We start from the raw sequence: 72,089 nt of genomic DNA on the forward strand, positions 1-72,089 counted from the left end.
TGTGTACATTTTTCCTGCAGTTTTCAAGCTCCGTAACCAATAACTGAACTTATCTATCAACCAAAATGAGTGAGTGAGTCAAAATGTAAGGTAATGCCAGTATTACTTATTGCAGCAAATGTGTAAATAAATGATATATCTTTCAATGAATTTATATCACATTTGAAACATATACATGTATCTTGCCCCCGAAGCAACTAGTACATCACCGGTTATTTACAAGTGAGAAAACGGTACCTGTAAAACTACAACATAACGGTTCATAATACAACTTAGGGGATAGATCGACAGCAACAAAAGAAAATCATTCTATGTGGCCTGTGGGTGGGTGCATTGGATTGTTGAAAATTTTTGCAAAATTAATAGTTAAAAAACAATGATATGTGGCCGTGAAACAAGCATTTGAACTGGATGGGTTACATGACACATGCAGAACCCGCAATGATATGACAGTATGACATGTGAAACTAAAAGGTGACATGGATTCTTATCAATTGTTTTCAACTCTTGTTCTATCAGATGCAGTCAAAATATCACACTTTATCAACTATTATAATTATATTGCCAATTTCAATACACTTCTCATGTTCATTCTGAGAGATGTAGATTTTCGTTGTACTGACGTTTTCAGACCCCAACAACGGGCGTGTGGAGACTAGCCCGCCAGGGTTCCAATACCTGGGAGGTGGAGGTGACAGCTCAGAGTACCCTGGACATATCTACAACCTTTGTGAAGCTGGACCCCATCTCCGGGTTTGAGTATGAGATCAGCGGACGACCTATAGCAGGTTTGTAAGTGGTCAAGCATGACAGTGACAAGACACACCTCCCAAGTCCCCTACACTTCCAGGTAACCGACTCATTGTACAACTCGGGTAAAATATCCTATCAGTATCTTAATTTAAAATGTTTTACCAGTGCCTCAGTGCCGTATAAAGACTGATGGAAGTTGGCACTATGTATCATTGTGTTGTTAAGTAGTCTCCTGTTTCATCTACATACAACTTTAATTTAACTAAATTGTATCAGTACTATTAGGTGAAGACTCTGTTTTATTAACAGGTGAAAATGCCACAGTCATCCTTGGCATTCCTTCGTCAGATGATGTTGGCACAGTAGACAAGGTTATCTTAACTGACACTCAAGGAGTTGAGCTGGCAAGACATGGCGGACTGATACAGGTGGCGTCACGAGCTGATTCACTGACCTACAGGACCACGTTCTCACTGCCTGTGAAGGTAAAACCCTGGATCAGTTGATACTTGATCATTGTACACATGACAGACATGTCCTAGACAGCTGAGACACCCGTGCCCCCTCGGCGCTCCCCAAAGAATTTCCTACTTGATAATAAATCATTATCTTATCTTATCACTAAGCCCTGGGCACAGTATGCGATCTTTATGAATGATCCACTCATCATGACATATGATCAGCTTGGGAAGGTGTATTTCCTGTTTGTTTACTACATGTTCAGTGGGGGCATGGGTGGCCCAGTTGTCCATGGCGGCACACTTGGCTGTGCAGGGTAGCGTTCCTTGAGACCACCAGAAACTTATAATCTTAGGTTCGAATCCTATTCATGTTTGTAACCACCAAACCCATGTTTGTGGGTTTCACGAAATTGGAAAATGCCCGACACTGGTATAACATCTGGTTTTCCTGTCCCATTCAGCTGAAACGCCTTAAACCCAGCCCACTCACTAACAACAGCCTCAGTTGAAATATGATGGCTCCTTTTGTGATGATACAGGCATTCCAAATATCAATAGAAGGCGCTGACAAGGAGGGAAACCAATTTCTGCGTCTTCGGGCAAGAAGAATTGTCCCTGTCAGCATCGATCTGAGACTTCTTCCCCTCAATGGTAAGAGACAATAAATGGCATAGCTTTGAAATTTATCAGCGATGTTGATGTTAGTACAACAACCAGCTGAACAACATGATTTTTCGTCTTCTTACAGGAAGCCTGTACATCAACGAACAGTTGTCAGTACCATTCCTGGTTGTCAACAAGGGTGACGCTGGATCCAATGTAACTGTCACAATCAGAGACGATCAGAACTTTGCATCGACAAACATACCACTGGAGTACATGCTTGAGCCTGGGCAGAGTGCATCTGGAGACTTTACACTGCAAGCTGGTTCGGCAGCAGGGTTGATCAGGTACATGTCCCACACCACGTGGCAATATCAGATAGATCACGACGCCCCAAAGGTAGGTTAAAAGTGAGGTTGATCAGGTACATGTCCTGCACCACGTGACAATATCAGGACACGACAACCCAATGATAGGTCGGCAGTGGGGTTGATCAGGTACATGTCCTACACCATGTGACAGTATCAGAACACGACAACCTAATGGTAGGTCAACAATGAGGTTGATCAGGTACATATCCTACACCACGTGACAGTATCAAAACACGACAACCCAATGGTAGGTCAACAGTGAGGTTGATCAGGTACATGTCCTACACCATGTGACAGTATCAGAACACGACAACCCAATGGTAGGTCAACAGTGAGGTTGATCAGGTACATGTCCTGCACCATGTGACAATATCAGAGCACGACACCCCAATGGTAGGTCAACAGTGAGGTTGATCAGGTACATGTCCTACACCATGTGACAATATCAGAACACGACAACCTAATGGTAGGTCAACAATGAGGTTGATCAGGTACATGTCCCACAGCACGTGACAATATCAAAACACGACAACCCAATGGTAGGTCAACAGTGAGGTTGATCAGGTACATGTCCTACAGCATGTGACAATATCAGAACACGACAACCCAATGGTAGGTCAACAGTGGGGTTGATCAGGTACATGTCCTACACCATGTGACAATATCAGGACACGACAACCCAATGGTAGGTCAGCACTGAGGTTGATCAGGTACATGTCCTATATGTGACAATATCAGACTCAGAACACGACCAGCCAATGTTAGGCCAGCAGTTGAGTTGATAAGGTACAAGTCCAACACCAGGTGACAATATCAGACTGAGAGCACGACCAGCCAATGTTAGGCCAGCAGTGAGGTTGATCAGGTACATGTCCTACTGTATGTGACAATATCAGACATTGATTTGGGTTTACTCTTGATAGTCAGCATTGATATGATGTGCAATTTACACTTTAGTTTTTACAAATTTTGGGCGTAGTTATGGCTTATATTGATTCAAGTAACATTGTCAATACTAATGTCACTTCTCATACTCTCACAGCACTGTGACCGTTTCTGCGTCGGCATCTGCCGCTACTGGGGACGAATTCCAGTTCGATGTCGTAATTGTCTCCACAGAAGAGCGTGTGGTCAGGGTAAGTGTGAGACCTGCAGGAACGGATGTTTTTGTCAACGTCATGACCAACAGATGTTTGCTAGTGTCAGTCTAAGCACCAACAGTTTGCTTGTAAGCACCAACAGATGTTTTTAAGCACCAAGAGATATTTGTTAGTGTAGGCACCAAGAGATGTTTGTCAGTGTAAGCACCAACAGATGTTTGTCAGTGTAAGCACCAACATATGTTTGTTAGTGTAAGTCAATGTAAGGGCCTATAGATAATTGTCAGTATATGCACTAACAGATAATTGTCAGTATATGCAGATTTCTGCCAGTGTAAGCGCAACAGAATAATGACGTATGTCGGTTGTAGCTGTCGGAAGAAAGATACCCGTCCCAAATGTTTCCGAGACGTTTCGGGTTACATGCATTTTCAGGCAGAAGATGACACCATCCCTATCTGCAACGTCACCTCGGTGACAGGTAGTTGTGACGTCACAATGCTTGACCCTTGTGTGTGCAGCCAGTACAAGTGGTCAGGGTCTGCTGAAATCAAAGACGATGGATTTGGACTCTACCAAGTGACCGCTTCTATTAATGCAACAGGATCGTTCCGACACGACAATTTCACCCTTGGTTACAACGGCACCATATCTGCTGCAATCACGTAAGCATGTCAAAACTCAGTTATTGGCAATCTGTTTCACATGGGTAAGAAGGGTAAAAAAGGTTGCCTTTTGTCTATATTGTTTCACAGGAATTAATATATTTTTCAGTAGCAGTTATGACCGGTCACTTGTCATCAATGCCAACTCCTCTCTCGAAGAAATACTCCCACTAATGAAGTGACTCCACGTTTTAATCATAAATAATGAAAAAAAGTGTGTTTTCCGGCAGGGGCGACTGTTGTAAAGCACTTGTCTACATCATCGCTGTCGACCTCGCCAGCAACACCGGTCAGTGTGTGTTTGATCTCGCCCCAGGACTGACGAAGCCATTTCAGTCCTGCAAGCCAATAACTCAGGTTCGTCAACCAAGTAAATCCTGGAGAAATAGATTGTTTTATGTCCTCCTAAATCACCATTCACATTATTGATTGAAGGAGATACTTATATACGTGTTTTATAAATAATTTGTTCTAAATGTAGGTTCAAATAAATGATGATGAACATGGATTTGATGTTATAACTATGTGTGTATATTCATGTAATGCAGTTATATGTGGTTCTGTGTGTCTTGCTCTACAGCCCCCCGACGCCTGGTCCAATGAACTTGTTACCATCGTCGCTGCTGCGGGAGGTGCTGGACTCATCATCCTTGTGCTTCTCATCACTGTAGTCATTGTCGTCATCAGAGGCAGAGGAAGGATGAAGACGGCCGATTGATTTTATTACGAGAGTCCTTGAGTAATGAGTTTATCGACCTTCAAAACTAATCTTTATGTAAATATGCTTACAGCTTCATAAATTGCTAGGAGCGTTCCTCATTCGAATTTGGATTGTTTCCGCTCCAGGCACTAAGGAGATCCCAGGAATTGACTTTTAGAGAAGACCTGTTCACACTTTCTGTTTGTAATGTTTGTTTTAGATGTACGTATGCAGAAACATCTGTTGTATTCTAATCATTATAACATTATTATGCATTATGATTATTATGATCATTAGATTTGTATGCAGTGTATTCTTGACGGATTACATTCCAATCTATGCTGCAATTCATTTGTTGTCATTATACTGGAAACATCTTTCATTATCAGTAATATGTCACAATTGTCAATCAAAAGGCTAATGTATGGGAGGGGGTCATCTGTGCTTGGTTACAACAACATATGCTCGTAATAATAACGACATGTGTAAAATCAGTGTGGTCTTTGTTGTTTTAAGCCATATCCAACAATATTTCAGCTGTATGGACAGTGAGTATGTGCCACAACGAGATCCAGCAATCCTCGCCAGGTAATCCAGTGAGTGGTGGCATTAGCATCCATCTGCTGAAAGACATGGTGAATGACCTGCATAAGGTCAGACTGACCATTTAAACCCGTTTGTCACTTCTTAGGACGCCCTTGGGTTGTTGAAGATGTGAACGTTACGGTGTAATAGTGGCCGAATGAATGGGTGTGGCAGATATTACTGGCGAAAGGGAAACTGTCATATCATAAACTTTGTTTTATATACCACATCAAGGGACGTAACTCTAAAATAACATAAACTAGGCTCTGTCCATTGAAGATTCGAGCGTTCGCGTGTATTCATTCCGTTCCTTTTTAGAAGCCGGGCAATACGGCTTGTATGCATTTTCGGCGCTAGGGCAGATATGCAATTTCTACCCGGGTGGTCAATATGGACATATGCCGACAGGCAGTATTGTATCTGCAAGATGGTGCATATTATTCATAGGTATATGATAAATGTAGTTAGACCCAGGCTAGAACCGACCCAGAACTCAGCGACATGAAATAACACTTTACAATTAACTAACTCGTCAGTCCCCCACCCAGCTTCATCTACACACCACCCGCAAGTCAGGACCCGCAACGTTGCTTAGAACAACATTTAGTGATGACAACTCCGCTTGACAACACTTTATACTAAAATAGTACTAGCGGTTTCCATGCACTCGTAAAACGTGATGCGTGATACATAGTACGTAGTGCATGCTTACGCTCAAAAAGTGTCCAATACGCATCACGCCGCTATACGGAGGCCGGAAGTAGGGATTCCCAAGGGGTTTTCTCAATGTCACGTGGTTTTCATTGTGCACACAAGTTGCAAAATGCCAAGAAATTCGGTACCCAGGATACTGAACAGTTAATTGAACCCTCCTTCTTTGTATCAGGAGTTCAGGCATCCACCACCGGGGCCTTCGTGTTTTCACATAACAGTACAATAAACCTGCAATAATCACATCCTCTTTATCCTCCGTTATGTCTGTTAGTTCTCTAGCGTTCTTTGAGAAACAAGGTGGCATTGTAGATAACAATTGTGATCAGTACAATCTCCAGGAAAGGAAGGACTTTATTTAACGCAACACATATCCTTTAGACACGCACACATGGAACTGGACACTACGATCACGTAATACGCACTAAGCACTACGCACTAAGCACTACGCAATTACGCAGACAATACGTACATATGGGAACCTAGCTTTAGGCTTTTGCTAGGGACTAGGTGAATACGACACACTAACCGCGCTCAAGGTTGTCAACGAAGTGAACACATTATTCGGGCTGAATCACTGTAGCATTTCGTCCCTGTTACGTGTTGAAAGATATTTTAAGTTGAAATTAAACAGTTATCAGGGAATCAATCCAAACAACAAAGGAGATGTGATGTAATTAACGACCGTATTGTAAAATGAAGCAAGTTCACAGCTCAATACATATCGCTACAGAGATCACTATGGCAGGACACATTCAAAAGTAATGTCATACGAGTTGAGTTGAGTTGGGCTTTACGTCACATCGGCATTATTCCATTATATAGTGACGAGAACAAGTCTGCATTAATAAACAAAGTACAGAGTCAAACTGAGTTTTATTAAAAAAAACGTATATTCATTACATTGTCATTTAAAAACAGAAAAAGTCATAGCACTAAATTTAAAAGCAGGCAGTTTGTTAGTCACATTACACAGTTACAATTTATGATACAGACTTCCCTCAGGTAGGTCACTATCAGATGAGCGCTCACGCGGGAGAACAAATCTAGATTTGTTGCATCATAATGCGAGTCCCTTGCAGACGATAAGTCCACACAGTCAAGCAGAATATGCTTGATGGTGAAAACTTCATCGCTAGAGACACACTTGGGGTTCCATCCCCATCCGTTTTCAGCAGATAGTCATGTGTAAACCGACTGTGGCCAATACGACATCGTCGTAAAATTACCTCATCACGTCTTGACTGGCAACCCAAGTAGGTATAACCAATTGTTGGCTTCACTTCATACAGTTTATTTCTTCCTACTTGAGTGTCCCACCTTTTTTGCATGAGGTCCCGAGTATAGCTTTTGATAGTGGGTTTGAATTCACTGTACGGAATCAGCAGTGGAGATAAGGGCTTGTAAAGAGCTGCTTTAGCTGCAGCGTCGGCTTTGTGTTACCTGCTATGCCGACGTGACCCGGCAACCAGTAGATGACGATGTCATATTGGTCAGTAGAAAGTGACTTGAAGTCACATTTTGAAGTGCTTGAAGGCAAGATAATGAATCTGTAAAAACGATGAAGTTTTGGAAATGATTCTGCTGTTTAATGTAGGTCAAAGCTGAAAAGATAGCTTTGCCATCGGCAGTGAAAATGGAATTGTTGTCAGGAATCCTAGAGGAGACAGTCTTGGATCCAATGACTGTAGCACTGGCAACTTGGCCCCATCCATGGATCCGTCTGTGAAAATGGATCTATGGGTGTCATACTTGGAACGTAACTGGTTGTATTCCTGCTGGAACACCAAGGGATTTGTTTCGGACGTTTTGAGTTTAGTGAGGGTAAGATCGACCTGTGGTTTCACCATCTGCCAGGGTGGCGAAGACAGGAGTCGGTAAGGTGCTATGCTATTGAGATCAATTTTAGCTGCAGATATGTGTGGTTGAATTTTGATTCCAAGTGGTGGAACCAGGCTTGGCAGTTTAGGAAACAGGTTTTCATAGAGAGGGTTGAAAACACAATTGTATGCTGGATTGGTCTGATTTGAGCGTAATTTAGTGATATACTGCAGTGAAAGTTTAATGCGGCGTTGTTCAAGGGAAGGTTCGTTAGCCTCTGCATATAGACTGTCTACCGGAGAGGTCCTAAAAGCTCCCAGGCAGAGCCTCAGGCCTTGGTGGTGGATAGAATCTAATTTTCTAAATTGCTTTTGCAGGCTCCACCATAAACAATGGAGCCGTAGTCTAGTTTAGACCGAACCAAAGATCTGTACAAGTGAAGGAGGGTAGTCTGATCCCCTCCCCACTCTGTATTTGAAACGACTTTTAGTAAGTCCAGAGCCTTCAAGCACTTGGTTTTTAAATATTTTATGTGTGGTAAGAATGTCAGGTGACGGTCGAATATGAGTCCCAGGAATTTGGCCTCTTCTACTACCTTGATGAGAGTACCATCTAAAGATAGGCCTGGATCCTTGTGTGGTTTGTATTTACGACAAAAGTGAATACAATTTGTTTTGGATTTTGAAAACTTAACCCCCGGATGCCACAGGGACATATATGTCCTTCCCCTTCAACCCTCAATTTCAAGTCCAATAAAAATCAAAATATCTCACGCACACAAATACACTTCACAGTTTCGAATTCTGAAATTTCCTGTTTCTTGATACCATCCACTGTTATTTTAGACAAAGCTCAAGTGCTGAAAATGACTTCTCAAAAAGGCTTCATCGAAAATGTCGCCATTTTGGACACAGTACGAAATCGCGATTCACAGCGTTATTTGCTGTATGTTTTGAAATGTGAAAATCGGATAATTACTGGGAGTATTGAATTTCAAAAATAACATATTCATGATCACTGATATCAGTTTTACATGAAATCGCTAATTATAATTCTGAAACGTTGCCGATGAACTAGAATCGGTTGGGATGTTTTCGAAAATGCACCTACACGAACACAGTAGAGCGCTTTCCGCCATATTGGATAGTGTTTACAAAATCACGTTTCGCGAAGGCCGGTACTGAGACGCCTATTACATCACGTATATTTCATATTCAGCTTCTAAAAATGCATCACTGAATTCCCCATACATTTTAGAATCAAATTGCAACTGGTCTGTGTCACCAATACCAACTGTCTAGATAAAATGAGACGAAACAGATTGGGTGTGAAAACGAACGCTGTGCTTGGATGACTGCGCTTGTCTGAAATGTAAACAAAGACAAATTCCGATTTTACACTGCCTAATATTTTCTGAAAATTTTCAACATTCATCCGTCTATTCTAAGCTTGCAATGGCTCAATACCTTTGGAATATCCATGGGAAGAGTATCGTAGCAAGAAATAGGAAATTATAAATAGATACAATGCAATGATTTGATAATTCATAAGACATTGTCAAAGTTTCCGTGTAGCGTGACGCCATGACTGACGCCCATTTTTGGATTTTGTTAAGGCAGAGTTGTAGCTGCCTTTCTATTGCGTGCATGTTCTTACCACGACATGAAATATTGAAATCGTCCACGAAAAGGGACCCATCAACACAACTGTTCAAGACGTTAGTGAGGCTGTTAATTTTGATGCTGAAAAGGCTGACAGACAGGATGCTGCCTTGAGGGACGCCCTGATCTTGGTGGAAATAATCGGACAATGTGGAACCTACCCGTACTTGGAATTGTCTGTTGTTTAAAAACTGAGATATGAACTGAGGTAATCTGCCCCTCAGTCCAAATTCATGTAAATCTTTTAAGATACCATGTTTCCACGTTGTATCGTATGCTTTTTCTAAATCGAAAAAGATAGATACAGTATGCTGTTTGTTGACAATGGATTTTTTTTTAAAAGATTCCAGACGCACCAGATGTTCAATGGTACTTCGGTTCTTTCGGAAACCACATTGGAGGTCACTAAGGAGGTTATTGGTCTCCAAGTACCAGATTAATCGATTGTTGACCATGCGCTCCATGGTTTTACAGACACAGCTAGTTAGTGATATAGGACGGTAGTTTGTAGGATCAGTATGATCCCGGCCAGGTTTTGGTATAGGGATGATAATGGCATTGTGCCACGAAGGAAGAAAGTTGCCGGTTGTCCAAATGTCATCAAATATACTGAGTAGAGTTTCCAAGCTTGAATCAGGGAGGTGTTTGAGAAGCTGGTAATGAATATCATCAGCTCCTGCTGCAGTGTCGTGAGTCTGCCCCAGGTCAGTACGTAGTTCATGGAGAGAAAACGTTTCATTGTAATCCTCACCATTATCAGAGTTAAAATTGACTGATTTCTTTTCTTGTTGCGTTTGGTATTTCTGAAACTTGGGGTTACAATTTGTCGAAGAGGAGTGGTTTGCAAAAGTTTCGCCAAGTTTATTTGCAATTTCAAATTTATTTGTTAAAAGAGTCACCATCTTTGAGATGGCGAACACCAGATTTGGATCATTTGCCCTAAATCTTTTATCCACCTCTCAGCTGCAACAAACAAACTTGCAACCAGTGAGTGAGTTTAGATTTACTCCGCTTTTAGCTACATTCCAGCAATATCACGGCGGGGGACACTAGAAATGGGCTTCACACATTGTACCCATGTGGCAATCGAACCCGGTCTTCGGCGTGACGAGCGAAGGCTTGTAACCACCAGGCTACCCAACTGCCCCACATTACAACTAGACCTAGGCAGGGTGTAGTGATCATCACACACAACAATGCTGAAGTTCGGGTAACGTGATGTGGTCCAGTGTACAGACCACTGCCTTGAAGCTGGCATATTGCTGAGTGCGGCGTTAAACAACAAACAAACAATCTGGTAACTATAGGTGTTATGTGAGATGAGAGGCAAGAGTTAACTCCCTCCGTATACCAAAGACATGATGCCAGAACATTCTACACTATGGCAGACGGTTCTGAAATAGGTTCCTTGTAGTTCTTTCCAGACCTTCTGTCTAAACCTACTACAAGTCCAAATATAGAACACGTCTAAATATAGCCCCCAATGTCACTGACTATCCACGGTTGAATGATTAATACACTTGGAACATTGTTACACAATCAAGTGCACTGCGACATAACATCGATCCCACATTCAGTACCCGTGCTGTACTGTATCTAAAATACTGCTCACGCTGCACAAAGCAGCACAATTAATGCGTGTGTCTTCACAACATAACATACAATAACATAATAGTCGAGTGAGTTTGTGGGTGAGTTTAGTTTTACGCCACTTTTAGAAGTATTCTAGCCTTATCACGGCGGGGGACCCCAGAAATAAGCTTCACACATTGTACCCATGTGGGAAATCGAACCCGGGTCTTTGGCTTGACGAGTAAACGCTTTAGCCACAAGGCTACCCCGCCGCCCGTATAGTTGAATACAAATATTATTATTTGAATCAACCACAAAACACCGTCTTCACTGAATCAATACACATAGGGTGGGACTTATTCATTTTATTGATTAAGAACATTGTCTCCGATTGCCATATGTTCAACAATGAAAGGCAGAAATCGTTATTCATAACGCGTTGATCGTGTTGAACTTAATCGTTTTGTTCCTATCCGCGATGAAGGGCATGTTGTGTACATAACGAGCCCTTAACGAGCATACGTACACACGTCTATAAGTTGCACTGATAAATATCCACAGTAGGGGCTGATTCATGCCAAATGCTTGCCCAGACTGCGTAGAAACAACGTCGACCTACTTATAGATAGCTCTTTGTACGTGCTGATAAGGGTCACGCTTTTCCACTCATCGGCCCCAACTCAGTATATATCAGTCCTCAGAAAGCGCTTATTGCTGACTTCTCACGTACAACATGTTACGTGACAAGAGTGAGAGTTTTCAACTTGTTTGTGGTCACTCTAGGCTTTGTTTATAAACACACTGCGGAGGACAAGAGATACCTGGGATTACACAGCGGGTGACCAGACGCCAGTACCACTGCATGTGTGGGACGGATGACCGCATCAGGAAATGTGGAGATTCGTACGTGATCGGCAGGCTTGTGCACGTGTAAGTAACGAGCCCATGTTTGCTGTGTCAGATGTTATTTGTGCACACTAATGCATTCGGACTGTACAAAAATGAAAGATGAAAGATGATGGTGTTTGGGAGTTAGGAGGATATATGTCTATATGTAGATTTTCACACAACTTTCATCTCATTTGATATCATTATAGGCACACATTTGACGTCGTTATCTGTACAGCTAGAATCATCTGTTACACATATATTGTGAAAGCGATAAATCTGTTCAGGATATTTGTTTATAATATATTCTGTCTGTCTGTAACTATGCTGCACCTCCTGATATTTCCCACTGGTCCTCATTTCACCTTCATGTTGCTCTTCAGTCAACCATTCGTTATCTGGCCTGACCTGGTACACGTTTATCTATGTAGGTAAACACTTTATCCTAGGGTATACCCTTGGCGTGTTCATACAGGTCATATTCCTGGTAGACCGAATGTGTTTCTTGTTCAAAGTGGCCTACTGGTCAACACGATTTGAAGTATGTATATATATATATATATATAATGTTGTTATATATTGTCTCTATTTTGACGTGTAGTTATATATCGTCTCTGTTAATGTATATTTATATATTGTCTCTATTAAAGATCACATATACTCTAGGGGGTACAAATACATAAATCACTAACTGGCATCGGTATAAATGAAACCCCGTCAATAAAACTACTCACTTCGGTCTTTAATTAACTTAAATCGACCTTTTTGACAACAGTGCACAATTCTCACCTGCGAACGAAATTTCAACCAATCAGAGCGGGGCGTCTCTGTGACGTCATATGAGGAATAGATATGAGGGCCGATGCAGAATTCATCTACATTTCAGGGGGTAAATTATCTTGTTTACAGGTTTGTATAAACCTGAAATCGTGACAACTGTTGTGGAAAATGAAAGCTATATGTTCTCACAATCTACTGTCATTTAATTGTGTCTCCTGCTTTGCCTAGTTTCCGAGTTACAACTTGTTTTCATAGACGATTCTGTCAAAATCGCTTGGTGTCGTTAGGCCTTATTTGTATAATGACTGATCCAAATTGATCCTATTTCTGTGTTTTTTTACCTCGATATTTAATCAGGTCATGTAAAAATCTGTTTGTATTCTCAAAACAGTGCCGGCCCATAAGTTTTCACATGCAATACAGCAATTAATACTCCCTTGTTGTAACCCGTGTTAGGATGTATAAACCTACACATGTTATTTGTCATCATTCACTTGATGGTCAATTAATGAATTTATAACAGGTATAATTAGTGGTAACACACTTAGATTACCCGTCAAAGGTTCCCATTTGGCATTTCTTGTGTCTGGAGTAAATATTCAACATTATAAACATCGATCAAAGGATTAACCGATAACACGCCGATTGATTAATTACTTTTATTTTACACAGCGCATTTGTCAAAAGGTAGTGTAGATTTACTAATCTATACTGAATACACTCTGTCGTGTCGGTGTCTGCGTAAAAACAACGTCCTTCTTTCAAAGGATTAACCGGCAATACATTGATTGATTGCCCATTATTGGCTAACTAAATTACTGTTTTTAAAGAAAGGCGGACATTATGCAATTAGTTGCCAGGTGTGCTATCTTGGGTGACCAATGAGACTATACACCAATGTGAAATACCTGAAAAGATTTATCACTTTTTCGTATATTAAACTGTTAAAAGACACATCACTTGGAACAGCTGCAGATGAATGGCATATCACACGTTCGTGGATATTGATGGATACATTCCTCGAACAAGATAAAAGTTTGACATTGTTCCTATAACTTTAATCTGTCTTAATTTTAATATTTGCATTTTGTTTTTATTCATTTGTCGTAGCATTCAACAGAATCATTGTTTTCGCCGTGAAGTGTAATGAGACAGACAACATAGACTAGGGTGTGCGTGCGAATTATGATTCACATTGGCAAACTATAAAATGTCTAGATATTACAATTCTGTTATAAATGCGCTATAAGTATCAGCAGATCGTCTGCTTTCTATTTAGTTTCTAAATGCATACAAGTATGATAATAAACTAATTAGGATTATAAGACCAAATATAAAGACGTACATTGACTAGTATCTACATACTGGTGAGTGGACGTTAACCACGTGAATGTAGCAAGAAATCTATCGCGCAGTATTGTGACTTCGACCCCCACCTCGCTACCGTGGAAGAAATCGTTATGTTATAAGTTGTGTCATGCAAAATCCTTTTGGTCATGATTCAAATACATATTTAACTACGATTAGAAAGTAGTTTTGATTTTCTAACTTGATGAAAACAAACCATAATCTCATTAATTCTAACAGACTTTACGATTTTCAAAAATGGCGGCGCCCTGTCGCGAACATACGCCAGTCTGAGGATAAATGCTATTTAGGTTTGTTTCACCGAGTTACAAAATCAAAACTACTTTCTACTGGTAGTAAAATATGTATTTGATTGATGGCCAATAGGATTTTGCATGACATAGCTTATAACATAACAATTTCTCTTGTGGCAGCGAGAAGGGTGTCAATATAATACTACTTACATTATTATTGTTACTTCCGCCACAACTTGACTTCCGAGGAAGAAATCGCTATGTTACAAGTTGTGTCATGGAAAATCTTTATGGTCATCAATCATATACATATTTTACTACAACTAGTAAATAGTTTTGATTCTTTAACTTCCGTGAAGCGATCTGAACACAAGTAAGATATCGTTTCAGGCTTCCACAACGCTCGCTTCGCACTCACAAACATATCCCATTTAGCACGAACTGCGGGGTCCTGTGGAAATCTGTGCATGGTGACACCATCGCCCGACCCCTAGGAGCAATTGACGACAAAGCAACGATTCGGCATGTCGTCGTTGATGTCGAGAAATCATCAAAATGATGAGCGTGCTACACACTTTCTATACAACTAACTGAAAATCGTTCCTCATATGACGTCACTGCAGTGCTCTGGCGACAGAGTTACGTAACCTGTCTGTGGTTTCGTTGGCGGGCGAGAGTGAAGCAGGCGACTTTTTGGCAACTTTTAATCGCTCGGTATTAATTAACCACAAGTTTTTTAAGAATGAATTTGGTGTTCCTCATAAGTCTAACCACAAATCTTTCATATGTAATAGTTAAAAGAGTTAAAAAAAACCCAAAGTTTATTTGTTCTTTAATGTGTATTCATTTGATGTCTCTTCCTAATGTAATTTTATCAATGTGTCTAGAATGTGCCGCAATTTCCGTCTACCTCGGACAACACCAGAAATCCTTCTTGCACATGGTACGCGTTTGGAGTCGAACCCAGTCACTGCAACCTAATGCTACACCATCACCCTTCTTGGTCAACCAGATTGTGCTATGGAACCCGGATATCTCAAAGTCAATGTGCTCCTGACTGCAACATTACTGTAATGGATCCCAGGTATCTGGGTGTCAGTCTGCTCCTGACTGCAACATTCCTGTGAAGGATCCCAGGTACCCGAGTGTCAGTCAACATTCCTGTAATGGATCCCGGGTATCTGGGTGTCAGTCTGCTCCTAACTGCAACATTCTTGTAATGGATCCCAGGTATCTGGGTGTCAGTCTGCTCCTGACTGCAACATTCCTGTGATGGATACCTGGGTGTCAGTCTGGGTGTCAGTCAACTCCTGGTAATGGATGACATTCCTGGGGTATCTGGGTGTCAGTCAACATTCCTGTAATGGATCCCAGGTACCTGGTCAACATTCCTGTGATGGATCCCAGGTCAGTCAACATTCCTGTAATGGATCCCAGGTATCTGGGTGTCAGTCTGCTCCTGACTGCAACATTCTTGTGATGGATCCCAGGTATCTGGGTGTCAGTCTGCTCCTGACTGCAACATTCCTGTAATGGATCCCAGGTATCTGGGTGTCAGTCAACATTCCTGTAATGGATCCCAGGTATCTGGATGTCAGTCAACATTCCTGTGATGGATCCCAACATTCCTGTGATGGATCCCAAGGTAATGGATCCCAGGTATCTGGGATGTCAGTCAACATTCCTGTGATGGATCCCAGGTATCTGGATGTCAGTCAACATTCCTGTGATGGATCCCAGGTATCTGGATGTCAGTCAACATTCCTGTGATGGATCCCAGGTATCTGGATGTCAGTCAACATTCCTGTGATGGATCCCCCTGGATGTCAGTATTCCTGTGATGGATCCCAGGTATCTGGATGTCAGTCAACATTCCTGTGATGGATCCCAGGTATCTGGATGTCAGTCAACATTCCTGTGATGGATCCCAGGTATCTGGATGTCAGTCAACATTCCTGTGATGGATCCCAGGTATCTGGATGTCAGTCAACATTCCTGTGATGGATCCCAGGTATCTGGGTGTCAGTCAACATTCCTGTGATGGATCCCAGGTATCTGGATGTCAGTCAACATTCCTGTGATGGATCCCAGGTATCTGGATGTCAGTCAACATTCCTGTGATAGATCCCAAGTACCTGGGTGTCAGTCAACATTCCTGTAATGGATCCCAGGTATCTGGATGTCAGTCAACATTCCTGTGATGGATACCAGGTGTCTGGATGTCAGTCAACATTCCTGTGATGGATCCCAGGTATCTGGGTGTCAGTCAACATTCCTGTGATGGATCCCAGGTATCTGGGTGTCAGTCAACATTCCTGTGATGGATCCCAGGTATCTGGGTGTCAGTCAACATTCCTGTGATGGATCCCAGGTATCTGGATGTCAGTCAACATTCCTGTGATGGATCCCAGGTATCTGGATGTCAGTCAACATTCCTGTGATGGATCCCAGGTACCTGGGTGTCAGTCAACATTCCTGTGATGGATACCAGGTATCTGGATGTCAGTCAACATTCCTGTGATGGATCCCAGGTATCTGGATGTCAGTCAACATTCCTGTGATGGATCCCAGGTATCTGGGTGTCAGTCAATATTCCTGTGATGGATCCCAGGTACCTGGATGTCAGTCAATATTCCTGTGATGGATACCAGGTGTCTGGATGTCAGTCAACATTCTTGTGATGGATCCCAGGTATCTGGATGTCAAGGGATTGCTTACTGTGTGTCTTTAAGAACTTGCTAAGCTGCTCCTTCAAGTCACAGATCAACTGGTCGTCAAAGTCGTTTTGATACTGCTCAGTCGCTTTCTAATCGGTTTAACTGTACTTCAGTATTTTTAGTGTCGCATGTATCTATGTAGGTAAACAAACAAACAAATCCGTCATATATCCTAAACGAACAGGTACATCATGCATATCACTTTAGCCAATCCGCGATTTCAAACCTCAGTCAGCGGATCCTGGCATACATAATCAAAGCAACTCTGTCGTGCAATACCAGCCACCATTGTCATTATCTTGGCTGGTAACAGTCTATGATTATTGGCAGATAATATATAATCACAAGGATATTCATTATATTCAGTCATATTTGTTTGTTTTAGGTAAAATTATGTAGAATGAATTCAGATTTGATTCCTGAGGGAGAAATGTATACGAATAATCGATCGATCGACCGATCGCACCTGTGTGTTAGTGTCCTTCATAAAAAAGAAAACGATATAGCGTTTTATGTCGCGTGATCAAACAACACCAAACCCTATTCATTTCGTGAAGGTCGTGTGATTAACTGCCCTGCCAACGCATGCCCTTAGCTGAACTGAACTGCCACGGCTTACAAAGAGAAAAGATTCAATACATTGTCACACATGAGATACAGCCTTTACCCACTAACAAATACGCCTTGCATACTCGTTTCTTTGAAGGACACACAAACTCGGCAACGGAGCCTTCCATTTGAACACTGGATATCGAATCCCCAGCGACCTTGCATAGAGTTGTGTCGCAGCGGGTGGACGGGTGTATGACTTGCCCCCTCACAAGCCGCCCGAGGGCAGGGCATGGGGTTGTGGAGCAGCAAGGAGGAGCAGTTACATGAGGCTACCCGGGGTGGAGTTACAGAAACGGTTACTCGTCTCCTGGATGCAGGCGTGTCAGTAAGTAGGGCTTGTCACCATACACCCCGACATTACCCTTCACATGAGTCACCACACGCCTCAATACAGGGTATGATGGTAGCGTTGTTTAATCAACACTTTGTTAAAATCCTATATCTAATATATAATACAATAATACGACCCACCCCACATACACCTTGGCTCTGAAGAGGAAAGTATAAGTGACAAGACAATGATACAAGGAGAGCTTCGTTTTTGTGACAATTCTAAAGGTATAAAACAGTTTCTCTAACTGAAGAGTGATTGTCAGATGAATAGACTCCGTATTACTCAATGGCCAACTGTATATGTATGTTGCTATGCAACGCCAAGGGCGGAATATATTGTCTGTCAATAAGTCACGTGTTTGCATTTGTTTACATGGCTTAAGATATTCAACACTCAGATATTTACTCAACATCAGCATACAAGACCGAACTACCTGTGGGCGCGTTATGAAAACAAACATCAAATCAACAACGGCAGGCTGTTTAGGCCGATGACCTACCATATTGCCACACTTACAAAGTACTAGAGAAGCCGCCGTGTTGTGTTATCGCCAAGTGAACGGACACAGTGATGATACATCTGGCTTGACGATTAGACAGGAATGTGAAAATGACTTTGTGTGACAAGATAGAAATATGAAAGTAACATTAACTGCTCAGCTCTGAACTGATACATCCGTGATTCCAGATGAGTCTGAAAACCTGTTCGATTGCTTTAATAGCCAGGCTGCGGTTTGGTGGGTCGCAGGTATTGATTTTAGAAATGGATGCATGAGCAAGCTTTGACCAAAACATGAGAACAGACATTATTCATGGCTATATAGGGATACGGGTGTCTGGTACAGTAATGGGTTGTGTGGTAGGAATACAGGTGTCTGGTACAGTAATGGGTTGTATGGTAGGGGTACGGGTGTCAGGTAGAGTAATGGGTTGTATGGTAGGGATACATGTGTCTGGTAAAGTAATGTGTTGAGTGGTAGGGATACGGGTGTCTGGTACAGTAAAGGGTTGTGTGGTAGGGATACGGGTGTTTGGTACAGTAAAGGGTTGTATGGTAGGGATACTGGTGTCTGGTAAAGTAATGTGTTGAGTGGTAGGGATACGGGTGTCTGGTACAGTAATGGGTTGTGTGGTAGGATACGGGTGTCTGTGTGGTACAGTAATGGGTTGTGTGGTAGGGATACGGGTGTTTGGTACAGTAAAGGGTTGTGTGGTCGGGATACATACATACATTCATTCATTCATTCATGCATTCATGCATTCATTCATGCATTCATTCATGCATGCATTCATTCATGCATTCATGCATTCATTCATGCATTCATGCATGCATGCATTCATTCATGCATTCATGCATGCATTCATGCATTCATGCATTCATTCATGCATTCATTCATGCATTGGTAGGGATACGGGTGTCTGTCGGGTACAGCAATGGGTCGTGTGGTAGGGATATTACTGTGATTAGTTAGTAGTTTTGTCGGTGAGGGGAGAGAGTGGTTTGTAAAGTATGTGGTTGGTCGGATAGTTCCATGTTGATCTTCTGGGTTCTGCTTGTGCTGAAATACCATTCATACTGTACCAGTTCGGACACGCTCTGATCTCCTGCACTGAATCCAGCATATCTCAACAATCACACTGACTGCCCTTTGCTCTAAACCATGCTCGAACTTGTAGATCGACAACAGCAGAGTGTAAGGAAATCGACACTAGCTACTGATATGACAATGCCGATCTGTTGTACTGGGAGCCACGTTGCGACACGAGCTACTGATATGATAGTGCCGATCTGTTGTACAGGGGAGCCACGTTGCGACGTCACTGACACGTTACACCAGTCAAACCATGATCACCGCCAACGACCTACACACATTAATATACACATGCAGGGCTCCAGATAATATTTCAACATCAGGAGTACGTCGTAGAGTACATTTAGAGTACTGAATGGAAATTAGTAAGCAGTACTCTTGTGTTTCGTTTGGTATATGCACCACGACATTGCTACTCTTGTGTAAACAGGTCAATAAACAATAAAACAATACTTTTTCATATAAATACGTCTGTAAATGATTCGTTCACCATTGCTGTGGTGCGTATCTACTACGTTTTCAAATTATTTCCTACCGTATCGTGCATATTTTTTTATCCGCACATACGTCGATACGGCCCTTATCTGGAGCCCTGCACATGTGTTGAGTGAATGGTATGTACTGGAGCTGAGAGCCGGAGGGGGTGTGGGGGGTAGCCTAATGCTTGTTATTGTCCCAAGTAGTCATGTTGCTGGGACAGCGCTACAGAGGTTTAAACCCCAACTCACCCTCTATGTGCAGACTGACTTAGAAAACATGTCTCACCGGATCAGCATATTTTTTACAAACTTGAATTTCGTGATTAATAACATTGCCTGTAGTAAATCAGCGTTGTTGCTAATCGCTATTCGTGATATAAATAGCTGTACTTTCCGTTCAGGCTCGGTGATATATCAGTGTGTCTGTACAACCAGGAGGCTAAAGTCCCACAGTTTCAAGTAGCCACAAATATTGATATGTCACATGACAATACGCCACCATTATACATACACCGGGCTAGGAAGTAAGGTTCAGAGGCCCTAACCAAGTATCAGGGAATGTGTAGTGCTTCTATGATTTCCACACAATCAGGTTTGCTCATAGCACAATAACCCATAGCACAACCATGCACGATGTTATCAAGGAGGAGTACACTATTGAATATGTTTGCATGAGGCTATCAAGTGAGTGAGTGAGTTATTATTTAACGTCACATCGGGAATATTTCAGCCATATCGTGACGAGAGGCTATCAAGAAGAGAGTATGCATACACTGGGCCAGCGTGTGATGCCGACAGGCCATAAACATGGATAGTAGATTAGCTGCTAGTCAATGCTTATCGATGGTTGGATAACCATCTTTGATTATTTATTGAAGTTGAATATCAAGTACGACCTGACTCGCTGAATTGATCGAATACAGACTCAAACCGTGTGACTGTAAATCGGGTATCGATGTCGGATACCGATGTCATGTTTCTGTACGTGCTCTGTACTACCCGGAAGGAGAGCACGGGTAGCCACGGGTACCCGGGTACCGCGGGTTGGGGCAGATCTAGGAGTACCAGTAGTTCATACTGAATGTAAATGGGACAGATCTGGGAGTACCAGTAGTTCATACTGAATGTAAATGGGACAGATCTAGGGGTACCAGTAGTTCATACAGAATGTAAATGGGACAGATCTAGGAGTACCAGTAGTTCATACTGAATATAAATGGGACAGATCTACGGGGTACCAGTGGTTCATACTGAATGTAAATGGGTCAGATCTGGGAGTACCAGTGGTTCATACTGAATGTAAATGGGACAGATCTAGGAGTACCAATGGTTCATACTGAATGTAAATGGGTCAGATCTGGGAGTACCAGTGGTTCATAGTGAATATAAATGGGACAGATCTAGGAGTACCAGTGGTTCATTCTGAATATAAATGGGACAGATCTAGGAGTACCAGTGGTTCATACTGAATGTAAATGGGACAGACCCAGGAATACCAGTGGTTCATACTGAATGTAAATGGGACAGAAACAAGAAATACCAGTGGTTCATACTGGATGGAAATGGGACAGATCTCATACTGAATGTAAATGGTACCAATGGTTCATACTGAATGTAAATGGGACAGGTCTAGGAGTACCAATGGTTCATACTGAATGTAAATGGGACAGATCTAGGAGTACCAGTGGTTCATACTGAATATAAATGGGACAGATCTGGGAGTACCAGTGGTTCATACTGAATGTAAATGGGACAGATCTAGGAGTACCAGTGGTTCATACTGAATGTAAATGGGACAGATCTGGGAGTACCAGTGGTTCATACTGTATGTAAATGGAACAGATCTACGGAGTTACAGTGGTTCATACTGAATGTAAATGGGACAGATCAAGGAGTACCAGTGGTTCATACTGAATGTAAATGGGGGGACAGATCTGGGAGTACCAGTTGTTCATACTGAATGTAAATGGGACAGATCAAGGAGTACCAGTGGTTCATACTGAATGTAAATGGGACAGATCTAAGAGCACCAGTGCTTCATACTGAATGTAAATGAGGGGACAGATCTGGGAGTACCAGTGCTTCATACTGGATGTAAATGGGACAGATCTAGGAGTACCAGTAGTTCATACTAAATGAAATTGGGACAGGTCTAGGAGTACCAGTAGTTCATACTGAATGTAAATGGGACAGATCTAGGAGTACCAGTAGTTCATACTAAATGAAAATGGGACAGGTCTAGGAGTACCAGTAGTTCATACTGAATATAAATGGGACAGATCTGGGAGTACCAGTGGTTCATACTGGATGTAAATGGGACAGGTCTAGGAGTACCAGTGGTTCATACTGAATATAAATGGGACAGATCTGGGAGTACCAGTGGTTCATACTGGATGTAAATGGGACAGGTCTAGGAGTACCAATGGTTCATACTGAATGTAAATGGGTCAGATCTGGGAGTACCAATGGTTCATACTGAATGTAAATGGGACAGATCTTGGAGTACCAGTGGTTCATACTGGATGTAAATGGGACAGATCTAGGAGTACCAGTAGTTCATACTGAATGTAAATGGGACAGATCTGGGAGTACCAGTTGTTCATACTGAATGTAAATGGGACAGGTCCAGAAGTACCAATGGTTCATACTGAATGTAAATGGGACAGACCCAGGAATACCAGTGGTTCATACTGAATGTAAATGGGACAGAAACAAGAAATACCAGTGGTTCATACTGGATGGAAATGGGACAGATCTGGGAGTACCAATGGTTCATACTGAATGTAAATGGGACAGATCTAGGAGTACCAATGGTTCATACTGAATGTAAATGGGTCAGATCTGGGAGTACCAGTGGTTCATAGTGAATATAAATGGGACAGATCTAGGAGTACCAGTGGTTCATTCTGAATATAAATGACACAGATCTGGGAGTACCAGTGGTTCATACTGAATATAAATGGGACAGATCTAGGAGTACCAGTAGTTCATACTAAATGAAAATGGGACAGATCTAGGAGAGATCTGGGAGTTCAGTGGTTCATACTGAATGTAAATGGGACAGATCTAGGAGTACCAGTAGTTCATACTAAATGAAAATGGGACAGGTCTAGGAGTACCAGTAGTTCATACTGAATATAAATGGGACAGATCTGGGAGTACCAGTAGTTCATTCTGAATATAAATGACACAGATCTGGGAGTACCAGTGGTTCATACTGAATGTAAATGGGACAGATCTGGGAGTACCAGTAGTTCATACTAAATGAAAATGGGACAGGTCTAGGAGTACCAGTAGTTCATACTGAATATAAATGGGACAGATCTGGGAGTACCAGTGGTTCATACTGGATGTAAATGGGACAGGTCTAGGAGTACCAGTGGTTCATACTGAATGTAAATGGGACAGATCTGGGAGTACCAGTGGTTCATACTGAATGTAAATGGGACAGATCTAGGAGTACCAGTGGTTCATACTGAATGTAAATGGGACAGATCTGGGAGTACCAATGGTTCATACTGAATGTAAATGGGACAGATCTTTGAGTACCAGTGGTTCATACTGAATGTAAATGGGACAGATCTAGGAGTACCAGTGGTTCATACTGAATGTAAATGGGACAGATCTGGGAGTACCAGTGGTTCATACTGAATGTAAATGGGACAGATCTGGGAGTACCAGTGGTTCATACTGAATGTAAATGGGACAGATCTAGGAGTACCAGTGGTTCATACTGAATGTAAATGGGACAGATCTAGGAGTACCAGTGGTTCATACTGAATATAAATGGGACAGATCTAGGAGTACCAGTGGTTCATACTGAATGTAAATGGGACAGGTCTAGGAGTACCAGTGGTTCATACTGAATATAAATGGGACAGATCTGGGAGTACCAGTGGTTCATACTGAATGTAAATGGGACAGATCTAGGAGTACCAATGGTTCATACTGAATGTAAATGGGTCAGATCTGGGAGTACCAGTGGTTCATACTGAATGTAAATGGGACAGATCTGGGAGTACCAGTGGTTCATACTGAATGTAAATGGGACAGATCTAGGAGTACCAGTAGTTCATACTGAATGTAAATGGGACAGATCTGGGAGTACCAGTTGTTCATACTGAATGTAAATGGGACAGGTCCAGAAGTACCAATGGTTCATACTGAATGTAAATGGGACAGACCCAGGAATACCAGTGGTTCATACTGAATGTAAATGGGACAGAAACAAGAAATACCAGTGGTTCATACTGGATGGAAATGGGACAGATCTGGGAGTACCAGTGGTTCATACTGAATGTAAATGGGACAGATCTAGGAGTACCAATGGTTCATACTGAATGTAAATGGGACAGATCTGGGAGTACCAGTGGTTCATACTGAATATAAATGGGACAGATCTAGGAGTACCAGTGGTTCATACTGAATGTAAATGGGACAGATCTAGGAGTACCAGTGGTTCATACTGAATGTAAATGGGACAGATCTGGGAGTACCAGTGGTTCATACTGAATGTAAATGGGACAGATCTGGGAGTACCAGTGGTTCATACTGAATATAAATGGGACAGATCTGGGAGTACCAGTGGTTCATACTGAATATAAATGGGACAGATCTGGGAGTACCAGTGGTTCATACTGAATATAAATGGGACAGATCTGGGAGTACCAGTGGTTCATACTGAATATAAATGGGACAGATCTGGGAGTACCAGTGGTTCATACTGAATATAAATGGGACAGATCTGGGAGTACCAGTGGTTCATACTGAATGTAAATAGGACAGATCTGGGAGTACCAGTGGTTCATACTGAATGTAAATGGGACAGATCTAGGAGTACCAGTGGTTCATACTACTGAATGTAAATGGGACAGATCTAGGAGTACCAGTGGTTCATACTGAATGTAAATGGGACAGAATCTAGGAGTACCAGTGGTTCATACTGAATATAAATGGGACAGATCTGGGAGTACCAGTGGTTCATACTGAATGTAAATGGGACAGATCTAGGAGTACCAGTGGTTCATACTGAATGTAAATGGGACAGGTCTAGGAGTACCAGTGGTTCATACTGAATGTAAATGGGACAGATCTGGGAGTACCAGTGGTTCATACTGAATGTAAATGGGACAGATCTGGGAGTACCAGTGGTTCATACTGAATGTAAATGGGGGACAGATCTAGGAGTACCAGTGGTTCATACTGAATATAAATGGGACAGATCTGGGAGTACCAGTGGTTCATACTGAATGTAAATGGGACAGATCTAGGAGTACCAGTGGTTCATACTGAATGTAAATGGGACAGATCTAGGAGTACCAGTGGTTCATACTGAATGTAAATGGGACAGATCAAGGAGTACCAGTGGTTCATACTGAATGTAAATGGGACAGATCTGGGAGTACCAGTGGTTCATACTGAATGTAAATGGGACAGATCTGGGAGTACCAGTGGTTCATACTGAATGTAAATGGGACAGATCTAGGAGTACCAGTGGTTCATACTGAATGTAAATGGGACAGATCTGGGAGTACCAGTGGTTCATACTGAATATAAATGGGACAGATCTGGGAGTACCAGTGGTTCATACTGAATGAAAATGGGACAGATCTAGGAGTACCAGTAGTTCATACTGAATATAAATGGGACAGATCTGGGAGTACCAGTGGTTCATTCTGAATGTAAATGGGACAGATCTAGCAGTACCAGTGGTTCATACTGAATGTAAATGGGACAGACCCAGGAATACCAGTGGTTCATACTGAATGTAAATGGGACAGAAACAAGAAATACCAGTGGTTCATACTGGATGGAAATGGGACAGATCTGGGAGTACCAGTGGTTCATACTGAATGTAAATGGGACAGATCTAGGAGTACCAATGGTTCATACTGAATGTAAATGGGTCAGATCTGGGAGTACCAGTGGTTCATACTGAATATAAATGGGACATGGGACAGATCTGGGAGTACCAGTGGTTCATACTGAATGTAAATGGGACAGATCTGGGGAGTACCAGTGGTTCATACTGAATGTAAATGGGACAGATCTGGAGTACCAGTGGTTCATACTGAATGTAAATGGGACAGACCCAGGAATACCAGTTGTTCATACTGAATGTAAATGGGACAGAAACAAGAAATACCAGTGGTTCATACTGAATGTAAATGGGACAGATCTAAGAGCACCAGTGCTTCATACTGAATGTAAATGGGGGGACAGATCTGGGAGTACCAGTGCTTCATACTGGATGTAATTGGGTCAGATCTGGGAGTACCAGTGGTTCATACTGAATGTAAATGGGGTCAGATCTGGGAGTACCAGTGGTTCATACTGAATGTAAATGGGACAGATCTGGGAGTACCAGTTGTTCATACTGAATATAAATGGGACAGATCTGGGAGTACCAGTGGTTCATACTGAATATAAATGGGTCAGATCTGGGAGTACCAGTGGTTCATGCTGAATATAAATGGGGGGACAGATCTGGGAGTACCAGTGGTTCATGCTGAATATAAATGTGGGGACAGATCTGGGAGTACCAGTTGTTCATACTGAATGTAAATAGGACAGATCTGGGAGTACCAGTGGTTCATGCTGAATATAAATGGGGGGACAGATCTGGGAGTACCAGTGGTTCATGCTGAATATAAATGGGACAGAACTGGGAGTACTAGTGGTTCATACTGAATGTAAATGGGGGGACAGATCTGGGAGTACCAGTGGTTCATGCTGAATATAAATGGGACAGATCTGGGAGTACCAGTGGTTTATACTGAATATAAATGGGTCAGATCTGGGAGTACCAGTGGTTCATGCTGAATATAAATGGGTCAGATCTGGGAGTATCAGTGGTTCATACTGAATGTAAATGTGCCAGGTCTGGAAGTGCCAGTGGTTCATACTGAGTGACAATTTTCACGGAACAATCACCCAGGTCACTCAGGGTTATATCTTTACATTTTGACTTCTAACAAATGTTCCCATATTATATCAGGTGATCATGACGTTTGCATGTTGTTATGGCGGGTGCTACCTGTGAGGCAGGATATGGTCACCTTTCCGAGGACACGATGTATGATCACTATGCGATATTGATTCACGAAAACATGTTCCTCCTATGGCCGGGATCGTAGTAAGATGCTTTAGAGGGCATTTCTTATGATTATGGACAGTGTTTTCGTTGCCTTTACATAGTTACCATTATTGTTCATTACCCGACACTTACGACAATGACCGTGAGACAGCTGGAAGCCTTTAGCCATTGCTTGTCACTCCCATGACCGTGGTTCGAAGAAATAGTTTCCAAATTTTGCTAGCCAGTCGGGCTACCTAAGCCTGAAAGTTACTAGCCCACAAAATAATTCATTAGCCTGAAATTTGAATGTAGAAACTAAGCAAAATATTACAGAAAGGTAAAATACCATCATTTATCAGGCCATAATCTTGCATGATTTAAAAGTGTATTATAACTTAACAAGTCAAAGAGAGTGATGTATTTAAAAAATGAACCCATGAAAATTCACTAGCCAGTCGGGCCAGTGACTGTGGAGATTTACTGGCCCGACTGGATATTTACTAGCCACGGGTTAGCGGGCCAGTGGCTATTTCGCACACTGCATGTGGGTAAAATATTCGGAGAGCATTTCCGGTGTCTAACTCACTCATTCCTGTTTCAAATATCTTGTGAAGCGGCTTCTAACAGAAAGTCAGGGCTAATAGAATTGACTGCGATATTGTTTGTTGTAGGAACGAAGTCACAACCAAAATGAGACCCCTCCCATCAAAATCAGATCTTGTGCTTTTTTTGTAAACACACATTCACGTTCGTGTATCTTCAGGAAAATGTCATCAAGCTCATTTTGACAAGTTAACTTTTGTTCTCTAAAAGATGAAACAGTGTGTTTTTGATGTACATAGTTTTTCGTGGAACATGACCAGGCGTGGTGCAATGAGTAATTTTACACAGACGGAAGTCGTCGTATAAACACGTGTAGGGGTGTCTGCCACACTCAACTCTGCTTAGTGCAAGCATGGCGTTATTAGTGAATCATTTGAAAAACACCCATCAGGGGATTATTTTCTGATATGAGTTAATTACATAACTAGTAATCCAAACACTGCATGCACCGTGTTACAGCACACGTATGTGCATTCAAGTGAATATTGTTGACTCGAAGTGGGCTAGGTTAATACAACACTGTTAAGACAACCCTGTTTTTAGCACCGATACACGGTTATGGCTCCAGACAATTGCTGTTTACCCACATGTCAATGATTTCGTCCTGAAAACCATTTCCGATTAACACCAGCTTCTGCAACACTGGCCATGGGCCACCACAGTCTTTCCACAACAACAATAGAACGCCGTTAACCCTTGGCAGCGCGGGCAGGGACGGACATCAGTCACAGGGAAGTCACGACACGGCAAGGGTTAGGCCGAGTTCATTGAGCATTTGTCGGATGCCGGGCCAACCGTAAAGGTCAGTGTGTGCTACCCACATGATGTTCGGAGTCAGTTATGGCGAACACATTTCATCGGCCATCATAGCCGTATAAGTCGGTGGTGATGGCATAGTGCCTTCAGACGTGTCAGATTCAATTGTTGGCGGTAACGCTATACTGCGAAGGCTTACGGAAGTACGATATTACGGTAGGTGTTGTCATAGATACCTGTAGCTATTGTCACCGTATCTAGGGATGTACAGGTCATGTGATATACACATTAGTGTATTGTCTGGCAAAGCTCACAAAGTTTACATGTGGGACTGCTACGTTCCGTTGTTTTAGTTCAGAGTTATTTTTCAAAATATTACAATTAACAGGAATTACGTGAAAACAATACCTCCTACTTATTCGATCAATATAAGATAGCTGACTTGTCAACTAGCACGTGTGGATGTAGAACGTATGGTATCACGCGTCGCTCGCCAGCTGCTATGTCAAGAAACAAGTACGATCACGTTGTTTGTGTGTATGTTGATTGATAACGAAAGATAATCTTGACGTAATAGTTCAGACAATCATGGCCATTTATCTTCGCACATTTGATATTATGACCAAGTCAGTGAGCCGGATCATCAAGATCCCCTTTCTCCCCTCGACAAGCATGGGTTGCTGAAGATCAATTCTTATATTTACACATAATACGATCCAATATCAACTGTTCAAAGAATTTCAAACCGATCGATTTACTAATGTAGACTTCTCCCTTGTTTGGGGTAAACCATACTTGAACATACAGATATCTATGTCAGCACACTGTTACAGCTGTGGGCGATGGTTGTCGACTATAATAGGGTTGTTTACTGAAATATAAGCTCGATATATCCGATACACTCAGCGTGTCTACCCACCTATTACAGCGACTTGCCGGAAAATGAGAGTAAATGCCACACGTTCACGAAGGGCTGTAATTTTGAACGTTAATATGCATGCATTGAATGTTAAAGGCCAGGGTGCATGTATCTGCTCCACGCAAGGGATTCCAAACCACGTACACGGCATATACCAGAAGTTTGCATGTACTAATTCTGTCAATACAATATTCATTCTGACTTTCCTGTATGAGCTTTCATTGGTTCCCCGACAAGACCACGGAAACACAAAACAATTACATAAATTGCTGACATTTGTATAGTAGGTTATCGTATGTCGTGTTGACTTTGTATCTCAACATGGAGGTATGATATATAAACATAGAGGTATGATATATAAACATGGAGGTATGATATATAAACATGGAGGTATGATATATAAACATGGAGGTATGATATATAAACATGGAGGTATGATATATAAACATGGAGGTATGATATAAACATGGAGGTATGATATATAAACATGGAGGTATGATATATAAACATGGAGGTATAATATATTAACTAATGAGTTGTGTGAATTTCCAGTTAATGTGTGCTGAGTGCAGATTTTCAATGAGTTTGTTCTTCGAAAACTCGGTGCCTAAAGGCTGTAAGGGTGGAATAGACTGAGAGACGCTAACTAACTAACCATTACACCAATGATACAGGACGTGTATGGAAACTTTGTGGGGAGCGAGGAACGGAGGGGGTTCACTGTATACGTACATAGTAGACTGTACCTACACCACACTAGACTGTACCTACGCCACAATATACTGTACCTACACCACAATATACTGTACCTACACCACCCTAGACTGTACCTACACCACACTATACTGTACCTACACCACACTATACTGTACCTACACCACAATATACTGTACCTACACCACACTATACTGTACCTACACCACACTATACTGTACCTACACCACCCTAGACTGTACCTACACCACACTATACTGTACCTACACCATGTTATAATGTGCCGTCACCACACTATACTGTACCTACACCACACTATACTGTACCTACACCACACTATACTGTACCTACACCACACTATACTGTACCTACACCACACTAGACTGTACCTACACGATGCTAGACTGTACCTACTCTGTGCTAGACTGTACCTACATCGCCCAAGACTGTAGCTACATCCCCCTAGACTGTACCTACACCACGCTAGACTGTACCTACATCACCCTAGACTGTGCCTACACCATGCTAGACTGTACCTACACCCTGCTAGACTGTACCTACACCATGCTAGACTGTACCTACACCCCCTAGACTGTACCTACACCACACTATACTGTACCTACACCACAATATACTGTACCTTCTCCACACTATACTGTACCTTCACCACACTAAACTGTACCTACACCATGCTATACTGTACCTACACCACCCTAAACTGTACCTACACTTCAATATACTGTACCTTCACCACACTAGACTGTACTTACACCACCCTAGACTGTACCTACACCACCCTAGATTGCACCTACACCACCCTAGATTGTACCTATACCACCGTGGACTGTACCTACACCACATTAGACTGTAAGTACATTTAGTAGACTGTACCTACACCACCCTAGACTGTACCTCCACCACCCTAGACTGTACCTACGGGTGTTGTTGTCGTGTTTCATATTCCTGTCTGTCCGGCATTATGTGTACAAAATTCAAGCGAAGTCGCACGCCCCTGCTTGTACAGTAAATGTTCCAGTATCAGCTTAACCCACCCTTGCCAAGGTAAAGGTCACCTCTGCTCAGTAGTCCCGTCTCTCTCTGACTTGCTGCAGGATTAGAAAATTACCATTTAATTTCGATTGCCCAATAACCAATCAGAATCGCGGAAAATACGATCACACACACACACGCTCGCTCGCACGCACGCACGCACACACACGCACGTGAAAGTGGCAAGTGGAAGCTCGGAAACCATTGTTATTGTATTACACAACGTTAATCTCCCATCTTTGATATAATCCATGTTAATATCTAAGTGTACTTAGGTAGGATGACACGCCTGAATGATAAACAATATTTTCATTATATAGTTCCAAATGGTTTGCAGTTATGCTGTTAACACACTCTCTTAAAGTGGGGAATGTTTGTATAAATTAATTGGAAATGTTAGGCACAAAGTGTTCAGTCAAATATGTATCGCTGTATGGAGCTTACATGGTTATCGTGGTACCACCGGGTCAACTTTGCATGACGACGAGAGTACGTGCATGCATATTTCTGTATAGTGTATACTTGACCAAATGGTCATCACTATCATGGAAATATAATTTGAATTTCAAGGTGGCGGTTTGACCTTTCACGCCATGGGACCGGGATCGATCCCCACGGTGTGAGACCTATCTGTTGTCCTCTATTGTGGGACCGTCTCCGTGATGTAGTGGTTAGAGCGTCCGCCCGGAGAGCGGAAGGTCGCGGGTTCGATCCCCGGCCGCGTCATACCAATTGACTTGTTGGTCCCTGCCTGGCGCTCGGCATTAATGGGTACCACAAGGACTGGTCTGCTCGGAGTCAGTATAATGCGCCTGAGTGGGGTATTCATGTTTAACAACGGCATGGTATCTCAGTTAGTCAGTCAGTATAAAACCAGCTTCAGTCTGGGCTAGTACAAGCAGCCACACATACACACGCGTGCGACGTTAAACAAGTACGACGTTAAACCCCATTCACCTTCATCTCACCTCTGCTATGGATATTCCTAACATTGTGATAAAACTCACTCACTCAGTATGACTTACGCGTGTGAGTATGATCGGTAGTGAATGCATGTACATGTAGTGGTATTGTTTGAGGCGTACCATGCCACAGGAAACTCCCCACCCACATATGGCTTGACGTGCCAGGATCCACCCAATACTCTTTTTATTTTCTAAGAACTTTAAAATTTAATGTTGAACATTCTTCCATTTCTACTTGTAGAGGGAAATTATTCGGAATGTTATCAACGTGTTTAAAAAGTGTCATTGTAATTAATCATATCCAGCTTTATAGAAGCACAGGTTAACTAAAGTTATATAACACCACCAATATACCCTGGAGGGTATCCTTTTGGCGAACACACCCTTACTACCTATTCATGAGGCTATACATACCAACATAAAGATACCTCAAATTTAATCATGACCCCAACACAGGCGGTCACGCTGTCCAGGTCGCAGATTACCTTTTGAGTGCTTGGTCAGTCTGCCGTTACCTGGCCGTTCCTTGACCCAGCTAACCGCCTGCTGATGGCCGTGCAGTGAATACTGTGTCTAATGGCGCCATGGGTGAACCTTCAGTCTCATTGTAACTAACTTAAGATCGATCTTTTCACTGACACGGCCAGGTGGTTGTCGCTCGGTCAGCCGAGTGTGTCGGACATGCTAGCTAGTGCTATTGTTGAGGATGGTTATAAATTCATAGTGACCTCTGGCCAAGCGTTGTGTCTGTCAGTGATGGCCAGGTGAGCATCTGACCAACAAGTGGCTGCAGGTATTTTTGTATTTTTGTCATCTAAATAATGCTGTCAGTTTTGAAAGGATGCGAGGTTTGAGCATTACAGTTATGTTATTATTGTGTTATAATTACGCTATAATTGTACAGTATGTACGTTTATCATATATAAATACAAAGCTCCCACGTAATATGTGGAGCACGGTGGTTTAGTGGTTAGCATGCTGGCCTCTTACGCCAAAGGCCCGGGTTCGAATCCCGGTGGACACACCCAAATTTGTGACCTGGGTCTCATACTGTGTTGTGTCCCTGGGCAAGGCACTTCGTCCACATTGCACTCAGTCCACCCAGCTGTTCAAATGGGTACCTGAGAAGCGGATGTACGGACTATACGGTCGCGCTTAGCGCTTAGTAGCAGCTTTGAAAGTACAATTCCGTCAGGGTAATAATGTAACGCCAGAGAGCAGAATCGTGTTGGGTTCTAGGCGCAAAAATAGCATTATTATTATTAATATCATTAATACGCTGCTATTGATACGAAGGGCAATGAAAACCGGTTAACTGTGTGTTAAGACATTTTATATTCAGAAATATGCGCTTTGTATCGACAATTGTTCCTTGAACAACATTTGATATTTGATTGGTGTAAGTGATTTCAACCCCTCACCTGTGTCGGCGGTGTTTTAGTTTTCCGATACTCAGTCGCTAGGGGCGACATTACGTGATCTCACTGATTGTCCATCAATAGCCGTGACGTGCCTGGCTTGCAGGGACATCGGTACTTACATCCCATCGTACTATGGTATATATAGACTGAATGCTGCTGAGAAAAACAATCAGTCAAAGAAACCCATATCTGCCAATCATACTGAATCGACAGCTGATCAATGGGAAAACTTTTACGATGCTTCTATTACTTGACGGTAACGCGGTCTGATGGAATCGATTTGTGCCCGATTGACGGACCAGTGACAGATAACGATTTTAATTTGCATAACGACGTTTCGTGGTTTCCATTCCGGAATTAGTCCGATGGTTCACACTGAATGTGTAATGATTAACTTAACGTGTGAAACTCAAAGGGACGTAACTCGTTCAAGACTACCTGTTTCAAGCAACATCTCAGTCTGCCCAGATCTGCGGTGGCGCCATAAACTATTTTGTGAAACTCGTCCAGAGTATAGAGTAAATCATATATATATATGTGTATATATTTCCACTTGTGTTTACAGGTGAACTGCTATGTAGGTCGGAGATCACTCCTCTACACGGCAATACAAAGCCGCCAGTATGATTTAGCCAAAATCTTCATCAAGAGGGGCGCTGACATCACTGCTGGATTTTACACAGGTAAGCAGTGACAGACGTGAGACAGCATTCGTTAATGGCCGGAGAGGAGGTACATGGGCTCTACGTGTTTATCTCCAAACCAGGTTTCCGGTATCCTAAACGTTTATTCTTGTTTTAGCGAGGCGGCCTGTTGTCAGTGAATACATATAAATACTTTAGTAATATTTCAACGGGATCGCGAAAAGGGAACCAGCTGAACCAAAGCGGCATGACACGCGAACGTTTTCACCTCCCAAATATCCAATAGTATAGCTGCGTCATTTCTTACACCTAAGGATTCGATAGTCCAGCGTGCTGTGTCTTCTAATGTTTGACAGCAATATACCCGTACTTGTTGTTTTACCAAGTTGGTAAACGTCTCACACTTTGATAACCATGGCAACCAGACGTACAGTAACAGTCACTAAGTGTTTGTACGGTTCATTGTACCTTGGGGTAGTCTAGTTGTTAAAGCGTTCGCCATAAAACAAGACCCATAAAGATGGAAGCATAATGTATGTTAAGACCGTGTTTGGTCTCCTCCGCTATGATATTGATGGAATATTGCGGCATTAAACCATACGATAGTCACAGTTCAGTGCGTCGCAAATCACAGGTCTTCAACACTCCATAACGTAATCCAATCACATATTTCTTGCTTGCTTTGTGGAGCGCACTATATTTGGGTGTTCTATTTAGTAAAGGACTTTCAATTCATGCATATTTTTCAGATACGCCGCTTCATTTAGCCGGTCGGATGGGGGCAGAAGACCTAGTTAAGCATCTGCTCCAAAGCGGGGCTTGTATCAATATGCCGGATCATAATAACTGTACGCCGCTGTGGGGAGCTGTAGCGGAGAACAAGATGGCGGCTGTACAGGCCCTACTACGTCATCCAGGTGTTGACGTCAATATGGCGTGCAATGATCGCTTTATGAAACAGTAAGTTTTCAGGTGTATGCTTTCCGTGAATACGTTGAACGGCCATGTGCAGGTGGTGAGGCGTGTGTATTTTGTTGGTAGAACATACGCCACAGTTGGCAGTGTTTATGCTATCTCACAGTTATACAGACACCCGTTAATCCTGACCGTGTCATCGAGTCTGGCCTCCATGACGGTCACGGTACGACTACACAACCAGCCAGATCGGACGGTGGGACGTTTTGTGCTAATCCGCCGGCTGTTCCAAATACATTTGTCTACCGAAGATATACTTTTCATTTGATACCCGATTGTCTCTCATTAGTTGGCATGTGAAGATTCAACAGGAGAATTGTTTATAGCAACATATATCTTACACGAAAATGAACAAATTAATGACATTCACTGAGAATCAGAAACGTTTAATTCTTTTCAGGAATTTGGTTATTTACATTTGAGAAGCGAAAAACAAAATTTATGGTTATTGATAACTGGAATGTACTATGTATTTTAAAATTAGTTTCCTCGATGTGAAATGGGCAACCACGTCATCTGAATGTATATGTTTCAGGGGCAGGAGTAGTTCCCCCTTGAAGGAAGCCATTCAGACAAACAACCTCGAACTTATCTCTCTTCTCTGCATGCACGGTGCTGACCTTGAACAGGCCGATAACGCCAGGTGAACCTCGTCAGTTAATGGTCGTTTATGTTGCCAAGCCTTCTTTCAAGTAAAGGAGTATGAGCGATCATAGGGCCTGTAAGTCTCGCGAGGCGCTACTCTCGGTATTAAGACGGTTCCCGGCTCCCTTTGCGCGCGCCAACTTGCGATATGCGAGACGGGGCCCAGCTTACATCCGGTACCAGATTTCTGGTGACAAGCGTATATCCAAGAACCAGTTCTGGTTCCAAATTGCGCGACCGCTAAATATGACTTCACTAGACCGGACCAAGTGTACGTTGTTTGTCACCGCGAGTACTAAGGTCTCGCGAAGTGCCGTGACCTACTTACGGGCCCTATAGTCGCCGACCGAACACCACGGTGCTGACAAGCCCAGAAACAGGATCGGGAGTGTTTTTTGGTTTCCAAGGTTACAGGTTTCTGGCGCTTCTAAGGGAAGCTACTAATTGAGGAGTCTTTGGCAACCTGTGCTCCCAATGAGGAACTAACTGATTGCAGGATTGAAAGAAACCAAATCACGATGTTTTATATCACAAATTACCCCACCCTCACCACCACCGGAATGTATAGATCCCTTACATCACGGCGTCACACAGGAAATAGGATGATTTAACCAATTCAGACAAAATGGCATAAATATATTACTGACCAAACCTGTGATCGAACACCTTTTCGTTACAGACACAAGCCTCTCCATCATGCAACGTGCTTGGGGTATGCTGACGTTGTCAACTTCCTCATCTGCGAGGGCAGTGACCTTGACGTGGTTGACAGAGGGAATGTAACCCCATTGTATCTAGCTTGTGAAAGGGGCCACCTACAGATTGCATCCATGTTGATTAACGCAGGTACGTGGTGCCATGTGTCTTCTTCTGTAGTTCACTGTCGAGAGTTATGTTCCTTGTCCAAGAACACAACTTCGCCCCGATTATGTCGGTTTGTCAACACTATTTCGTGGATTTCGGATTTACCCTGAATATTAAGCATCTTAGAATTATTTATCATCTTGAGGTATATTTTCTCAACTTGACTGAAATGTATATATGTATTGTCCACAGCGTTGCTGAATCAAATTCGTTATTTATCCATTATTCCCTCGCTGATACATAAATCACCTTCACCGGTAAACCAATATATGAACAACATAGGCAAAGAAAAACTTCAGAACCAAACATCAAATGATCACCACCTCCTCTCAACAGAGAAACAAGTACGGCCTATGCTGGTACGCGCTCTGGTACTTCCATCATTCGACATAACATCCATGGTGTTCACAAGAGTTGGTGGAAGTACTGTTCAAGACATACACATGCTTTTGTGGCTGTTTGTACATTTCTGATACACTGATTATAGAAGATTATATAGAAGAGTCAACTTTTAGATCATAGGGGTGACACTAGTTTATCATTGTGTAATCAACAGTCAACAGACCATGAAATGTTGTTTTATGACTGTAGGCGAATTGGGGTGTAGGCGAATAGAGAACAACCCTGATTATATATAACTGGCCCAGAGATAGCACTACGCTTACAGTTTACTCTGTGACATGATACCACTTTAAACAATAGGCTAGCCCACCGATCAGTCTACCGGTTTACATGTCTATAATGTCAGATCTAGTATTATTGGAGAAGTGTATATATTAAGAGTTTTGATTTTAATGACTGCTATCTTAATTTCTAATAGGGTGCGATGTCTCTATCTCCCGCAATATGAATGGTTGGAAGCACAAACTGTTCTCCCCTCTCCACATCGCCGTACAGGAAGGACACACAGACATCGTCAGGCTGCTATGCAGTGTGGGAACAGATGTGAACACAGTGGAACGTTTGGGGAAAACACCGCTGACCTTGGCCTGTGAGTCCGGACACCTGGACATCGTGGACGTTCTCATCGACTACGACGCTGATGTAAACCGAAGGGATGTGTTTGGCCACACTCCGTTATTCTATGCACTCCATGTAAGTCAGCGGCATCTGAAACAGAAGCTGCTGCGGACCAATCAGACCTGTACCTGGTCACATCAACACAATCAGGCTCATAGTGGTGAAGAGTCTTTCAGTGTCAAAGCTTTGCACATGTTGTTGAGAGCTGGTGCAGAATTGAATTGTAAAGATAATATAGACAAATACTCACCAGTCCATTATGCAATTATATACGGCCACTTAGATACAACATGTATCCTGCTACAATGTGGCGCCAAGATACATTCCAGGGATATACAGGTAGAACATCTGAAATGGGAAAACCTGTCAATGCTCAAACTGCTGATTTATTACAGTCAGGATTTTTACGATCTTGCTGAAATGTGGTGTCAAAAACAGCCAAAGTTAGCTCCGAATTGCCAAAAATTGGTAGGATCGGCGACACTTCAGCCTGACAGTCTGCTAACACTTTGTAGAAGGTCGGTGAGGTCTGTCCTTCAAAGTCGCACTCAACGATCAATTGAACCTCTGGTTGAACTGCTGCCTGTGCCGTCGACGTTGAAGGCCTTTTTACTCCTTCAGGACATGTATGACTTGGTCTTCAAACACTGGGATTTGGACTAGAGTTGTGAAATCGGAAATATGTCAAAGAAATTATCTTTTTAAATCGTTTCACATTTTTATACAATGCTTAATTGAAAAAAATATGTTATTGTTCTGATTGGCGTGTTGTGTTCTGTTAACTACAATCTATTCCCCTGTCTGGAATATATTCACTACTATACAATCTACAGTCTATTGACTATTCTACAGTCTACTATTCTCTATTTCACAATTTATTCACTAGTCTGCAATTCGCCATTCTTGTCGAAGAACCTACTACATATTAGCCTAACTGAAAATTCACATTTCTAAATCGTGTGTCAGACTTTAGTCTGTATTTAGACATTACTTTCAATTCAGTAAACATGATGTGTACATGGTAGGGGCAGTTACGTCTGTGCTGTGCAAGAAAAGTGAATGTCATGTTTTTTGCATGGAAGATGAGCTACAGAAATCACTATTGAAACCAGTAATTAAATATCATTAGTTCATATCAGATGTAATACAATACCCGTAGAACACACTCTTATACCAATGAAAATTAATATAGTACTCCCTTATGTATACACGTCTCGGAGACTGGACCTAGCATACCCTATCACTGAACTCCTGCTATGTCTAACCATGATCACTCATTCTCGGTTAACTGGGACAATTGCTGTCGCCGACATTTTGACTGTCGGTGCTTTCAAATTTGATTGATATTAAATCTAGGTGTATCTGTGCAGATATTCTAAATAACACTGTTTACAATATGTATCAACCTTAAAAAAGATGGCACCAAGTCATATTGCAGCGTCAGAAGCAAACATTTGGTTCCATGACGGCAGTTTTGCTATGTCGGTAGTGCGTATTCTTTTCATTTCAGCTTGCTGCAAAATTTTATCACGTTTAGATTGTGTCGTTCGAGTCAGAGTAATTTACGTTACTTTGTGTTTGTTTACAAGTTTTCTTGTGGTAAATCATCGCACAGACCCAGAAGATAACTTTTTTGATTGGCCTGTTCATCTATTCTCGATATGTAAGAACATATAGTTTCGTTAACATCGATTTTGCTTACAATATGGAAAAATATGCTTGACATCAGTAGATATTTTTTAAGCAAGTAATCATACGTTACCCTTATAACTCAAAATCTAACATCCCAGTAATAGTCTTCATCACTGTACATTTGGGGTCCGGCGGTCTGTTGTTATACATGTGCCCCAACCAAGCATTCTGTATTTATTCATCTTGCCATAACATTATTCATTACCAGAACTAATTTACGTTACTGTAATTTACGTTACCGCCATATTTGGAAATTTGGAAAGTTTCACAAAACTATTGTTTTGTTGTCTGGTATGGCCGAAATATCAAATGTGAGTCACACTTTGATAAGTGAAAGTAGTTTTAGGTAGTTATCGCCCTTTATATAAAAGTTACGTACATTACATTGCGGTAACGTAAATTACGTCAATGAATGCTTATTGATGTTAGTTTTTGTATGCACGATATTTTCAATTCTTTTAGTGTTTGGAAATTTAATTAGGCATCTAAATATTCCATTTGTTGAATGGATTGTGATAGGGTTATATTAATGAATGTTGAAACAAACTTCTAATTGATGAGATGAAAATTAACAAAAATATGAAGGAGTGTCAGGTATAGTATCAATATGTTTTAGTTTTATTTTAAATTCTTGTGTGAATGGGGTTGTGGCTGAAAAAATCCATCGAAATCATTGATTAATTCAATTGTGTGCACTCACGAGTGTTGGTAAGCACATCATTATCGTAACGTAAATTACTTCATTACCCCGACTTATTCAGGCGTTTCCAAGATGGTTGAATTAATATGATAAAGGCGTTGTCATACCATTGGTGAAACATATATAACAATGTCAAGAGGATAATCTTTTCAGCTACAGTGGCTGAATCTGCTGCCCAAATGTAACATGAATATTGAAGAGAAAGAAAGCAAGTGGAGGAGCTGCATATGTCAATATGGAGACCGAGCTTTTATCGAAAACTGCGTCATAGTTGTGATGATTGACGATTTTGTGTCATTTTAATTGAGAGATAATTGTTACAGACTGATTATAAGCTTTCTTGCTGAAATAAAGTTTAATTCTGTTATCAAAAGTGGATATCATTATTGAAATATATTAACAGTAGTAATTTACGTTACAGACGAATAACATAATTGTCCTGAACAACCAACAGAAATATTGGTACTATTGTCCATTGTTTGTCATCGGCCAGCTTTGTAGTTTCGCACTCGGGCAGAAAACTATCAACTCATCTTTCCATTTTTATTAGTGTTGTTGGTTAAATCCTTCACTGATATCATTGCACAGCTAAATAAGCAGTTCACAATGTTAATTACTCTATTTATTTTTATATTAGATTTTAAGCAAGTTAATTCGCTTCCATAGTTCGATGGACCTGTGTACAATAATTGATCTATGAACTCCTGAGCGTATCACGCAATTCAGTTGGAATAAAAAGATGGAAAGCATATAGGGATTCTGTAACGTAAAATACAACACGGAATTGGTTCTGTGAACACACAGTGAGAAATCTGGTCGTGCCTGAGTGTGAATGTTTTGCAGAAGATTAGTTAAGATATGGTACTAACTGAAAAAATGGCCGCGTAGCGGTTTTCATTTCCATCTTTGTTCCAAGTTGTAGACCCCAATGGTCCCTGATTACTGAGAATGAGTGGATATTGCTGCTGCTAATGCATACACTCCTATGAACATAAAAAAACCTCATGACATAAACCCAGACGCAGTAATTCTATCCCTCACATAACGGTATCCTTTAAAAAACCCTCATGTATACATGTGTATATTTGAAAACTGTTGCATATGAGTTTCAGATATATATTTAATTATTCAAAGTGTGGTATAGATTGTTGAGATGTAAAGTGTTTTAAAACGTCCCACCTGATACACGTCTCAGCGTGTTACCAGATGTTGTTTACCATGTCATTTGTCAAGCTGTCACCAGCAACCAGAAACAGTCAACACGATGTTACATTTTGCGGTGAGTGAGTGAGTGAGTATGGTTTCACGCCGCTTTTAGCAATATTCCAGCAACATCACAGCGGGGGACACAAGAAATGGGCTTCACTCATTGTACCCATGTGGGGAATCGAACCCGGGCCTTCGGCGTGACGAGCGAACGCTTTAACCACTGGGCTACCCCGCCGCCCCTACATTTTGCAGACCATAGTTTCCTTTAGTAAAATAGACGATATTAGTGGGATTTTCGAATTATACTCTCCCCCAAAACGTACGTGCCAAGTAGTTTGCAGGAATATCAGTTATCTTACGCACGTAATCATGTTACAAAATATTTTATCACATACACTTTGATGACAATTATTAGTGAAACCATCATGAGATACACTCACCTGTTCTCACATAATCATTGTGCTAGGAGCCGAATGAAGACGGCGGAAGGCGGCAGATTCTTAAACTGATAGCATTTGTGTTAGGGTAATACGCGAGGCACTAATTGAACTTAAAAGCAAGGTTTAAATGGCAGGTATATTTACTGACCTTATTGCCAAGCCTCTGTCGTCTCTCTAATCTGAGTGCTGCTGTCATCACCTAATGCAACCTAGTCCATGCCTTTCATACCCTTGTCGAACGCTAATAGCTTTTTCGCCGTGTGGTACCCGTGAAGATCTGGGTTAGAATTGATCTTCAGTAACCTATGCTTGGCTAACAGGATCGGATGGTCAAGCTCGCTGACTTAGTTGACACATGTCATCGCATCCAACTGTGTAGATCGATGCTTGTGCTGGTGATCACTGGATTGTCTGATTCAGAATCGATTATGTAGAGATGGCCGCCATGTATCTGGAGTCTTGCTGAGGGCGGCGTAAAACTAAACTCGCTCAATCACTTCCCCCGTGTGGACCCGGGGCAGAAGAGGTCCTCAACCTATTGTCCGCGGGTGGCGCCCATGTGTCGGTGGAGGACGGGATTCGAGTGGTTAGGGGCAGAGGAGGTCCTCAACCTAAAGTCCGTGGGTGGCGCCCATGTGTCGGTGGAGGACGGAATTCGGGTGGTTAAGGGCAGAGGAGGTCCTCAACCTATTGTCCGTGGGTGGCGCCCATGTGTCGGTGGAGGACGGGATTCGGGTGGTTAGGGGCAGAGGAGCCAGGAACCGTGTTCCCTTTTATCCAACACACCACTTCAGCCCTTAATGCACCTAGACGGGTGGTAGAAACGGCACGGTTTTATCAGTCAACTAGTACCGCCAAGCACGGTGACTATTTTTGCACATATAACTTAGGTTTGTGCCTTGGTCTTTAGATTTTCAGTTTACATATTATCGATGTATTAGAGTCCTATGCCAGAAGATAATGACCTCCAAATGATGCATGTCGACATTTTCATGTCATTTGCCGAAAATTAGTAGATAAATGTAGCATTTTGTATCATTTTCTCTGGGGTATAACATGCCAGCAGCATCCATAGTATCAGCATCTTGGATATCTGGTGCTATTTGACACTGTCCTTGTTGACACTCCGTGTTGGATGGGGAGCAGGGGAGGGGAGCAGGGATGCTGAATAAGTTTCTCTTGATCATATCATCTCAACAAGCTGGTTCATGTCGAAACGAAAAATAGAGATGTCTAGACGGACTTGACAGTTCAACTGAAACAAATTCGACAAACATTGGTTCCTGGGCTAGATTCCTAGTGCTTGAAGCTTCTGACTATGTACCTATTAAACTGAACCCATTTGCAGAATCCAAAGTTATCCATGGGATTTGTGGGGAAGTAAAACGTGTTACTCGTCTCCGTAGTGGTTCACTTCTGGTAGAGTCCGCACGGAGACAGCAATCTCTCAATCTTTTGTCTGTCAAAACATTTGCCAGGTTGAGGTTGCTGTGTCCGTGCATAGGACTCGGTCTTGTCGTGGTATCATATAGGGCAAGGCTCGTTGTTCTGACATGTCAGAGGAGGACATCGTTTTACCATCAAGAAAAAGGGCAAAATCACAAATACGGTGGTTAGTGGTAAAACCGTCAATAACTAACAAACACCTGGTTCAGTAATAACAAAAACGTTTTGTTTTTTTCACTGCATTATTTGGAAAACATATATCGAGTATATTTAAAAAACTTGGTTTACATTTTAAAATTCCGCCGTCGACCCTTAACCCACCCGAATAATGGCAGCGACCTCGTGTCTTCGACCTATTCTCGGAGGTCATTGTTTATCGTGACGTTGTTTATTGGGATTTTGGAAAGATCTGCGGCAGGAGAACTTCTGACAGTTTGTGCATATAGGTAACTTGGTTATATGACTGAGATAGAGTTTTTGAAATTTAGGAATTGAGGCGGTTTTGCTGTGATGAAGAGTCCGTGTTGTACGAATTGAGATACTGTTGAATTTAATTTTGAGCCCTGTCAACTTTACGATTTTACCCACATCCACGCCTGCGTTGACAGAAGAGTCACTGTTGTGACTTTTACACACTCATTTGTGTACTTTGTGCTCAATTTCGATTCTACGGATATTATTTTCATCATTCTGGAAAGTGTGTTGTGACCCAGCGGCTTCCAAGGGGACAAAATTGAAGCGGACTCGCTGGCATGTTCGCAGGGCTGCTGACGAAAAGCTGGATTTGGGGGAATATTTCCGAAAGGACTGAACATGACATAAGGGTGTACCTCTGGCATAAACACGGTAACGTACATGTAATTAATTATACTCCAATAGACTAGATCAAGCAGTGTAATGGATCAGATGGATCGTGACTAGGCTAAATCATTTTTTCAACGATATAATATTTAGCAAAATATGTTTGGCTAAACAGAACGGTTTTAATTGAATTTTACAGCTTCTTTAATTGAATTATACTACTGCTCATTTTGTTTGAATTAATAAACCAACAGTCTTTATCTTCGGCGTTCGATGTTAATGCATCCTCCGTCACCGGATCAAAACCAGTGGCCATATCGTCAACGACATCTGGTAATATACTTGATATGGAAATTATGTAGCAGTTTGTCTGACATAACATAGAATCAACGTAAACACATTTTTCTTGCTGAATTTGTATTCAGACAGCAGAAATTGTTTTGATCTTGTATCTTGTTTTGTTTGTTTCTGTACATGTATAGTAATTTGTATATATTATCGCCTATTTCTGTGATTTACGCAAGTAATGAGTCAAAGACACGTGTAACTTCCGACAGCAAAATTGCCATAAACTGTCGATGTATGGGTAGTTTGGTGTCTGCCATGTTGGTGGGCAAACGAAATAAGTTCATTACCATAAAACTTGTATAATTTTGCACGGAAAATCAGTGACCTGTATAACGTGATTATATACCTCTGAATGACTTTAATTAACCAATCACAACCCAGTATTTACTGAAGTAATGGTAGAATGAAAGGTATCATTTCAACGAAGCAGCTGCAGCTTTGAGTATTGATAACAGACGTGTAAATAAACACATAACATTTAAACATCAGGCTAGCTATTCTCGAAACGTTCGTAGCCTTACGAACTTCTTAAGCCCATTCTTAACACATTGGCTACGATCAAAGTTAAGAATTCTTAGGGCTACGAATGTTTCGAGAATAAGGCCCCAGGTCATGACAAGTTAGTCATACAGGACATTATCAAGATTTGCATTCAATCGGGGTCATGAGCAAAGGGGTTTCAATATCAAAGTACCGAATCCACAAGTAAAAATTGTTTTCACATATTACATATTTCTGTGATTATACAATGCCAGTTAGAAAGTGGTCAAATAGACTTATAATGTATTTTGGGATGACATTTTTAAATTACGAACATAATCTAATACATGTTGGGGTCGAGTCCCATCCGGCATGTCTCCACGCTGTCAGAGTGTGCCGCCTAATCGCCAATACACTGTCGGCGATCTAGTGCACTCAGGAACCCAGGGTGGTACTCATCCAAACAAAAGTACTAAAAATCAACACCTTTCTGAAAATGAGTAATTACAAAATATACCATATGTTACAATATAAATATTTCTGTGTTTTCAATATTATAGATAAAAGAATACACAAAGTTTCAACATCTGTTTTCGTGAAATAGACACAACCACGTAACTGAACAAGCATGTGACTGAAATCAGATGATGTAACTACAGCGACCCACGTGGGCAGGTAACAACAGTATAAATGAGGTCCCGGGTAGATCCCTGTCAGTAGCTGATAGAAGAGTCAAGATGATGTTCTCCTCCAACTGCTTCCTGTGTCTGTTCCTGGTCGTCCTCACCACACAAGCACCACTCGCTTCGTCTTCCGATGTCGTTACGTCTACAGGGTGTCCACAAGCAGGTCTTCTGTTGGAGAAGCTTGTGAACCTCAGCACAGCACTTAGTAACATTAACAACAGTTTAATTTCTGTCTTCGACCTCATCGACGAGCAATGTCCATGCCTGGGTAAGTGACAAACTATATTATGTGTTATTATGAGATTATTTATAGACGTGCAATATGTCGGGGTGTATGTTAAAATGTTCGCATTTACATCTGTCCCATTTCATGGCTTCGCTAAAATTAAGTAGTTTCAAACAGATACCAGTTTGACCTGCATTGAATGGACAAAATCCTATAATAATTCAGTACAGTGCAACAAGAAAATATTGGCCCAGTGGTGCGATGTGTTGTTTAATCGAAGAGGCGGAATGGGGTTAATTTCCGACTGCAGCACCGCTTGTGGCAATGGTGTTGGGGGATACGTGTGTTACGTCTACAGGGTGTCCACAAGCAGGTCTTCTGTTTGAGAAGCTTGAGAACCTCGGCGCAGCACTTAAAAACATTAGCACCTGTCTTGACAACGCCCTCGACCTCATCGACCAGCAGTGCCCGTGTCTGGGTTAGTGACAAACTATACTATGTGTTACTATGATATTATTTATAGACGTGTAATCTGTTGGGGTTTGGTAAAATGCTTACAGTTACGTCTTTTCAGGGCCATATTAAAATTAGGTTATTTTAAACAGAGACACATTTTACCTGCAACGAAATATCCCGTACAATTGACTACCCCAAGGAAACGTTCATACACTAATGGCCAGGTGCTGGTATCTGTGTTAGTCAATCAGACAGGAAGATTGTGGGAATTAGTTTCCGACAGTAGCACCATTGGCTCATTAGAGAGGGATACGTATATTCAGTTGCAAAACTCCCCATTTTTCTTATCCTATTTATGATGTATTTATGTTATTCATGCCACTAAATGTTTTAATATCCTCTACTGTACGGCGTCCAGCTTCAAGAGTGAGTGAGTGAGTTAATATTTAGCGTCCTCTCGGCAATATGTCAGCCATATCATGACGAAAATAAATAAATAAAATAAATAAATTTAGAAAGTAAAAACCTGTCATCGAAGGACAGCAAACATACTAGATTATCACAGCTCTTAATTTAAAACTAGTATGTTATCATAAAAATAAATTACTAGAGATAACAGTACAATATAAAAAACGGGCTATAGATCACCATACTGGGACCATGGGGACTTTAAAGTACTTTTCCTACCTACATGGACCCTAGCTGGATTTATATCATCTCTTCAGCAGCTGGCGATTGTAATCAAATTTAGCCAAAATAAAATGACAAAAATACTACATGTAAAACATCCGGCAAATTTAAATTTCCTTCCGAATGTTTCGGGACTGACGTACCCTCTCAGGATGACAATAATTTCCAGCTTCACGAACCACAGTGAAACAAGTTATATGGTGTGCTTTACTCCTGATACATCTACATACATAGAGCAACACGTTTTACGCTCACCTTGCCTGTTTGTTCCTAAATTAACATACCATGGCCAAATACGTCCAAAGTTGAATCTTCGTTTAGCCGTCCGAATTATCATTAAAATTAGAACGTGATGAAATCATGAGCTGCTTGCATGCATCGACAAAAACGATATACTGGCAGTCGTTGTAAAGAATAAGCCGCCAACGCCAGTGTCTGGGTCTGTTTACCACATCTCCAAAACATCGCCATGGTCACAAAGAGGAGAAACCCAAATATAACCATATATTTAAACGCTTTGTTACCTCTCCTCCAGGGACCCGTGAAGGTCCGGGTTAAAATATTAATCTTCAGTAACCCATGCTTGTCGTAAGAGGCGACTAACGGGATCGGGTGGTCAGGCTCGCTGACTTGGTTGACACATTTCATCGGTTCCCAATAGCGCAGATCGATGCTCATGCTGTTGATCACTAGATTGTCTGGTCCAGACTCGATTATTTACAGACCGCCGCCATATAGCTGGAATATTGCTGAGTGCGGCGTAAAACTAAACTCACTCACTCACTCACTCACCTCTCCTCCAGGAGTGCACAACGTAAGAACAAGACAATATTCATAGAAGGAAATTAAACGACTGTAGCAATATTAGCTGATGGGTTGATGACAAAAAGTAAGAGTTATTGTAAGTATGGCGTAGTGAGTATAGTATCTTCAGCTCATATGACATCTATTGTATCATGACAAAATACAAATTAAACGATGAGGTCACCCTGATCTCACTGTTTGTGATCTTCTAGGAAATGTATAAATTGTTCTGTCAATTAATTGTTAATCAAAAGTCATGTTATTTCCGGTGATTTACTGAGCATTCCGAGCTCATTGAAACGCTGCAGCATGGATATGGCACCGTATTTCTATTTGTATTTACAAATAATGCATGTGGATCTCGTATGTGTTACTTTAATAGTCAGGTATGAATTATACATAGCCCGTACATTCAAGATTATCACAACATACATGTGCCTTCCAGTTTAATATTGCCGCCGTCTTTGTACTTTTGTACCTCCTACAACAAAGGTTGTATGTTCAACATATGTTTAATGTATTTAGACCTGGAGCGAAGATTACCCTGTGAGGTTCTGGGGGGATAATCCAGCATGGGATAAATCCTCCGAGAAGATATTTATTACTGTATCGAGGGACATGTGCTTGCCGCTGTCATCAAATCCAGCAGTGTATAAAAATCGTTTTTCACCACGACTTCCTTGTTTGGAAGCTAATCAATGTTGCTTCCCGCTGAATAGTATCACCACCGACTTTCTTGCTACAATAACTGCCACCGCTTCTATAGCATATTGCCATAGTATTTGTACTGCCGCTCTCTTCTCTACTGCCATTGTGATTCATGTGCAGTCATTTGTAATTTCATTTAGAACCTTAAGAAATTGAATAATACAGTTATTTATTGTATAATACATTCTATAAAACAAGAAACGTAAAGGTGATTTTGAGAATATTGAACTTATGTAGCAGCGGCAAAAACAATTCAAATATACTATTTCATTCAAAAACGTCATCTTTGTGTGATTGTAAACAGCTTTAATCAGCGCCAAAATGCGGCAATTTGAACTTTTCCCATTGTTTTGAAAGCGCTGAAGAAATATTCGCCAAAACATCACCAAGAAAACATGCAAAGCAAAATGCACTTGCAAATAAGCGGAAAAGCCATTAAAATCACTATAAAAAAGGCAAGCGTTGTGTTTACTTTTGTCATTCGTTTTTGCCTGGAAAAGAGGAAATCAGTTGGCCGATATTTCAACGTCCATCAGAGCACCGTCTTTTGGGATCTCGTCTTTTGGGATCATTTCCTGCAGATCCCCCGAGAAGCGGCCGTCCAAGAGTTACCACCCAAGCCCAGGACCGCTACATCCAAGCTGCTCATTCGCGTCATCGTCTTGCCACAGCCGTGGAGACTGCACAATGCATCCCTGGTTTGAGAAGAATTTCCGACCAAACTGTCAGGAATCGATTGCCTGAAGTGGGGATTCGACCAAGAGGGCCAGTTGTCACCCCTGTTTTGAGAGACTTACATCGGCGAATAGCTTGCGGTGGTGTCGTAGAGTCCGGAACTGGAACCTTTAGAAACTGGAGGCAAGTCGGGATCAGTGATGAATCACAATTTCCTCTTCACCGGTGAGATGGAAGACAGCGTGTTTGCCGTCGGAGAAATGAACGTTTTGCCCCTAATTGCATTCGACAGGTCGACAGATTCGGTCGAGAAAGTGTCATGGTGTAGGTTGGGATATCCAGCTCACAAAGATCTGATTTAGTGGTGGTTCAAGGGAATTTGACAGCAAATCGGTACATCAACGACGCCCTTGCATGTTACATGCTTCCGAGTATGGACCGACAGAGGGAGTTATTCCATCATGACAACGCCACTTCACATACAGCACGCGTCACGGTCCGCTACCTTGCCAATTTGAACGTCAATGTCATGTTATCGCCTTCCCGATTACCAGATCTAAACCCAATAAAAAGTCAATGATTAAATGATAATTAAAATTAACCTATGAGATGAACTCAATCGACGTGTACGTCAAGACACGCCTCAGACACTTCCACAACTGGTCATCGCATTGCAGGAAGAGTTGGGAAGAATTCCGCAAGAGCGACTTCGTCGACTCCTCCAGACTGTGCCGAGACGGTGCCGAGCAGCAATTGCTGCCAATGGTGGCCATCAAAGTACTGACGCCAGCCTGTGGACTCAGGTGAACGGAAACACAACACTAAAGGCTGCTGCTGTGTTGGCGAACTCTGTGTATACAGACGTGTGAATCTTCACACTTTCACCATTGAAATTGCATGAAATAATTCATCTTAAACTAACGCATTAAATTCTTATTCTTATCTAAAAATGGCTCATGAAACGTATTTGAAGTGTAAAAGTGTATTTCTTTGTTGTTAGTAGGTTTCACACTGAATTTAGTTTTGACAGATTTCTTGGCTATCATATTTATTTAACTCGGAAATCGACACATGGTTAAAGCATATATTAGGGGCTCATACAAAATCTGTAGTTAATATATCACGAAATTATCTGTCAAACGTTTATTGACTTTGACTGAGTGAAGCTAACAGTCAGTGTGTTGTTGTAGTGCAGATGTGTTTGTTAGCCAACGATCTACTGAACAGGTTTCTGTGCAAAAATTTAGAACTTCCTACAGAGTGACATACTCTGCAACCATTTCCCCTGTAATATGTATACTCGCCTGACATATCTCCAGTCGACCGACAATTTACAATCAACAAGTTAAATGTGTAGAGCAATTTTATCAATACTTGTCCAAATCGGTTGATGACACTGCCACGTGATCGACAGCCTAAAACACATGTTTGTCACAATCAGAAGAAATAGTGCATACGGCATTCAAACTACCACAGATTAATATGTAGATAACCTGGAAACAGATTAATATGTAGATAACCTGGAAACAGATTAACATGTAGATACCCTGGAAACAGATTAACATGTAGATACCCTGGAAACAGATTAACATGTAGATACCCTGGAAACAGATTAACATGTAGATACCCTGGAAACAGATTAACATGTAGATACCCTGGAATCAGATTAACATGTAGATACCCTGGAAACAGATTAACATGTAGATACCCTGGAAACAGATTAACATGTAGATACCCTGGAAACAGATTAACATGTAGATACCCTGGAAACAGATTAACATGTAGATACCCTGGAAACAGATTAACATGTAGATACCCTGGAAACAGATTAACATGTATATACCCTGGAAACAGATTAACATGTAGATACCCTGGAAACAGATTAACATGTAGATACCCTGGAAACAGAAACATGTAGATACCCTGGAAACAGATAAACATGTAGATACCCTGGAAACAGATTAACATGTAGATACCCTGGATATACCCTGGAAATAGACACCCTGGAAAGAAGAACGCTTGTGTAACAGGAACACTTCTTGTTTTTCAAGGCTTCTTATAATAAGTTGATCCTTGCGGTAGTATATGTACAAAGTAAGTTTACAATCCGATCGATTGAAAAACAAAATCATCCATAATGTAAAACATGAGAATGTATCGATATTTTAGGTATTTAAATGGGAAAGTGAATGCTGAATACACATACGATAGCCGGATTATAGAAGACATCATAGTCTCCTTGTTAGTGATGGACAATGACATTATTGAACCAAGCCATAGTGACTGGGGTTCACCTTGTATTCTTGTGCCGAAGTCTCATTGTAGGTCGAGATACTGTGCAGACAGGAAACGGGTGACTGCTGGGTCTCAAAACAATCTCTTACCCAATCAATAAGTCAAGCATGCCGGCCAGTTTGACGTCATGTAGGTATATTAACACTTGGTTTAATGTCTTTCGGACAGGATCTCCCTTCTAATATGAGCTTGATGCAGGAGGAACGTTTAATGTGATGCATATATATGCTGTTTATCTGTCGGGACGCAACTCGGCACACTGAATCTCGTCCTCCAGAATAATTTGGCCAACCAAATGTTAACCTTTTCACTCAACAGTACTCAAACAGACCTTGTTATGTTCACTTTTTAACATCCTCAAAGTAGGGGTTAATTTTATAGGTAATTTCACACGCTAATCCTAACCCCTAATAGTGGGATTGAATTAATATGGGGCTGGGTGAACTGGAATTACCCAAGGACCTGTAGCATTATGTCTGCATGGGAGTCCCATCCGGGATTCCAACCCACACCCTCAGAGTCAAGCACCCAATCGCCAGCACACAAAGTCAGCCGCCTAACCCGCTCAGCCACCGCGACCTCCACAAAAATGGAAGTCGGACAACGGTTAGTTCAGACTGCGGACTTTGTGTACCTCTTTGATAAGTGTGAATTGGCACGGCTCCCAGGGCCGAAAGCTATGATTGCACAATGCCACTTAGTAAGTGGTCAAATGTAGCATATGTTATATTTGTGATTACACTTTCTTAGTAAAGTACAGATTCGTGTACTTTTGTTGGGTTGAGTCCTATCCGGGATTCGAACCCACACTCTCAGAGTGAGGCTCCTAATTGCCAGCCAGCCAATTACGCTAGTTAGCTTGTTTTCGTTATCAGCCATTATACGAAAGACACAATGAAATGTGTACAATGAAAACATACTGTAGGTTTGAAAGTGTAATAAGACCTAAATTAACTTTTGCTAATTTAATTAAAACAAAACGACAATACATGGCCTGAAATGAACGATCAGCTGATTCCTCGCTTCTAATGGAGATTCATTATTGCAATCATGGTTATCCCTGATGTGTCCAGGAATCAGGGAACAAGTAGTTCAGGACATAACACTTGATATGTCATCGTTTAAGGGGAAAGATATGCTGTTCATGCACCAGCGTGAACGTTTCCGGTGAAGGTGAAGGCTATACTTGTTAACTGTTTCTAAGTGTCATAGTTACATGTACAGCTTGCACAGCGCATACAGCAAGAAATGGCATTCATATTAAGGTTGGGAAGTCCGGATCAGCGCACCTAGCGGGTTAGTGAAGATAATTTGAAGAAAGATCGCCCATTGCTGGATGGCGCATCAGTGCAACAATGCATCATGTAGTAACCCAGTAGACCATTTGATCAGAATTATTCAATACCCCTGTTGACATTTTGACTTATGAACGAGAGAGGCAGGCATCCAATGGGGTAACAGTTTCAGGTCGGCCGTTACACTTCGAATGATCAGTATTATTTAATGCCCCTGTTGGGTTAAAACTTTAATACCGTTTCAGGTCGGCCGTTACACTTTGAATGAAGATTAAAGCACATGTACAGTCTCTTCCCATTCGTAACTAGTCGTCCCTTTCCGTAACTAGTCGTCCCTTTCCGTAACTAGTCGTCCCTTTCCGTAACCTGAAAGAAGACCCGTACCCCTCTCATAGCCATTTTATTGAACGTGGCTCTGTCTGAGCGCAAAAGCGCAGATAGAAGGAATAGAACGGTGAACTCTTTCCTACGCCATAATGTTATTATATCCTGGTTAAAACAATTCTGGAAACCCGGGAGGACTATGCAATAATTAAAATATACTTGAAGTGTGGGGAAAAAAATGCAAAATTATTTCAACAAACTATTTTAACCCGGATTTCTTCTCCATATGTTTACGCGCATCTCTGATTGGCATGGAGGAATATTTCTACCCGGACAAGATAACTCTGAATTTGGGTACATAATTGACTATTCTTTTCTTGTTACGGTACAGTCATTCCCTTTGAAAGTCAGTGTTCAAAGGGATCATTTATATTTGTTTGTTCTATTTTGATTACGCCAACAAAAATGCGTTTTACTAGATGAAAACCCTTACTGATGCGCACATAACATCTGTAGAACACTCATGAGTCATAACTGCAGTTTACTCTCTAACAATCCCTTTGTGCTAACATTTCGTTTGTCATGACATTGTTTACAGTAGTAACCATGTAACGCTGTCCCTTCATGAAATCCATGCAGTTTCCATATGTTTCAAGTGACACTGTTTGTAACTTCAAACAATGGTTTAGGTACAACCTGTAATTTTGTAAATACTGTCATAAATATATCTTGTGCATTTAGTGTTGCAGAATACCTAATCTAATCTAGGTTATGTTAGTAAATTATAAATCTTGTTGCAGATGACTCCCTTGAGTGCTTCGAAACACGAGTCTCTAACTTCAGTTCTGCTTTGGTAGAGTTCATTGACGATGTGGGAAATGTCACATCCAGCGCCCCAGGAGAGTGTCCAAATCGTAGGTTCATATATTCGTGTGAAATGATATACTAAACAGCAAAAGAAACGTCAGTTTGGAATTTTCCTTCGCAGAAACAGATAAATGTAAACTCATTTAATGTTTTGATTGTATATATTTGACAACATCTCCAACTTTACCTGAGCAAAGACATTCCTTCCCAAACTCAGAATGGAACCCAGGAAATGGTCTCAAAAACGCAACCTGATCTCGGAGATGGTACGGTGTTCTCCATGTTTTTCATGCATCTCATTCTGCTCGTGCTGTTCACAAGGACCAATCCTATAAAATGCACCCCCAAACCTGGTTGAAACATTCACATTACAACGTCAGCAGATTGCCGCGACTCATGACAGCTGAGCGGAACCAGGCGCTAGGAAGACTTGAAGCTGGCCACACTGCACAGGCCGTTGCCAATCACTTCCAGGACAACGTTCGGACCATCTACAGGCTGCAGCAACGTTTCCGGGCCACCAACACCACAAATGATCGCCCCCGTACTGGCAGACCAAGGGTGACCACAAGACGACAAGACCGCCATGTACAGAATCCCTTTCATGTAGGTATCCGAAACAGCACGCCAGACAGTGGGAACACACGGAAGACCAATCAGTACTGAAACAGTACGCTGACGTCTTGACAGCGGGAACCTCCATTGCCGTAGAATTTACCATGGACCTACCCTCACCCCTCGTCATCGACGTGAACGTCTACAGTTTGCCCTACAACACCAAAACTGGCGATACAGGCAATGGAGAACTGTTCTGTTCTCAGATGAGAGTCGGGACTGTGTATCAACTGCAGATGGCAGAACAAGAATATGGCGACGATGTGGCGAGCGTTACTCAGACCAATGTGTTATGGAAAAAGACTCATTGGGAGGTACAAGCATCATGGTATGGCGTGGAATAGGCCTGAACCAGAGAGTGGATCCTAAGGTGTTCCAGAACCTTGGTCCAGGGAGAGGAGGCGGCATCACAGTGGTGCGCTACATCGACCAAGCTCTCAGACCCCACGTCATACCACATTTTGCACGTCACCGGAGCAACATTTTCCAGCATGGTAACGTTCGGGCCCATACTGCCAGAGCTACACGGGACTTCCTACAGCAGAGAGGTGTCAACATTATGCAGTGGTCAGCCCTTAGTCCTGATTTAAACTCAATTGAACATCTTTGGGATGAAATTCAGAGGAGACTGAATAACGTCATACCAAGGCCGAACACAGCCGATTTATTGCGCCAGGCTTTTCTCAGAGCGTGGTTCAAGGTGCCAATGGCCTTCATCAATCGATTGGTGCACTCCATGCATGGGCGCTGTGCTGCAGTTATTGCCGCTCGTGGTGGTCACACTAGATACTGAAGTCAAGGGTCTGAATGGACTGCAAACGTTCACGTAATGTCTTGAAATTGAGTTATTCATTGATGTGTCAAGATATTGTACACACAACATGTTTTTGATCTGCCTATTATGTCCATTTCAGTAATGATTTGATTACAGTGCCTATCTAAATTTGAATTCGTACTGACGTTTTATTGCTGCTGTGTATATATTGGAATCCTGAAGAACCGGTGTCTTGATGATCTGACATTTACTTATAGAAAGGGACCAGTAATTGTCTTGGCAAGAACGATTCAGCTAGAAATAGCTACTATGTGTCTCAATGTTATTTCTACACTTCCAACCGCCCACAGATAACATCAACCTCCAAGATAGCAGATCTATAACATCAGACTGAATCTGTGTAATACTGTGAAAATACATATATTCCTATAAAAAGCTGAAATTTTTACTCTCGAGATACATAGATTTCTTGCAATCTGTACTTACGAACCATTTTGTTTAAGATGGGGTGCAGTTAGACCGTAGACTTCCCTGTTGACTTTACATTGTTGCAATGTTCCTCAAGGTACCGGAGCAGTGTTCGTGGCTACTTGTGATGGAACTGATGTTGCCGTGGTAGATCCCAATGGTGTCATCCAGAACGGCTTCAATACCGATACCAATGTAACTGGTTGGGCTGTTTACATCAACGGTGATACCTATGGATTTGACTACTTCAGGAACGATCCATTTGAAGTTCGATGTCGGCCTAACACCAAATGGACCTGAAGATGTATTAGGCGATGACGGTGGTATGTAAATGATAACCACGTTCCACATTGTAACCTCTCTTGTCCAAATGTGTGTTTTGAAAACACAGGCTGTATTATACATGCAAAATGAATATCGACTGTCAGGGAACGATCAAGTATAATGTTTTTGGCATTGAGCAACATCTCATTATACTGTCAGGGCACGACTAATATCATGTTGGTTGGCAAGGTCCAGACATTAGATAGATTAGCGAACGACTACTTATCAGGTTTTGTTCAACATAGTGATATACCAGATATCAAAGACTACTAAACGTGTTGGAAATGGGTTTTCATGTTGAGATCATGTTTGAATGATTTGACATCGGGTACAATTATCCTGTATCTCATGGTTTTGGGGATATTTTGTTATCAGATCCTCCATTAACAGCGACGGCATTTGGAACTGGCATTGTCTTCGATCCTGACTCATTCGACGATCTTGTGGCCATCACGTTCAACGATTGGACTCCAAATGGCATCTACTCTTTCGACAGGCAGTCCTCAGGACAAATAGCCCTGCGCTACTCATATCACGGCAACACAGGAAGAATTGACGTTAGTAACGGGTATGTACACAGACTGACAGCAGAAATACCTCTCCTACAAATGGTCATTCATTTAAAGATGAAATAGGATGTACATGTGTGTAGGGATCCTGGAACAGGTGTTTATCAGACATAGGGTGTATCTACTGTATACATCAGGCGCGAGTATGGTTAACGCCGCTTTTAGCAATATTCCAGCAATATTCCAGCAATATTCCAGCAATATCACGGCGGGGGACACCAAACATGGGCTTCACACATTATACCCATCTGAGTGACGTCATGAAGGTGACACGATATGGGGACATGTTACTTAAGTCTGCCACCGACTGTAACCGCTCTCTGAACATATCGATAGGCAGCTTCTTATAACAAATGTGCCGACACTTCGGTGTGTATTCCAACACCTCCATCAAACAAAGGGAGTCGTGCTTATCGGTAACATCTTGTTTCCAAATCATTTGAGAAGTAAAGATCCGGGTTAGAATTGGTCTTCAGTAACCCATGCTTGTCTCAATAGGTGACTTACGGGATCGGGTGGTCTACTTGGTTGACACATGTCATCGTATCCCAATTGCGTAGATCGATGCTCATGTTGTTTATCGCTGGATTGTCTGGTCCAGACTCGATTATGTACAGACCGCCGCCATATAGCTGGAATATTGCTGAGTGCGGCGTTAAACAACATGCAAACCAAACATGTCGTTGATGTCAGTTTCCTGTTTTGACAACAAGAAACCAACTCTTTTACATTCATGGTTCATTAAATTAAAGCAACAAACCAACCAACCAACCAATCCAAATTGTTTGATTCGTGAACACATGCCCATGATAAAGTCGCAATTGTACAATGGATTCCGATGATTTGCCTCTGTTGTATTTACATTTCGTTTAATATGTTAGCTTTGTGCTTATGACTGCGATTATTAAACCCTCAGTGTTGACAGTTTTAAGTATTGGGACGATTTGTGCCAGAATGTCGACAAATCCGCTGAACTATGTGCTTCACATTCTTGTGTTTGCTGCAGTTACCTGTACATGAATGATGGCCAGGAGATCATCAGGAGACCATTAGATGGTAGTGGTGACTGGGAGCAAGTACATGTATTTTCAGCGTCGATTAAGGAGTTTGCAGTTCTCTGTAATGGTTGGTATAATGCTGTGCTAATGCTAAGAACAAATTATATGTTGTCGCTATTTGCGTTTATATTCGTATGCATTGTATAGTTCATATATCCGTTCAATCAACGCATCCTCTCTATTACAAATTGTATAGTTCGTTATTATCACCCGAAATATAAACAGTAAAGAGATATTCTGGCCACACGCCCAATATCTACGGATATTCTTTTTATTTTATTTCTGTGAAGCATCAGGCCAAAACTACTTCCGAGACTTCTTTTGCCCTGATTTTCTATCTTTACTTCATGTAACAAGACAGCTGCATAACATCTTAGGCGGAATAGTTCTTTAAACACATTACCGTTCTAATCAAACTCAATTCTGAATATACTGGGTAAGTCTCATTCAATGTGTACTTTGATTTTAATATACTGAGAGAAACAAATAAAGGATCACAGGAAGATTCATGCGTTCCTTTAATAGTTTAGTTTTCATCACCAGCTTTGAACAGCACTGTGGTGATGAAAACTGGAAAATAATAAAGGAACCCTTTTCCTGCGATCCTTTATTTGTTTCTATCAGTATATTACAAGTATTTACAGGCACCTCACAGTAGGGGCGGTGGGGTAGGCTAGTGTTTAAAGGTTTTGCTCGTCACAACGAAGACCCGGGTTCGATTCCCCACATGAATACAGTGAAGCCCATTTTTGGTGTGATATTGCTGGAATATTGCTAAAAGCGACATAAAACCACACTCACTCACTCACCTTGTAGTGAGGTAACTGAAATCAAGTCCGATCAGTCCACCCGAGGATACACATATTCCACCCCGTGACTCAAGTCATGATAAGATAAGGTCATGCTTTATTATCCCGAAGGAAATTTGCTGCACACGGTTAACATTGAAACGTATTCAATACAACAAAGATACATATACATAAGACCACAGAAAACACCCATACATATGTTAAATATTACTAAAATAGCAACAACGCCCAATATATGAGGTAAAGCTACATGATGAATACATATTAATAATACGTTTAAGATTTAGAGCTATAGTGGCGATATTAAAATTATGCTGAGGATCATTAGCACTTAAAGTAAATTAATATAACAGTTTGAAACAATTGATAAAGTAATGATTAACAAACATGAAAATAATTCATTTAAAACACTGATGCTTGCTGGGATGAAAGAATGTCGAGCCCTGTTTGTTTTGAATATTGGCTAGTCTGTCCCACAGTCCCTGAACCACATTATTTTCCCTACTGCCAAGCCCTCTATGCAATGCTAAAGCCCTACATGAAGCAAATCTAGATCGATATTTCCTCAGCTTCAGGGAATCTCTGGTCTCCCTGGGGCTCCGTTTCCATTTATATGGGTTTATTTGTTACAAACGGCGTGCGCAGTCTTTGGCCGGAAGGAAGATGCTGAAATTCAGAAAATAGGTCATGAGTGCGGTCATTTAAAATTTTACGTACTTTCTGTTCAATTTGCTGTTTGTAAATAGTGCCGAAATGATTATGGGTCACTTAGTTCAGTGAACGTAGATAGAGAATACTACACGTGGTCTCATTACATACGAATTATACGAAATGAGTGTCCTTCCTATGGTATCTGATCGAGCGAAAGCGACACGTCAAGATAACAGGGCGTCATTTAGCCTTGTGAATTCAGGTCACCGACACCGTCGCTTTTCTGTTTATTTTCTGGCTTAGAGTTATCGTCGTTAAGTATTAAATTTCGCATCTTAGAAAAGAAACACAGTTCACTCTACTCCCATGTAGTGTAATAATGAACACATGTGCCCTGAACTATTGGTACGTGTGTTATAAGTTGTAGAATGAATGAATTCACGTGTTTGTTATGAATAAAAAAGTTGTTCCGTCATAACGTAACCTAACTGAGAGGTCATCGGTTATCCAATCAAATCGTTAGAATGTCAGGTCAAGTTGTTACGGCACAGGTGAACGCGATACGACACTCATGTGACGTACGAGATTAGTATGCAACTACCCATACGTTGACCTCCGGCTGGTGGTTCATGCAATACATCTACATTTAAGATGACTCCGTACCTAACGCTTGATGTATATTCAATGTACAATTCCCTGATAGAACTACAACTGTGGGCTGAGATGAATATGTGTCTGAGGGACACTATGTTCAATATACAGTTATCTGACACAGCTATTATGGCTACTTAATATACTGGAGGGTTTATGCATTCCGTCTGCAATCCTCCGATATAGGTAGAATAGTACTTTCCGATGAATGGTTTGACTGATGGAGTACATTTCTCTGATTTAGGAAACATAGCGTTCTGTGACGATGCTGGTGCTGTCTACATCTACGATGCGGTTGACGATGTCTACAAACAAACGAAAAAGCCAGTGGCTGGGGAGTGCTGCGCCTCTGTTGAAGTCAACCATTGTAATGGACTCATCTACGTCGCAAACGTAAACGATACGTGAGTAAAAGGTTTCTTAATATTTGAATATATAAGATGATAAAACTCGATGGAATAAACATCCTTCTACAATTTGAAAACTAGACATGTTTATCTCTGAACTAGGCACATGATCAAATACGTTGTCATTATATTGCTCGGAGTGTTAGCACTGTTCGTCACCAGTAAAAGTTGAGTCAGGGTCATTCCTTTGGTGATCGCTCTGAATATATCACATCATATTATGGTGTGGACAAATATCCATGGAAAAAGGATTTTGTTGTCAGTTATTCTAGTTTGTTTAATGTCTTCGGAAGTATTTTGTCCGTGGGCGTTCTAGACTATAGCGGCGTCCTTCCTGAGATAAAGCTGGAGGAGGTGTCCCTATAAGGAACCTCCTTGTACAAATATGGAGTCCTTCTGATTATCAAGATTACAGATTAGGTATAGGGGCGTAGCTGTCAGCATGAGTATGGGTCGATGGGTCAAGCAGTTAACTAGGTTGATGTACATTTGTCAGTTAGGAGATAAATATACTGTGTTGGTAAATCAGAGGTATATAAAGAAATAATAATGACTCTAAATTTGATTTAAAACCGAACGCGTAGCGTGAGGTTTTAAATAAAAAAATTAGAGCTATTTTAATTTTGTTATATACCCCCGGTGTTCCAACACAGTACGTTTATCATCATTCTACCATAACCGCGTTATTAAGATTTAAAAAATAATAATGCTTTGTTTGAAAATCAGAGGTATATAACGTGTTTATATACCTTTAAATGACTTTGATTAACCAATCACAATCCAGTATTTACTGAAGTCATGGTAGAATCAAGATTAAGCGGCCGCTCTCCTTTGTCACACCAAGTATTAGTAATACAGTGCATCAGCCTCGTTGATTGTATAGTCAAATATCCTTCATGTATATATTCTCCTTGTCCATAGTGTTGTGTCTCACGATACAGGTGTTAACATCTACACCGAAACACCCAATGCAATAGAGAAGTTGTCTATCCTTAAGAATATGGTCTTGTGCATGTACAGCCTGTCGATACGCTGGACACATTTATAAGTGAGGTTAACTGTAGATAAATAAAGCGTAAATATTAAATCCTCCATAATGGTTAGCCGAACAGCCATCTTGGAGGAACCAGCTCTGTAGTCAATGCCAGTAACATATAACGTATTTAGGAAACCTGTGAGTGAGTGAGTGAGTGAATGAGTTGGTTTTAGCAATATTCCAGCAACATCATGACAGGGGACACCAGAAACGGTGGGACTTGAATTAATAGCGGATATTTCCAGTGTGCCAGTTGTATTTTATTTATTCTTTGTTAACAGCAAATAACTGTGTTTCATATAATTCTGTATAATATGGGCGTCGGTTGGATAGGACTTTGTATAAATAAAATATACAACTTTATGGATGCAAACTTCTTGTTTATTGCATAGGACGACGTTTCGATTTAGCGTCTTACGCCGTTATCAAGCTAAAATGACTGCATTTGGACTTGCATTACTGTTCAAAATATTCTATATGAAATTGAAAACAATTTTAATCAGTTTGATTAAATGAATTGTTCTTTCAGGGAAATTGAGGTCTACAATGCTACGTCACGCAAGCTTGTTGACCTAGTTGTGTACACCGAGTCGACTCCATCCCAATGCCCGTCTATTGCGTTTGATCCAACATTCTGGTATGAATGTATTAAAATGAATATTAAACTGAAGAATGATTTGTAACAGGGACAAAGTTACCAGAGACCAAGCAATGAAATGTTGATAGATATTGAGTTATACATTATAATCTTTCTCCGTAGGTTAATTGCTCTTTATAGACTAGTTTGCGTCGTATTAGTGGACTGTAGTTGTGACTGACTGACTGAGTTTGCTTTTACGCCGCTTTTAGCAATATTCCAGCAACATCACGGCGGGGGAAACCAGAAATGGGCTTCACACATTGTACCCATGTGAGGAATCGGCGTGACGAGTGAGTGAGTGAGTGAGTGAGTCATGTGCTGGGATAATCGAGACAGGTTATTCTCTGGCGTTGATGTGACGGTATGTCCATATATAACCTGTAGCTCACCTGGTATGTCCATATGCAACCATTAGACTCCACCAATGTCCCCGGGTCTTTACTTACAGCAGTAGCAAAGGGAGGCACACAGAATGAGTGAGTGAGTGATTGAGTATGGTTTTGCGCCGCTTTTAGCAATCTCCAGGAATTTCACGGCGGGGGACACTAGAAGTGGGCTTCACACGTTGTACCCATGTGGGGAATCGAGGCCGGGTCTTCGGCGTGACGAGCTAACGCTTCTAACCACTAGGCTACACAACCGCCCCTGCTGTGAGGTGCCTGTCAATACTTGTAATATACTGAGAGAAACAAATAAAGGATCCCAACCGCCCCTGCTGTGAGGTGCCTGTCAATACTTGTAATATACTGAGAGAAACAAATAAAGGATCCCAACCTTCCCTACTGTGAGGTGCCTGTCAATACTTGTAATATACTGAGAGAAACAAATAAAGGATCCCAACCTTCCCTACTGTGAGGTGCCTGTCAATACTTGTAATATACTGAGAGAAACAAATAAAGGATCCCAACGGCCCCTAATGTACAAACATTTTATTGGATGTGTTTGTCATTCCTTAACCTTCAGTTGTAATTACGATGGTAATTTTTCTGTTTTCCTTTTACAGCTGTGCATAAACGGAACTAGATGACGGTATGCTAGTTGTTTATGAATATGACACTTAGTACTTCACGTTGAAAGGCATTTCCAATGTAACTTAAAATGAAAGCCTGTCTCAACTGCAGTTGTAAATATGTTCAGCAAAACCATTTCTCTTTTGCGTAGTAACGATAGCAGGTGTTCACAAAAATAGCACAAAAATACAGTTATCACAATCAGCTGACGCTCACATTGTCATGCTATACGTAAAACGAATGTCGACAACTGATATAATCGCGCCTTATAACCTGCCACATTATAACTATACATTGTTTATATGTGGTCAACTGATATAACGCCTTATAACTGCCACATTGAGTGAGTGAGTAGCGAGTCTATACATGTCTGAACTGATATAACGCCTTATAACTGCCACATTGTCTATACATGTCTGAACTGATATAACGCCTTATAACTGCCACATTGTCTATACATGTCTGAACTGATATAACGCCTTATAACTGCCACATTGTCTATACATGTCTGAACTGATATAGCGCCTTATAACTGCCACATTATCTATACATGTCTGAACTGATATAGCGCCTTATAACTACCACATTGTCTATACATGTCTGAACTGATATAGCGCCTTATAACTGCCACATTGTCTATACATGTCTTGAACTGATATAGCGCCTTAGCGCCTTATAACTGCCACATTGTCTATACATGTCTGAACTGATATAGCGCCTTATAACTGCCACATTGTCTATACATGTCTGAACTGATATAGCGCCTTATAACTGCCACATTGTCTATACATGTCTGAACTGATATAGCGCCTTATAACTGCCACATTGTCTATACATGTCTGAACTGATATAACGCCTTATAACTGCCACATTGTCTATACATGTCTGAACTGATATAACGCCTTATAACTGCCACATTGTCTATACATGTCTGAACTGATATAACGCCTTATAACTGCCACATTGTCTATACATGTCTGAACTGAACTGATATAACTGCACATTTCTATACATGTCTGAACACATTATCATTATACATGTCTGAACTGATATAGCGCCTTATAACTGCCACATTGTCTATACATGTCTGAACTGATATAGCGCCTTATAACTGCCACATTGTCTATACATGTCTGAACTGATATAGCGCCTTATAACTGCCACATTGTCTATACATGTCTGAACTGATATAACGCCTTATAACTGCCACATTATCTATACATGTCTGAACTGATATAAGCGCCTTATAACTGCCACATTATCTATACATGTCTGAACTGATATAACGCCTTATAACTGCCACATTATCTATACATGTCTGAACTGATATAACGCCTTATAACTGCCACATTGTCTATACATGTCTGAACTGATATAACGCCTTATAACTGCCACATTATCTATACATGTCTGAACTGATATAACGATATAACGCCCATTATAACTGCCACATTATCTATACATGTCTGAACTGATATAACGCCTTATAACTGCCACATTATCTATACATGTCTGAACTGATATAGCGCCTTATAACTGCCACATTGTCTATACATGTCTGAACTGATATAGCGCCTTATAACTGCCACATTGTCTATACATGTCTGAACTGATATAACGCCTTATAACTGCCACATTGTCTATACATGTCTGAACTGATATAGCGCCTTATAACTGCCACATTATCTATACATGTCTGAACTGATATAACGCCTTATAACTGCCACATTATCTATACATGTCTGAACTGATATAACGCCTTATAACTGCCACATTGTCTATACATGTCTGAACTGATATAGCGCCTTATAACTGCCACATTATCTATACATGTCTGAACTGATATAGCGCCTTATAACTGCCACATTATCTATACATGTCTGAACTGATATAGCGCCTTATAACTGCCACATTGTCTATACATGTCTGAACTGATATAACGCCTTATAACTGCCACATTATCTATACATGTCTGAACTGATGATATAACGCCTTATAACTGCCACATTATCTATACATGTCTGAACTGATATAACGCCTTATAACTGCCACATTATCTATACATGTCTGAACTGATATAGCGCCTTATAACTATCACATTGTCTATACATGTCTGAACTGATATAGCGCCTTATAACTGCCACATTATCTATACATGTCTGAACTGATATAACGCCTTATAACTGCCACATTATCTATACATGTCTGAACTGATATAACGCCTTATAACTGCCACATTGTCTATACATGTCTGAACTGATATAACGCCTTATAACTGCCACATTATCTATACATGTCTGAACTGATATAACGCCTTATAACTGCCACATTATCTATACATGTCTGAACTGATATAACGCCTTATAACTGCCACATTGTCTATACATGTCTGAACTGATATAACGCCTTATAATACACTGTCACATTATCTATACATGTCTGAACTGATATAACGCCTTATAACTGCCACATTATCTATACATGTCTGAACTGATATAACGCCTTATAACTGCCACATTGTCTATACATGTCTGAACTGATATAACGCCTTATAACTGCCACACATTGTCTATACATGTCTGAACTGATATAACGCCTTATAACTGCCACATTATCTATACATGTCTGAACTGATATAACGCCTTATAACTGCCACATTGTCTATACATGTCTGAACTGATATAACGCCTTATAACTGCCACATTATCTATACTACATGTCTGAACTGATATAACGCCTTATAACTGCCACATTATCTATACATGTCTGAACTGATATAGCGCCTTATAACTGCCACATTATCTATACATGTCTGAACTGATATAACGCCTTATAACTGCCACATTATCTATACATGTCTGAACTGATATAGCGCCTTATAACTGCCACATTATCTATACATGTCTGAACTGATATAACGCCTTATAACTGCCACATTGTCTATACATGTCTTAACTGATATAACGCCTTATAACTGCCACATTGTCTATATACATGTCTGAACTGATATAACGCCTTATAACTGCCACATTGTCTATACATGTCTGAACTGATATAACGCCTTATAACTGCCACATTATCTATACATGTCTGAACTGATATAACGCCTTATAACTGCCACATTATCTATACATGTGCCTTATAACTGAACTGATATAAGCGCCTTATAACTGCCACATTGTCTATACATGTCTGAACTGATATAACGCCTTATAACTGCCACATTATCTATACATGTCTGAACTGATATAGCGCCTTATAACTGCCACATTATCTATACATGTCTGAACTGATATAGCGCCTTATAACTGCCACATTATCTATACATGTCTGAACTGATATAGCGCCTTATAACTGCCACATTGTCTATACATGTCTGAACTGATATAGCGCCTTATAACTGCCACATTATCTATACATGTCTGAACTGATATAGCGCCTTATAACTGCCACATTATCTATACATGTCTGAACTGATATAGCGCCTTATAACTGCCACATTGTCTATACATGTCTTCACTGATATAACGCCTTATAACTGCCACATTATCTATACATGTCTGAACTGATATAGCGCCTTATAACTGCCACATTGTCTATACATGTCTGAACTGATATAGCGCCTTATAACTGCCACATTGTCTATACATGTCTGAACTGATATAACGCCTTATAACTGCCACATTGTCTATACATGTCTGAACTGATATAACGCCTTATAACTGCCACATTGTCTATACATGTCTGAACTGATATAACGCCTTATAACTGCCACATTATCTATACATGTCTGAACTGATATAGCGCCTTATAACTGCCACATTATCTATACATGTCTGAACTGATATAGCGCCTTATAACTGCCACATTGTCTATACATGTCTGAACTGATATAACGCCTTATAACTGCCACATTATCTATACATGTCTGAACTGATATAACGCCTTATAACTGCCACATTGTCTATACATGTCTGAACTGATATAACGCCTTATAACTGCCACATTGTCTATACATGTCTGAACTGATATAACGCCTTATAACTGCCACATTATCTATACATGTCTGAACTGATATAGCGCCTTATAACTGCCACATTATCTATACATGTCTGAACTGATATAACGCCTTATAACTGCCACATTGTCTATACATGTCTTAACTGATATAACGCCTTATAACTGCCACATTATCTATACATGTCTGAACTGATATAACGCCTTATAACTGCCACATTATCTATACATGTCTGAACTGATATAGCGCCTTATAACTGCCACATTATCTATACATGTCTGAACTGATATAGCGCCTTATAACTGCCACATTGTCTATACATGTCTGAACTGATATAGCGCCTTATAACTGCCACATTATCTATACATGTCTGAACTGATATAACGCCTTATAACTGCCACATTGTCTATACATGTCTGAACTGATATAGCGCCTTATAACTGCCACATTATCTATACATGTCTGAACTGATATAACGCCTTATAACTGCCACATTATCTATACATGTCTGAACTGATATAACGCCTGAACTGATATAACGCCTTATAACTGCCACATTATCTATACATGTCTATACTGATGTCTATAACTGATATAGCGCCTATATAACTGCCACATTATCTATACATGTCTGAACTGATATAACGCCTTATAACTGCCACATTATCTATACATGTCTGAACTGATATAGCGCCTTATAACTGCCACATTGTCTATACATGTCTGAACTGATATAGCGCCTTATAACTGCCACATTACATTATCTATACATGTCTGAACTGATATAGCGCCTTATAACTGCCACATTGTCTATCTATACATGTCTTACACTGATATAACGCCTTATAACTGCCACATTGTCTATACATGTCTGAACTGATATAGCGCCTTATAACTGCCACATTGTCTATACATGTCTGAACTGATATAACGCCTTATAACTGCCACATTGTCTATACATGTCTGAACTGAACTGATATAACGCCTTATAACTGCCACATTGTCTATACATGTCTGAACTGATATAACGCCTTATAACTGCCACATTGTCTATACATGTCTGAACTGATATAACGCCTTATAACTGCCACATTATCTATACATGTCTGAACTGATATAACGCCTTATAACTGCCACATTATCTATACATGTCTGAACTGATATAGCGCCTTATAACTGTCACATTGTCTATACATGTCTGAACTGATATAGCGCCTTATAACTGCCACATTGTCTATACATGTCTGAACTGATATAACGCCTTATAACTGCCACATTGTCTATACATGTCTGAACTGATATAACGCCTTATAACTGCCACATTATCTATACATGTCTGAACTGATATAGCGCCTTATAACTGCCACATTGTCTATACATGTCTGAACTGATATAACGCCTTATAACTGCCACATTGTCTATACATGTCTGAACTGATATAACGCCTTATAACTGCCACATTGTCTATACATGTCAACTGATATAACGCCTTATAACTGCCACATTATTATCTATACATGTCTTGAACTGATATAACGCCTTATAACTGCCACATTATCTATACATGTCTGAACTGATATAGCGCCTTATAACTGCCACATTGTCTATACATGTCTGAACTGATATAGCGCCTTATAACTGCCACATTATCTATACATGTCTGAACTGATATAACGCCTTATAACTGCCACATTGTCTATACATGTCTGAACTGATATAACGCCTTATAACTGCCACATTATCTATACATGTCTGAACTGATATAACGCCTTATAACTGCCACATTATCTATACATGTCACTGTCTGAACTGATATAACGCCTTATAACTGCCACATTATCTATACATGTCTGAACTGATATAGCGCCTTATAACTGCCACATTATCTATACATGTCATTGTCTATACATGTCTGAACTGATATAAGCGCCTTATAACTGCCACATTGTCTATACATGTCTGAACTGATATAACGCCTTATAACTGCCACATTGTCTATACATATACATGATATAACGCCTTATAACTGCCACATTATCTATACATGTCTGAACTGCGCCTTATAACTGCCACATTATCTATACATGTCTGAACTGATATAGCGCCTTATAACTGCCACATTGTCTATACATGTCTGAACTGATATAAGCGCCTTATAACTGCCACATTGTCTATACATGTCTTAACTGATATAGCGCCTTATAACTGCCACATTGTCTATACATGTCTGAACTGATATAGCGCCTTATAACGCCTTATAACTGCCACATTGTCTATACATGTCTGAACTGATATAACGCCTTATAACTGCCACATTGTCTATACATGTCTGAACTGATATAACGCCTTATAACTGCCACATTGTCTATACATGTCTGAACTGATATAACGCCTTATAACTGCCACATTGTCTATACATGTCTGAACTATAAGCGCCTTATAACTGCCACATTGTCTATACATGTCTGAACTGATATAACGCCTTATAACTGCCACATTATCTATACATGTCTGAACTGATATAACGCCTTATAACTGCCACATTGTCTATACATGTCTGAACTGATATAACGCCTTATAACTGTCACATTATCTATACATGTCATTATCTATAACTGCCACATACATGTCTGAACTGATATAGCGCCTTATAACTGCCACATTATCTATACATGTCTGAACTGATATAACGCCTTATAACTGCCACATTGTCTATACATGTCTGAACTGATATAACGCCTTATAACTGCCACATTATCTATACATGTCTGAACTGATATAACGCCTTATAACTGCCACATTATCTATACATGTCTATACATAACTGATATAGGCCTTATAACTGCCACATTGTCTATACATGTCTGAACTGATATAGCGCCTTATAACTGCCACATTGTCTATACATGTCTGAACTGATATAGCGCCTTATAACTGCCACATTATCTATACATGTCTGAACTGATATAACGCCTTATAACTGCCACATTGTCTATACATGTCTGAACTGATATAGCGCCTTATAACTGCCACATTATCTATACATGTCTTAACTGATATAACGCCTTATAACTGCCACATTGTCTATACATGTCTGAACTGATATAACGCCTTATAACTGCCACATTGTCTATACATGTCTGAACTGATATAACGCCTTATAACTGCCACATTATCTATACATGTCTGAACTGATATAACGCCTTATAACTGCCACATTATCTATACATGTCTGAACTGATATAGCGCCTTATAACTGTCACATTGTCTATACATGTCTGAACTGATATAGCGCCTTATAACTGCCACATTGTCTATACATGTCTGAACTGATATAGCGCCTTATAACTGCCACATTGTCTATACATGTCTGAACTGATATAGCGCCTTATAACTGCCACATTGTCTATACATGTCTTAACTGATATAACGCCTTATAACTGCCACATTCATCTATACATGTCTGAACTGATATAACGCCTTATAACTGCCACATTATCTATACATGTCTTCACTGATATAACGCCTTATAACTGTCACATTATCTTTACATGTCTGAACTGATATAACGCCTTATAACCCCACATTGTCTATACATGTCTGAACTGATATAAGCGCCTTATAACTGCCACATTGTCTATACATGTCTGAACTGATATAACGCCTTATAACTGCCACATTGTCTATACATGTCTTTGAACTGAACTGATATAGCGCCTTATAACTGCCACATTATCTATACATGTCTGAACTGATATAACGCCTTATAACTGCCACATTATCTATACATGTCTTAACTGATATAGCGCCTATATAACTGTCACATTGTCTATACATGTATCTTGAACTGATATAGCGCCTTATAACTGTCACATTGTCTATACATGTCTGAACTGATATAAGCGCCTTATAACTGCCACATTATCTATACATGTCTGAACTGATATAACGCCTTATAACTGCCACATTGTCTATACATGTCTGAACTGATATAGCGCCTTATAACTGCCACATTGTCTATACATGTCTGAACTGATATAGCGCCTTATAACTGCCACATTGTCTATACATGTCTGAACTGATATAACGCCTTATAACTGCCACATTGTCTATACATGTCTGAACTGATATAACGCCTTATAACTGCCACATTATCTATACATGTCTGAACTGATATAGCGCCTTATAACTGCCACATTGTCTATACATGTCTGAACTGATATAGCGCCTTATAACTGCCACATTGTCTATACATGTCTGAACTGATATAGCGCCTTATAACTGCCACATTGTCTATACATGTCTGAACTGATATAACGCCTTATAACTGCCACATTGTCTATACATGTCTGAACTGATATAACGCCTTATAACTGCCACATTGTCTATACATGTCTTCACTGATATAACGCCTTATAACTGCCACATTGTCTATACATGTCTGAACTGATATAGCGCCTTATAACTGCCACATTGTCTATACATGTCTGAACTGATATAGCGCCTTATAACTGTCACATTATCTATACATGTCTGAACTGATATAGCGCCTTATAACTGCCACATTGTCTATACATGTCTGAACTGATATAGCGCCTTATAACTGCCACATTATCTATACATGTCTGAACTGATATAACGATATAACTGCCTTATAACTGCGCCACATTGTCTATACATGTCTGAACTGATATAACGCCTTATAACTGCCACATTGTCTATACATGTCTGAACTGATATAACGCCTTATAACTGTCACATTATCTATACATGTCTGAACTGATATAACGCCTTATAACTGCCACATTATCTATACATGTCTGAACTGATATAGCGCCTTATAACTGCCACATTGTCTATACATGTCTGAACTGATATAGCGCCTTATAACTGCCACATTGTCTATACATGTCTGAACTGATATAACGCCTTATAACTGCCACATTGTCTATACATGTCTGAACTGATATAACGCCTTATAACTGCCACATTATCTATACATGTCTGAACTGATATAGCGCCTTATAACTGCCACATTATCTATACATGTCTGAACTGATATAGCGCCTTATAACTGCCACATTGTCTATACATGTCTGAACTGATATAGCGCCTTATAACTGCCACATTATCTATACATGTCTGAACTGATATAACGCCTTATAACTGCCACATTATCTATACATGTCTGAACTGATATAACGCCTTATAACTGCTATACACATTGTCTATACATGTCTGAACTGATATAACGCCT

At 40.9% G+C, this 72,089-nt stretch overlaps 4 protein-coding genes across 8 annotated transcripts in view; all 4 read left to right on the forward strand.

Moving 5' to 3' along the window:
- The window catches only part of LOC124282159 (von Willebrand factor A domain-containing protein 7-like), a 17,347-nt gene extending 15,122 nt beyond the window's left edge, over positions 1-2,225 (forward strand). Inside the window, exons 12-15 of the mRNA XM_046718118.1 lie at positions 632-788; positions 1,063-1,238; positions 1,754-1,865; positions 1,963-2,225. Of these exons, the coding sequence (XP_046574074.1) occupies positions 632-788; positions 1,063-1,238; positions 1,754-1,865; positions 1,963-2,225 (708 nt within the window). The remainder of the gene's footprint in view (positions 1-631; positions 789-1,062; positions 1,239-1,753; positions 1,866-1,962) is intronic.
- Positions 2,226-3,728: 1,503 nt separating this feature from the next.
- On the forward strand, positions 3,729-5,524 carry LOC124282165. The gene is made up of 3 exons (XM_046718125.1): positions 3,729-3,953; positions 4,184-4,310; positions 4,534-5,524. Exons 1-3 carry the CDS (start codon positions 3,787-3,789, stop codon positions 4,669-4,671), a joined length of 432 nt encoding a protein of 143 aa, XP_046574081.1. The 5' UTR covers positions 3,729-3,786; the 3' UTR covers positions 4,672-5,524.
- Positions 5,525-11,686: 6,162 nt separating this feature from the next.
- Positions 11,687-38,416, forward strand: LOC124282167 (serine/threonine-protein phosphatase 6 regulatory ankyrin repeat subunit B-like). 5 transcript variants are annotated; one of them, XM_046718126.1, is made up of 7 exons: positions 11,687-11,933; positions 17,696-17,926; positions 34,077-34,194; positions 34,905-35,115; positions 35,666-35,773; positions 36,455-36,621; positions 37,460-38,416. In XM_046718126.1, exons 2-7 carry the CDS (start codon positions 17,831-17,833, stop codon positions 38,320-38,322), a joined length of 1,563 nt encoding a protein of 520 aa, XP_046574082.1. In that variant the 5' UTR covers positions 11,687-11,933; positions 17,696-17,830; the 3' UTR covers positions 38,323-38,416. The 5 variants fall into 5 exon arrangements, with proteins under 5 accessions (XP_046574082.1, XP_046574085.1, XP_046574084.1 ...); XM_046718127.1 differs by lacking the exon at positions 11,687-11,933 and adding an exon at positions 12,344-12,432; XM_046718129.1 differs by lacking the exon at positions 35,666-35,773.
- A 7,619-nt stretch (positions 38,417-46,035) lies between these two features.
- On the forward strand, positions 46,036-62,974 carry LOC124282168. Its single transcript, XM_046718132.1, has 8 exons — positions 46,036-46,165; positions 53,735-53,848; positions 55,757-55,982; positions 56,359-56,551; positions 57,559-57,677; positions 59,966-60,125; positions 61,694-61,801; positions 62,808-62,974. Exons 3-8 carry the CDS (start codon positions 55,892-55,894, stop codon positions 62,815-62,817), a joined length of 681 nt encoding a protein of 226 aa, XP_046574088.1. The 5' UTR covers positions 46,036-46,165; positions 53,735-53,848; positions 55,757-55,891; the 3' UTR covers positions 62,818-62,974.
- Positions 62,975-72,089: the final 9,115 nt, after the last annotated feature.

This window comes from Haliotis rubra, unplaced genomic scaffold (assembly GCF_003918875.1).
Source record: "Haliotis rubra isolate DU_JTF1 unplaced genomic scaffold, ASM391887v1 Scf294, whole genome shotgun sequence".
NCBI classification, from domain to species: domain Eukaryota; kingdom Metazoa; phylum Mollusca; class Gastropoda; order Lepetellida; family Haliotidae; genus Haliotis; species Haliotis rubra.

Excerpts from the sequence above, each read along its gene's own strand:
- LOC124282168 (XM_046718132.1), top strand. The coding sequence starts at position 55,892 with ATGGATTTGACTACTTCAGGAACGATCCATTTGAAGTTCGATGTCGGC. Across the intron at positions 57,678-59,965 it reads GTTTGCAGTTCTCTGTAATG|GAAACATAGCGTTCTGTGAC; the intron begins GTTGGTATAATG and ends TCTCTGATTTAG. Across the intron at positions 60,126-61,693 it reads GTCGCAAACGTAAACGATAC|GGAAATTGAGGTCTACAATG; the intron begins GTGAGTAAAAGG and ends TTGTTCTTTCAG.
- LOC124282165 (XM_046718125.1), top strand. The coding sequence starts at position 3,787 with ATGCTTGACCCTTGTGTGTGCAGCCAGTACAAGTGGTCAGGGTCTGCT. Across the intron at positions 3,954-4,183 it reads ACCATATCTGCTGCAATCAC|GGGCGACTGTTGTAAAGCAC; the intron begins GTAAGCATGTCA and ends GTTTTCCGGCAG. Across the intron at positions 4,311-4,533 it reads CCTGCAAGCCAATAACTCAG|CCCCCCGACGCCTGGTCCAA; the intron begins GTTCGTCAACCA and ends CTTGCTCTACAG.
- LOC124282167 (XM_046718126.1), top strand. The coding sequence starts at position 17,831 with ATGGGGTTGTGGAGCAGCAAGGAGGAGCAGTTACATGAGGCTACCCGG. Across the intron at positions 34,195-34,904 it reads CACTGCTGGATTTTACACAG|ATACGCCGCTTCATTTAGCC; the intron begins GTAAGCAGTGAC and ends CATATTTTTCAG. Across the intron at positions 36,622-37,459 it reads ATCCATGTTGATTAACGCAG|GGTGCGATGTCTCTATCTCC; the intron begins GTACGTGGTGCC and ends AATTTCTAATAG.